The 55,540-nt window shown below is 42.5% G+C and overlaps 7 non-coding genes and 3 pseudogenes across 7 annotated transcripts; 7 read left to right on the forward strand and 3 right to left on the reverse strand.

Annotated features, from left to right (window-relative positions):
• Nucleotides 1-7,179: 7,179 nt before the first annotated feature.
• On the forward strand, nucleotides 7,180-7,367 carry LOC140288054 (U2 spliceosomal RNA). Its single transcript, XR_011911961.1, has one exon. It is a non-coding gene; the product is annotated as a U2 spliceosomal RNA (small nuclear RNA).
• A 2,513-nt stretch (nucleotides 7,368-9,880) lies between these two features.
• LOC140288047 (U2 spliceosomal RNA) lies at nucleotides 9,881-10,089 on the forward strand (annotated as a pseudogene).
• A 2,513-nt stretch (nucleotides 10,090-12,602) lies between these two features.
• On the forward strand, nucleotides 12,603-12,803 carry LOC140288056 (U2 spliceosomal RNA; annotated as a pseudogene).
• Nucleotides 12,804-14,758: 1,955 nt separating this feature from the next.
• LOC140288055 (U2 spliceosomal RNA) lies at nucleotides 14,759-14,926 on the reverse strand (annotated as a pseudogene).
• Nucleotides 14,927-15,201: 275 nt separating this feature from the next.
• On the reverse strand, nucleotides 15,202-15,315 carry LOC140288050 (U5 spliceosomal RNA). The gene has a single exon (XR_011911957.1). It is a non-coding gene; the product is annotated as a U5 spliceosomal RNA (small nuclear RNA).
• Nucleotides 15,316-15,712: 397 nt separating this feature from the next.
• Nucleotides 15,713-15,902, reverse strand: LOC140288046 (U2 spliceosomal RNA). Its single transcript, XR_011911955.1, has one exon. It is a non-coding gene; the product is annotated as a U2 spliceosomal RNA (small nuclear RNA).
• Nucleotides 15,903-26,227: 10,325 nt separating this feature from the next.
• On the forward strand, nucleotides 26,228-26,341 carry LOC140288049 (U5 spliceosomal RNA). Its single transcript, XR_011911956.1, has one exon. It is a non-coding gene; the product is annotated as a U5 spliceosomal RNA (small nuclear RNA).
• A 298-nt stretch (nucleotides 26,342-26,639) lies between these two features.
• LOC140288053 (U2 spliceosomal RNA) lies at nucleotides 26,640-26,827 on the forward strand. The gene has a single exon (XR_011911960.1). It is a non-coding gene; the product is annotated as a U2 spliceosomal RNA (small nuclear RNA).
• Nucleotides 26,828-45,675: 18,848 nt separating this feature from the next.
• Nucleotides 45,676-45,795, forward strand: LOC140288051 (U5 spliceosomal RNA). Its single transcript, XR_011911958.1, has one exon. It is a non-coding gene; the product is annotated as a U5 spliceosomal RNA (small nuclear RNA).
• A 3,928-nt stretch (nucleotides 45,796-49,723) lies between these two features.
• LOC140288052 (U5 spliceosomal RNA) lies at nucleotides 49,724-49,843 on the forward strand. The gene has a single exon (XR_011911959.1). It is a non-coding gene; the product is annotated as a U5 spliceosomal RNA (small nuclear RNA).
• The last annotated feature ends 5,697 nt before the right edge of the window (nucleotides 49,844-55,540 follow it).

Below are 55,540 nucleotides of genomic sequence, written 5' to 3' on the forward strand. Positions count from 1 at the left end.
GAACAAATAGTTAACTTTTGGTAGTATCATCATTTTAATGGTTGTAACTCTCCCCATAAGTGATATAGGTAAGGACTTCCAACGAGAGAGATCGTCCTCTACTCTCTTTAATAATTGCACATAATTTAGCTTTGTTAGCTCTGAGAGCCTGGAGGAAATGTTTATGCCTAAATATCTAATATTTCCTGACTGTAAAGTGATCGCAGGTATATTCTGGACCCTACAGTTAATGGGCAGAACTGTGGTCTTAGACCAATTGATAGAGTAGTCAAAAAGTGCTGAGAATTTATTTATGAGTGTGATCGTGTGAGTGAGAGACGTCTGTGAGTTCTGAAGGAAAAGTAATACATCATCAGCATAAAGACTTATTTTATGCTCAATATTTTGGGGTTGGATGTCTTTAATATTTCTATCTTGTCTGATAGCAGCTGCTAAAGGTTTGATGAAAATAGCAAAAAGTGAGGGAGAAAGTGAGCAACCCTGTCTTGTACTTCTCTGCAGACTGAAGCTTGGAGAAGTTTGATCATTTGTCCTGACACTTGCATTTGGGGAGTCAGTTATTTTCTTGTGAGGAGATAAGAGGCTTTAATAATAATATCTTGCAAGAGAGAACAACACAGTACAGAATACAGAGTTGCTCTGACCACTGAAGCAAAAACACACAGTTATATTGCCCGCTCATCACGTCATCTGTTTTTGGGTATAATTGATTGTTCTTCTAACTTTCCTCCCCAACCATCAGTTGAGGTTACCCAGACACACTCGTAAATACCAGCCTAACCCTGTCCCCCCTAAAGTGCACCTATCTCATTATAACAAGCCCACCATTGTAAAGAGGAATTTAAGAAAACAGGGCAGGGTGGTACCTTGCAGCTCGGTCATTTGCAGGTTATACACAGTAACACTCAATACAATGCATATAAGAATTATTTTCCATTACATTCCTCCCTTTTGATTATAATAATACCATTATATTAATCAACCCAAAAGAAACAAGGAAAATAATAACTTTATCTGTAAAACATCAGCCTGCATTTGCACACAACGTGAGTTTAAAATGCAGGCATCATAGTAATAAAGGGTCCAATGATAAACAATCAAAACATGAACAATTAAACATGATTATCTTCATCCCTCTCTAAGTCAGCGTCACTAGAGGAAAAATTTTGAAAGCAAGAAAGTTATTTGAGTCATTTGGTCTTTTTCACACTGTTGTTTAGATGGACTACATAAAAGGATGTCATCCACATACTGCAAAAGAGCAGAGCCTGTGGTTGATTGAAGTTAATCCAGACTAGCTTTGAGGGCAGCATTGTAAATAGTGGGACTTTCACAGTACCCCTGGCATAACCGGGTAAAAGTCCAAGATCTCCCTTCAAACTAAAAAGCAAACCAAAATGGGCTATCAGGGTGCACTGGCGACAAGTCAACCACTGAGAAAAACTGTGCATCTGATGTAATTTGAGACAAAATAGTGTGTGGGTTGGGCACAGTAGGAGCATGTGGCTGAACTGCAGCATTCACCGCTTGGAGGTCCTGTACAAAACGCCATTCATCTGGCTGGCCAGCATCTTTAATCTTTTTAACAGGAAACAATGGAGTAAGCACAGGTGAATTTTCAAAAGGAACAATAACGCTTGTTTTCTGAAAAGATTGAAAAACAGGTTTAATCCCTTTAATTGCTTCAGGCTTAAAAGGGTATTGTTTTTTACATGGACAAAAGTCTGATTTAGGGGTGACAATTACTGGTTCACAGCCTTTTATCAACCCCACATCATATTTGCTCTTAGCCCAAAGATCATTGGGCACTTCAGCCAACATGGGTATCGAAGACAAATCTGTTTCAGATAAAAAACATGCTTCAAAATGTGATTCTGTGGTAGGAATTAAGTCCACAGTTCTTTGACAATGCATTGTACTCAAAAATATTTTTTTGTATGCTGACAATCGTTCAGAAAACATCAAATTTGGATCAGCAGGTGAAACAGTCCACTCCATTTCTTTCTGACATGTAGCAACAAACTCTCCCACACCTTGTCACTGCCAGTGTGTACGTTTGGCCAAGGAAATGTGAGGGCGAGTACCACAAACATTAAAAAAATCGAAGTGCTCTGGAGTGAGCGACACAGCCAATAAAGTAGGCGCACATATTTTTTCACTTCTTCTCATAGTCATTGTCAGGCCCCAAAGAAATGTGTGATGTGCAGTGCAAATCAGCAGGTTGCATGAAATCAGAAAGGGGTGAAACTAACGCTTTTGCTTCTTCCACTAGTTGTTGTGAAAAAGGAGAGCTGGGAAGTTTCCACTCATAAGCATATGTAAGTGCCGATGAATCAAACTGCACTGCTGTGAAAACTTTGTCAGGCTGTAACATAACCTTAACACCCTCTGGTGTAGAAGTTAAAATAATGCCTAATTTACACATGAGATCACAGCCCATCAGGTTAATGGGACACAACTCTGATAACAAAAATGAGTGTTTGAAGGAGAGCTCATCGGGAGTGACAACACGCAATGGGCATTGTCATTTTCTCCTTCACAACCTGGCCTGATGCAGACATACAGTAAACGTGGTTTCCACTTAATTTTGGAGGACAATCAAACTCCCCTGACGTCACTACTGATGAACATAAGTTCCTATATTCTGAGAGAAATATCTTTGCTCTAGGACGGAAATAGCATGCAAAACTTTACTACGTGAATCACAGTCGGCAAGCGTTGCTTCACTACACAGAGCAGGAAAAATGTGTGAGTGTGTTTGTGCTATCACCCATTAGTGGAGGCTGCGCTGCCGTGTGACGTCCAGAACCTGCCTCCCACCCTCAGTCAGCCTTTTGCCCAATTTCATCACTTTTTAGCTGTGGACAGTCCTTCTTCCAGTGTCCAGTCTGGCCACAGTAAAAACAAATATTCGGATCATAGCTCTGGCGTGGCCCATTTTGACCTCCTCTCCCACACGTCCACGTCTTCGACTTCGGCCTCGTCCTCTGTTTACACCAACTGCGTAATACATGGTCATGGTTGCCAAATGCAGCTCCTTTTCACACTTGTCCCTTTTGGTTGTCTTACGCGTCTCAACTTGGTTCTGAGCATGGCGAGCATATCGGCGAACGTCAGCCAAACGAGGACCCTCACACCATCCCACGTAAATGTTCTTTACTTCAGTGGCGACATCTATATAATATTGTCTGGGTCCCGTTAAAACATGTATTTTTCCCATCTAATTCCTTGTTTGCTTTAAAACAAGTATTCCCCATTTTCTATCCCTTCAGTAGCCAACCAGTTTGTATGGAGTACACTGGAGCAACTTGACTGATCAGTAAAACACTGCTTTTGTTGTCACCGCAAGGCTTCCCCCGTCGGTTGTTTCACTGAGACACTACTGAGTAACTATAACTCAACACAGTTTATACACATAACATTCATATACATACTAACAAACAAACAAACAATAATTTATCGCAATTTTCTCATCTCTGTTTGAACGTACACCCAGGTAAATATTCCTGTAGTCTTCTCATACCGACTATGGACCCATTCATTGTTTAACTTCACTGTTTTGCAAATCCTAATTGAATATTACACATTGACATTGAACTTTACTGGATAAGCAGGTCTTCATTGCATTCAGCAGCCTATATGTGAGCATCTATGTGTAAGCTGTTCTTCCTTGCATTTATCAGCAGCAAGCAATTCTTCACTGCACATGCATATGTAAATAGTAAAACAATTCCAATGTGTTAGCGAAACCTTCTATATCACAGTGGTTTCTAAGGTCTATTTTAAGTTCTTTGCCATCAGTGAGATGACATTGTTTACAAAGTGTGTCAAATTATCACTGAAGATCTTTTCAGGAATTTCAAATCTAGAAATGAGTTATTTTACGCGTGATTTTGCTACAGAGAGTGCATCTGCTTGTGCACATGGAAATATTTCAGACCATTTGGTAAAAACCTCTGTTGTCACTGAGCAGAATCGTTTCCCTTAACATTTATTTAGTTCAATGAAATCTACACAATAATGAAATAATGAAATCCAAACAAATATGTTGAAAAAGATACACTGGCTTAGGGAATTATCTTCGTTTTGGTCTTAGATTGCCCTGTGGAATGTATTTTGCACATATTTGACCTGCTAGACAAAACTTTATTCATTTATTTATTCTAAAAAAAAAAATTCAATAATTAGTAAAACCATATGCTGTAAAAACCTTGTTCATTATTGCTTCAATCCCTCCTGTTGAGACATGACATGGTCCGTGGCTCAATACTGCAGCATATTTAAACAAATTCTTTGGCAGTATGGTTTTCCTTCCGGTCATTCATACGAGTCTATTGTAGATGGCAATTGAATAACATCTAATAATGCTAAAATATTTGTAGTTTATACATTTAGCTGTGGATGTCTACATACCTGTTTTTCCAATGCTGTGTTAACACATGTACAGTTGAGAAGGCATACTGACTGTCAGTGTAAACGTTAACAACCTTTTTGTTATTTAATTTACAAGCTTCAGTTAAAGCTACCAATTCGAGTAATTTTTTGGTAGTGGTTGTTTTAAGAAAACTTCAGTTTCTGTTACTACTGCAAATCCTGTAGCATTTGTGCCATCAGGGTTTTTTACTTGACCTGTTGAATAAATATAGTTATTTCTGCATTTTCATAACGTATATCAGTTAAGTCTGGCCTGGGTAAAACACTGATGGTTATTTCTGACATGCAATCATGAGGCTTTCCATCTGTGGGGTAGGTAGCAGTGTGGATGGATTAAGTGTAGCACATCTCTCGACAACAAGGTGTGGCTGTGAAAGAAAAACTGTTATGTAGGAGAGATGTCTGGTAAAGATATTTTGTTAAGTAACCATATCACAGCCACTGCATGAGGTACCTTAAGTGTTAATGGGTGAAATAACACCATTATTGTTGATGCCTGCACTGCCAATGGCTTCTGGCCATTGATTCAAAAGTACGATCTCGTCCCTTTTTCCCCCTTTCAGTGGACACTGCCCCCTAATTACCGCAATTCAGCAGGGGGTCTTTCTTTAGGAGTACTGGACTCCCCCGTGCACGGTTTCAGCTCCGACCCTGGAAAGCGGAAAAAACGTTGAGATCTGGTTTGAGGACCCAATTGTTGAGAAAAGTCTCTCAATGAGACTCAGAGTTGCTGGAGTCAGTTAATGCAAATGTTTAATCTTGCAGCAAGTTCAAGAATGTGTGTGTGAATGGGTGTATGTGTGCGAACGTGTGTGAGTTTGTGTATGTGAGAGTTTAATGAACCTGTTATCCACAGGCAGGTCTTAACTAGTATGGCACAGGTCCAGCCTGTCTCATCTTTTTTGGAAGGTCCAGCGCTCGGCCGTAACCCTTCTGTCTGTTTGGACTCTCACATACATTCGGTTAATCATAGAAAAACGAGAACAAAACTTTTTAGCCCCTTAAATTCATAAAACAGACATGGTGCAGTTATTTCCATTCTAGAAAATAAGAGTAATCACCACCATTCCTATAAATTCTGGATATTCTAACAATCTGAATCTTTTTTAAATGTTCGATGAAGCCCTTTGCTGTTCTGTTTAGAGACTCAGCTGATCATAAACCAAGTTTTGCTCTTGAACCAAGCTTCTAAACTCTTCACCTTTTTCATTTCTCAGTTAGTATTCACTTTAAAACTGATTAAAAGAAAAATTAAATGAATGCCTATCAACAAATGTGGGATCTAAACTCTAGTGCTTTCTCTAAAATAATTTCCTTTCTCAATTCAGAAATGTGTGTGTGTAAGTCACAACACCCGTGACACCAAAACGGCTTTCTTTTCTCTCTTTTCTCTACACTCTGCACTGTGAGCACACACACCAAATCAGAAAGGCTTTTTTCTCTCTTTTCTACATTATGGACTGTGGGGACACAAAACCGCTCTCTCTCTTTTTTTTTTTGATTGTGTGCCAGGGCGTTGTCTCACGTATTAGATTATGCTTAAGATACGAATGGGTTTATCAGTCACATCAGAATCAATACATACTGATCCTCCCGTAATAAAATGGTCGGATCTTATCAAACACACTTTGTTTCTTGTGACAAGTCAGCGAAACAGCGTATACACGTCAAGACACTGAATCAAGTTTGCCACAAGAACTCATAAGTTTGGCAGTATTGCTCTGCCGTCAGCAATCATACACCCATTTTATTTTCATGAGACATGTGCAGGCACCTGTTCATCTACTGTTCTATCACTATGAATTAGTTTATCTATTATCAATAAGGATACTTCTATAACTACTATCAAAGTATGTCCGGACTTCTTATGTTGTCAGTTGCTATATATGAATAAGTGGGTTGCTACTGAAAAGCATTAAGCATGTCACACAGCCCAAACATATAACATTTCAGGACACACCACACAGTTAACAACCACAGTGAAGCATGTCAAAGCCCAAACATGTAACATTCAACAGGACACTTACACAACACATTCAAATCAAACAGTCAGACAACATACAAGAACATATACCCCAGCCGGCATTGCTCCCTGCCTATTTTCCTACAACTCACTATGTGTGCGCACACCTTTATTCACAAACTCTTCAACTTATACTCTTTTACCGAAGCTGCTACAGCTCGATTGGCCAAATACCCTTAGATCCTATTTCGGTGAATTTGACATCTGCCTTGTATGTAACAGATTAGCGGTTTAGCAGTTCTAATTTAGTTTGAGTGAAGGAAATCATTTTATAGCAAAATCCAAAATCGTGAAGAACTCATGAAAGTAAGCTTATTCTCGGATTCTTGAAACTTTAGATTTGCTCTTTCTTTTACTGCAAAGTACAACGTTGAGCAGCACTAATGAGTTGTTTCTATTTTTGGCAGGCTTTACCTTTGCGGGTGAAGCCCTTTCTGTCTGTGCAAAAGAAATCTTGTTACTGTGCAGAGTGACTTCTCTGAGTAGAGTCGCCTTACTTGTTGCGACTGTGCCGATGTTCGAAGCTGGAGTGCAAAGTTGTTGCTTGAATGGTGCTCGCTGGAGCGTGTGGTAGTGTAAAGTTATACCATTTAAAAGGGCTGAAGAGTGCTCAGTGCAGCGGGTGGGCGGAGGTGCAAAGTGACACTATGGCCATAAAAGAGCACCGCTACAAGTGCGCATTGTGCCAGGAAGGGCCCTCGGACGTGAACCAGTGGACAGTTATCGCTTCTCGGCCTTTTGGCTAAGATCAAGTGTAGTATCTGTACTTATCAGTTTAATATGTGATATGTCTATGCAAGGACTACATATTAAATGGATTTTTATCAATAGGAGTTGAAAAAGGAGCTTGCTCCGTTCACTCCAAGCATCGACCCGGTACTGCAGTGCCGCTGGGAACGGTGCGCTCTCCTCTGCTCTTGTGAAAAAGCAAACAGCGGTGCAGGATGGAAGTTTCTTTAATCTGCTGAGAAAAGAGAGTGAATGCGAAGCAGACTTTAACACGGCTCTGGGAGCGAGCCGAGTGCGGGCTAACCAGGAGAATTGCTTGAAAGAAACGCGACACCGAATGAGCGGTCAGAACAAAGCCTCAATACGGTGTTCCTGTGGTGTTTTTATAAAATGCGGTGTAAAAAAAGGTGTGAATGCCCCATAGAAAACTAAAAGGTGGAGCGGAAGTGTTCGGCTGCAAGAAGGTGTGAATGTCCGACTATATTTGGTGAAAAGCAGGTGAAGCAAGGTCTGAATGCCCAACCTTACATCATCAAAAGCGAGATCAGAGGTTTTTGGCTGCAAGAAGGCCATAGTTTGCCAAAAGCGGGTAAGGTGCGAATGATCGGCTAAATATCAACAAAAGTGGGGGCGGAGGTCTTCGGATGCAAGTGGGTGTGAATATCCCACCATACAAGTATGGTGGAGAGGAAGCTGTGAATGGCCGACCATAGTTTGCAAAAAGCGGGTGAGAAAAGGTGCGAATGTCCAACCATACATGATCAAAACAGGGAGCGAATGGAAAGCTATAGGCCGATCACGTTGCTCTGTGTGGACTACAAAATTGTGGCTCGAGTCCTAGTTGGTCGTCTTCGGAAGGCTCTACCTCATGTAATCCATGAGGATCAGACGTGTGGGGTGGAGGGAAGGCTAATACAGTGGAATCTGGGATTGGTGAGGGACTGTATTCATTGGGTGGAGGAGCGGGGGATCAATATGAGTTTGGTGGGGTTAGATATGGAGAAAGCGTTTGACAGGGTGAACCACAGGTTTCTTTTTGCAGTTTTGGAGAGGATGGGATTTGGGCCCCGTTTTATAGAGTGGTTGGAGATCATGTACAAGGGGGTGGGGAGCAGAGTTATGGTGAACGGGCACTTGGGTACAGTGGTGGCACAGAGAACTGGGGTGAGGCAGGGATGCCCACTCTCCCCGCTGCTCTTTGTGGCTTACATGGAGCCGCTGGGTTCGGTGGTGCGGGGGGACCCGGGTGTGGTGGGTCTGCACCTTCCTGGAGCAGGTCCGGACAAGTTGACAGTGATGCAGTATGCGGATGACATGACCTTTTTTTTGACAACAGAGAGGTCGGTCACACGGCTGTTGAAAGTGGTGGAGAGTTTTTCAATAGTGTCGGGGGCCAAGGTGAACTTAGGGAAGTCCACCATTAAGTTTTTTGGACCATGGGCTGGTAGGGTGGGAGGCCTAGCTGGTCTGCCCCAGTGCCAGGGCCCAGTGAGAGTCCTGGGGGTAGAGTTTCAGGGAGAAGGGAGTGCAGCATTAAATTGGGGAAGGCGTCTGGCTGCAGCCCGTTCGCGGATGGGGCTGTGGAAATCCCGGCAACTTTCCTTAAGTGGTAGAGTGCTGGTTTTGAAGGCTGATATTTTGCCATTTTTGGTATACCTAGCGTATGTTTTTCCTTTACCTCCTCAATATAGGAGAAGTTTCATGAGAGATGTTTTTTCCTTTGTATGGGGGGGGTATGAATATGTGAGAAGGGAGTGGATGTACCAGGAAGTTCGGATGGGAGGGAGGGGTGTGCCGGACATCCCACTTAAGTTGGATGTGGTTTTCTTTTCCTTTTTGTGCAGGTCTGTGCAACAGACAAGTGGCCATCATTTTCAGGCACTTTTGCTGTTTTGGTTGTCATTCCCCTTCAGGAGATTGGTGTCCTGGGACAATAGAAGGCCAAAGGGGGATGTCTTACCCCCGTATTATAGGCAGGTGGTATGCTGGGGGAAAAAGCACCCAGAGTGTCAGGAGGGGGACCTGTGCTTCAGTCACCGGCGCCTGTACAGGGCTCTGGTGGAAAAAAGGGGGCTGGTGGGGGTGTATGGGGTGGGGCAACAAGGGTGGGTTTTCACACAGCAGAAAGGTCTCACAAACAGGGCGAGGGATATAAATTGGCTCGCCTTACACAGGAGGTTGCCAGTCAGGGAAGTTTTAAATAGACACGGGTTGACACGGGGGAGTTTGTGCCCAAGGGAGGGGTGTGGGGCTGATGAGACAATTGAGCATGTGTTTTGGGAATGTGGGTTTGCAACATAAGTGTGGGTTGAGTTGGTTCTTTTTTTTCCAAGATTGGGGTCTTTAAAGTATGACATGATAATGCTGGGCTTGGGTTTAAGGGGGAAAGGTAGGGAGGGTTTTCTGTTATGGTTGGTTCTGTCTATGGGAAAGGTGGCGCTGTGGGATGCAAGGACGGCGTTGATTAAAAACAATGTGGACTGGCAGGTGGGAAGGGTGGTGGCAAGGGTGAGGGCAGAGATTGGATGCATGAGAAGAATGGAGGAGGAAAAGTACGGGTATCACGCTGCAAGAGAGCGATGGAAGACTTTATTTTCATGAGCGGGTAGTGTTTCTTTGTGGTTGTTTCTTATGTTTGTATGGTTTTTGTGTCGGACATGTAAAGCATTACTTTGACTGTTTTGTCATGTTGTTCTAAATGTTTCTTGGAAGTTTTGTAATAAAAAAAAAAAAAAAAAAAAAAAAAAAAAAAATCTGTACTTATCAGTTTAATATGTGATATGTCTATGCAAGGACTACATATTAAATGGATTTTTATCAATAGGAGTTGAAAAAGGAGCTTGCTCCGTTCACTCCAAGCATCGACCCGGTACTGCAGTGCCGCTGGGAACGGTGCGCTCTCCTCTGCTCTTGTGAAAAAGCAAACAGCGGTGCAGGATGGAAGTTTCTTTAATCTGCTGAGAAAAGAGAGTGAATGCGAAGCAGACTTTAACACGGCTCTGGGAGCGAGCCGAGTGCGGGCTAACCAGGAGAATTGCTTGAAAGAAACGCGACACCGAATGAGCGGTCAGAACAAAGCCTCAATACGGTGTTCCTGTGGTGTTTTTATAAAATGCGGTGTAAAAAAAGGTGTGAATGCCCCATAGAAAACTAAAAGGTGGAGCGGAAGTGTTCGGCTGCAAGAAGGTGTGAATGTCCGACTATATTTGGTGAAAAGCAGGTGAAGCAAGGTCTGAATGCCCAACCTTACATCATCAAAAGCGAGATCAGAGGTTTTTGGCTGCAAGAAGGCCATAGTTTGCCAAAAGCGGGTAAGGTGCGAATGATCGGCTAAATATCAACAAAAGTGGGGGCGGAGGTCTTCGGATGCAAGTGGGTGTGAATATCCCACCATACAAGTATGGTGGAGAGGAAGCTGTGAATGGCCGACCATAGTTTGCAAAAAGCGGGTGAGAAAAGGTGCGAATGTCCAACCATACATGATCAAAACAGGGAGCGAATGGAAAGCTATAGGCCGATCACGTTGCTCTGTGTGGACTACAAAATTGTGGCTCGAGTCCTAGTTGGTCGTCTTCGGAAGGCTCTACCTCATGTAATCCATGAGGATCAGACGTGTGGGGTGGAGGGAAGGCTAATACAGTGGAATCTGGGATTGGTGAGGGACTGTATTCATTGGGTGGAGGAGCGGGGGATCAATATGAGTTTGGTGGGGTTAGATATGGAGAAAGCGTTTGACAGGGTGAACCACAGGTTTCTTTTTGCAGTTTTGGAGAGGATGGGATTTGGGCCCCGTTTTATAGAGTGGTTGGAGATCATGTACAAGGGGGTGGGGAGCAGAGTTATGGTGAACGGGCACTTGGGTACAGTGGTGGCACAGAGAACTGGGGTGAGGCAGGGATGCCCACTCTCCCCGCTGCTCTTTGTGGCTTACATGGAGCCGCTGGGTTCGGTGGTGCGGGGGGACCCGGGTGTGGTGGGTCTGCACCTTCCTGGAGCAGGTCCGGACAAGTTGACAGTGATGCAGTATGCGGATGACATGACCTTTTTTTTGACAACAGAGAGGTCGGTCACACGGCTGTTGAAAGTGGTGGAGAGTTTTTCAATAGTGTCGGGGGCCAAGGTGAACTTAGGGAAGTCCACCATTAAGTTTTTTGGACCATGGGCTGGTAGGGTGGGAGGCCTAGCTGGTCTGCCCCAGTGCCAGGGCCCAGTGAGAGTCCTGGGGGTAGAGTTTCAGGGAGAAGGGAGTGCAGCATTAAATTGGGGAAGGCGTCTGGCTGCAGCCCGTTCGCGGATGGGGCTGTGGAAATCCCGGCAACTTTCCTTAAGTGGTAGAGTGCTGGTTTTGAAGGCTGATATTTTGCCATTTTTGGTATACCTAGCGTATGTTTTTCCTTTACCTCCTCAATATAGGAGAAGTTTCATGAGAGATGTTTTTTCCTTTGTATGGGGGGGGTATGAATATGTGAGAAGGGAGTGGATGTACCAGGAAGTTCGGATGGGAGGGAGGGGTGTGCCGGACATCCCACTTAAGTTGGATGTGGTTTTCTTTTCCTTTTTGTGCAGGTCTGTGCAACAGACCAGTGGCCATCATTTTCAGGCACTTTTGCTGTTTTGGTTGTCATTCCCCTTCAGGAGATTGGTGTTATGGGACAATCGAAAGCCAAAGGGGGATGTCTTACCCCCGTATTATAGGCAGGTGGTATGCTGGGGGAAAAAGCACCCAGAGTGTCAGGAGGGGGACCTGTGCTTCAGTCACCGGCGCCTGTACAGGGCTCTGGTGGAAAAAAGGGGGCCGGTGGGGGTGTATGGGGTGGGGCAACAAGGGTGGGTTTTCACACAGCAGAAAGGTCTCACAAACAGGGCGAGGGATATAAATTGGCTCGCCTTACACAGGAGGTTGCCAGTCAGGGAAGTTTTAAATAGACACGGGTTGACACGGGGGAGTTTGTGCCCAAGGGAGGGGTGTGGGGCTGATGAGACAATTGAGCATGTGTTTTGGGAATGTGGGTTTGCAACAAAAGTGTGGGTTGAGTTGGTTCTTTTTTTTCCAAGATTGGGGTCTTTAAAGTATGACATGATAATGCTGGGCTTGGGTTTAAGGGGGAAAGGTAGGGAGGGTTTTCTGTTATGGTTGGTTCTGTCTATGGGAAAGGTGGCGCTGTGGGATGCAAGGACGGCGTTGATTAAAAACAATGTGGACTGGCAGGTGGGAAGGGTGGTGGCAAGGGTGAGGGCAGAGATTGGACGCATGAGAAGAATGGAGGAGGAAAAGTACGGGTATCACGCTGCAAGAGAGCGATGGAAGACTTTATTTTCATGAGCGGGTAGTGTTTCTTTGTGGTTGTTTCTTATGTTTGTATGGTTTTTGTGTCGGACATGTAAAGCATTGCTTTGATTGGTTTGTCATGTTGTTCTAAATGTTTCTTGGAAGTTTTGTAATAAAAAAAAAAAAAAAAAAAAATCTGTTCTTATCAGTTTAATGTCTGATATGTCCTCTATGCGAGGACTACATATTAAATGGATTTTTATCAATAGGAGTTGAAAAAGGAGCTTGCTCCATTCACTCCAAGCATCGACCCGGTACTGCAGTGCCGCTGGGAACGGTGCGCTCTCCTCTGCTCTTGTGAAAAAGCAAACAGCGGTGCAGGATGGAAGTTTCTTTTAATCTGCTGAGAAAAGAGAGTGAATGCAAAGCAGACTTTAACACGGCTCTGGGAGCGAGCCGAGTGCGGGCTAACCAGGAGAATTGCTTGAAAGAAACGCGACACCGAATGAGCGGTCAGAACAAAGCCTCAATACGGTGTTCCTGTGGTGTTTTTATAAAATGCGGTGTAAAAAAAGGTGTGAATGCCCCATAGAAAACTAAAAGGTGGAGCGGAAGTGTTCGGCTGCAAGAAGGTGTGAATGTCCGACTATATTTGGTGAAAAGCAGGTGAAGCAAGGTCTGAATGCCCAACCTTACATCATCAAAAGCGAGATCAGAGGTTTTTGGCTGCAAGAAGGCCATAGTTTGCCAAAAGCGGGTAAGGTGCGAATGATCGGCTAAATATCAACAAAAGTGGGGGCGGAGGTCTTCAGATGCAAGTGGGTGTGAATATCCCACCATACAAGTATGGTGGAGAGGAAGCTGTGAATGGCCGACCATAGTTTGCAAAAAGCGGGTGAGAAAAGGTGCGAATGTCCAACCATACATGATCAAAACAGGGAGCGGAGGTGTTTGGCTGCGACAAGGTGTGAATGTCCACCCATAATTAATGAAAAGCGGGCAACAAGTAGGTTCGAATGCCCAACCATACATCATCAAAAGCAGGAGTGGATGTGTTCGGCTACAAGAAGGTTTGAATGTCCGAGCATAGTTTGTAAAAAGCGGGTAAGAAAAGGTTCGAATGCCCGAACATACACCATCAAAAGAGGGAGCGGAGGTGTTCCGCTGTAAGACGGTGTGAATGTCCGACCATAGTTGGTAAAAAGTGGGTATGAAAAGGTTCGAATGCCCAAATTCGGCTGCAAAAAACTGTGTTCGACTGCAAAAAGGTGTGAATGTTCGACTAAATTTTGTAAAAAGCGGGTAAGACAAGGTGCGAATGCCTGACAATGTATGATCAAAAGCGGGAGCGGAGGTGTTCAGCTGCAAGAAGGTCTAAATGTCCATTTTTAATTAATAGAAAACATGAAAGAAAATTTTCGAAAATCAATTCGCACATGATCATAAGTGGGAGAGGAGGTGTTCAGCTGCAAGAAGGTGTGAATGTCCTACCATAATTGCTGAAAAATGTGTTAGAAACGGTAAGAATGCCGGACCATACATCATCAAAAGAGGGAGCGGAGGTGTTCCGCTGTAAGACGGTGTGAATGTCCGACCATAATTGGTAAAAAGCGGGTAAGAAAAGGTTAAAATACCCGACTGTACACAATCAATAGCGGGAGCGGAGTTGTTCAGCTACAAGAAGGTGTGAAAGTCCGACCATGGTTTGTAAAACGCGGGTAAGACAAGGTGCGAATGCCCGACAATGTATGATCAAAAGAGGGAGCGTAGGTGTTCGGCTGCAAGGTCTGAATTTCCAACCATAATTTGTAAACACCGTTGAAGAAAAGCCTCGAAAGCCCGACTATACACCATCAAAAGCGGGAGCAGAGGTGTTCAGCTGCACACAATCAGGTTTTTGCAAATTATGATCTGACATTCACACATGCTTTTGATGATGTATGGTTGGGCATTCGCACCTTTTTTTACCCATTTTTCAGGAATTATGGGTGGACATTCACACCTTCTTGCAGCTGAACACCTCCTCTCCCACTTATGATCATGTGCGGTTGGATATTCGAAAATTTTCTTTCATGTTTTCTAGCAATTATTGATGGAAATTCAGACCTTCTTGCAGCTGAACCCCTCTGCTCCCGCTTTTGATGGTGTATAGTCGGGCTTTCGAGCCTTTTCTTCCCCGGTTTTTACAAATTATGGTTGGAAATTCAGACCTTCTTGCAGCTGAACCCCTCTGCTCCCGCTTTTGATGGTGTATTGTCGGGCATTCGCACCTTTTCTTACCCGCTATTTACAAAAAATGGTCGGCCATTCACACCTTCTTGTAGATGCTTGGAGTGAACGGAGCAAGCTCCTTTTTCAACTCCTATTGATAAAAATCCATTTAATATGTAGTCCTTGCATAGACATATCACATATTAAACTGATAAGTACAGATACTACACTTGATCTTAGCCAAAAGGCCGAGAAGCGATAACTGTCCACTGGTTCACGTCCGAGGGCCCTTCCTGGCACAATGCGCACTTGTAGCGGTGTTCTTTTTATGGCCATAGTGTCACTTTGCACCTCCACCCACCCGCTGCACTGAGCACTCTTCAACCCTTTTAAATGGTATAACTTTACACTACCGCACGCTCCAGCGAGCACCATTCAAGCAACATCGGCACAGTCGCAACAAGTAAGGTGACTCTACTCAGAGAAGTCACTCTGCACAGTAACAAGATTTCTTTTGCACAGACAGAAAGGGCTTCACCCGCAAAGGTAAAGCCTGCCAAAAATAGAAACAATTCATTAGTGCTGCTCTCCACGGAAGTCTTTAGTAAAAGGCGAAAGACTTGTACATTATGAAGAGAAACCAGTGTACTGCTGGGCAGGGCATCAGGCTAGTTGGCATAGCCACCTTCCCCATGGTGAGCTTTGCTTGGTTGAGACGCTTGCTCCCCCCCCTTGCTCCTCGGCTGACCAAGTAGGAACAATCGGGCCCTATTCGATGGCTGCCTTGTCTTTTACTCTGTGCAAAAGACAAGGCAGCCACAAACAACACGGGAACACCGTATTGAGGCTTTGATCTGACTGCTCATTCGGTGTCGCGTTTCTTTCAAGCAATTCTCCCGGTTAGCCCGCACTCGGCTCGCTCCCAGAGCCGCGTTAAAGTCTGCTTCGCATTCACTCTCTTTTATCAGCAGATTAAAAGAAAGTTTCATCTTAGGCTCCCTGAAACTTCCATCCTGCACCGCTGTTTGCTTTTTCACAAGAGCAGCGGAGAGCGCACCGTTCCCAGCGGCACTGCAGTACCGGGTCGATGCTTGGAGTGAACGGAGCAAGCTCCTTTTTCAACTCCTATTGATACAAATCCATTTAATATGTAGTCTCGCATAGAGGACATATCAGACATTAAACTGATAAGAACAGATACTACACTTGATCTTAGCCAAAAGGCCGAGAAGCGATAACTGTCCACTGGTTCACGTCCGAGGGCCCTTCCTGGCACAATGCGCACTTGTAGCGGTGTTCTTTTTATGGCCATAGTGTCACTTTGCACCTCCGCCCACCCGCTGCACTGAGCACTCTTCAGCCCTTTTAAATGGTATAACTTTACACTACCACACGCTCCAGCGAGCACCATTCAAGCAACAACTTTGCACTCCAGCTTCGAACGTCGGCACAGTCGCAACAAGTAAGGCGACTCTACTCAGAGAAGTCACTCTGCACAGTAACAAGATTTCTTTTGCACAGACAGAAAGGGCTTCATTCGCAAAGGTAAAGCCTGCCAAAAATAGAAACAACTCATTAGTGCTGCTCAACGTTGTACTTTGCAGTAAAAGAAAGAACAAATCTAAAGTTTCAGGAATCCGAGAATAAGCTTACTTTCATGAGTTCTTCACGATTTCGGATTTTGCTATAAAATGAATTCCTTCACTCAAACTAAATTAAAACTGCTAAACCGCTAATCTGTTACATACAAGGCAGATGTCAAATTCACCGAAATAGGATCTAAGGGTATTTGGCCAATCGAGCTGTAGCAGCTTCGGTAAAAGAGTATAAGTTGAAGAGTTTGTGAATAAAGGTGTGCGCACACATAGTGAGTTGTAGGAAAATAGGCAGGGAGCAATGCCGGCTGGGGTATAGGTTCTTGTATGTTGTCTGACTGTTTGATTTGAATGTGTTGTGTAAGTGTCCTGTTGAATGTTACATGTTTGGGCTTTGACATGCTTCACTGTGGTTGTTAACTGTGTGGTGTGTCCTGAAATGTTATATGTTTGGGCTGTGTGACATGCTTAATGCTTTTCAGTAGCAACCCACTTATTCATATATAGCAACTGACAACATAAGAAGTCCGGACATACTTTGATAGTAGTTGTAGAAGTATCCTTATTGATAATAGATAAACTAATTCATAGTGATAGAACAGTAGATGAACAGGTGCCTGCACATGTCTCATGAAAATAAAATGGGTGTATGATTGCTGACGGCAGAGCAATACTGCCAAACTTATGAGTTCTTGTGGCAAACTTGATTCAGTGTCTTGACGTGTATACGCTGTTTGGCTGACTTTTCACAAGAAACAAAGTGTGTTTGATAAGATCCGACCATTTTATTACGGTAGGATCAGTATGTATGGATTCTGATGTGACTGATAAACCCATTCGTATCTTAAGCATAATCTAATACGTGAGACAACGCCCTGGCACACAATCAAAAAAAAAAAAAGAGAGAGCGGTTTTGTGTCCCCACAGTCCATAATGTAGAAAAGAGAGAAAAAAGCCTTTCTGATTTGTTGTGTGTGCTCACAGTGCAGAGTGTAGAGAAAAGAGAGAAAAGAAAGCCGTTTTGGTGTCACGGGTGTTGTGACTTACACACACACATTTCTGAATTGAGAAAGGAAATTATTTTAGAGGAAGCACTAGAGTTTAGATCCCACATTTGTTGATAGGCATTCATTTAATTTTTCTTTTAATCAGTTTTAAAGTGAATACTAACTGAGAAATGAAAAAGGTGAAGAGTTTAGAAGCTTGGTTCAAGAGCAAAACTTGGTTTATGATCAGCTGAGTCTCTAAACAGAACAGCAAAGGGCTTCATCGAACATTTAAAAAAGATTCAGATTGTTAGAATATCCAGAATTTATAGGAATGGTGGTGATTACTCTTATTTTCTAGAATGGAAATAACTGCACCATATCTGTTTTATGAATTTAAGGGGCTAAAAAGTTTTGTTCTCGTTTTTCTATGATTAACCGAATGTATGTGAGAGTCCAAACAGACAGAAGGGTTACGGCCGAGCGCTGAACCTTCCAAAAAAGATGAGACAGGCTGGACCCGTGCCATACTAGTTAAGACCTGCCTGTGGATAACAGGTTCTTTAAACTCTCACACACACAAACTCACACACGTTCGCACACATACACCCATACACACACACATTCTTGAACTTGCTGCACTAGAATTGTAGTCTGAATACCTTTATGCCAAACAGATTTGCTTTGCCAAGGGAAGTTTTATAAATGTTTATTGTTTATGTTTACAATATATAAACTAGCAGAATAATTAATTCATCCTCCTTGTCCCTCCCACCCCAGAGAGGGCAGCCAGAGACTGGCTGCAATAGGCATCCCCGCTACCTGGGACCCAACACAGGGCAGGAGGGCCTGATGTCCACCAGGCTCGGGGCCTGCAGTCACCATATTCCGGGAGCTACTGTACCCCCAGAAGGAACCCATCCCGCCCCACCCCACTCAACCCAACCCCATCCCGGAGGACCTCTACAAAAACAAACAAACAACAACAAAAATCAAACAAACAAACAAACAAATCACCCGGTTACACCAGTCGCAGCAGCCCGGGCCTGAGACCCACCATCACCCAGAACCCCCCAGGCCCCCCCCAACTGGGGAAAAGCACACCCCCATACAGACCCCCTCCTCCTCACCGCACGCCCCAACACCCTAAAAAAAACAACCACCTGCGGACACCTTGGAGTTCCCAGAGCAACAAGGCCGGCACCAGGACCTGCACCAACCCACGCATACTGTGGCATGTCCAGGGCAACCCAGACCCCCCAGGCACAGGCAGGGCCCCGCCCCGGGCGCAAGGCAGCGGCAAGCCACCAGGTCCAGGCCCAGCTCCACCACCCACGCCAGAGCGGCCCGGTCACCCGGTACAGAGCCAGCAGCCACCACCCCAAGGCCCCTAAGGGACCCCGCCCCACACCGCAAGACAGCCCCACCCGCAAGCCCCCAAAACTGCCCTCCAAGCCCGACACACAGTCCCCCCCAACAATGACCAACCCGGTCCCCACGACCCGAGAGACCACCAGACGCCCGAAGCCACACAGCCCCCCCCAGCACACACCCAACCGCCCAGAGCGATTTCTAAACTGGTTAATACACAGATTGTTCTTCGCTTTCCAGTTCATGAGAATAGTTTTCTTTGCTATACATAACACTGTGAGGATCATGTGTGCTAAGCTAAATTCCACGTTGATGTTGTCTAAGTCACCCAGTATGCACAGTGTGGGGCATGCAGGAATGCTACACTTTAGCCATGTTGACAGGTCCGCACAGACTTCAAGCCAGAACTTCTGGACAGGCGCACAAAACCACAAAGCGTGTGCATAATCATCAGGTGTGTTATCTGTGCAATGTGAGCAGATGTTTGAGTGTGTTAGACCCATCCTGAACATCCTTTGTCCTGTATAGTGTGTTCTATGAAGAATTTTGTATTGTATGAGCTGTAAATTAGGATTTTGAGTCATTCTGAAGGTGTTCAAACATATTTGTGGCCAGAAGCTATGACTAGAACTGATGGATAAATCTGCCTCCCATTTTGAGGACGGTAGAGACATTGTGTCATCTATCTTAGACAATAATTTATATATTTTTGATAGTAGTTTTGGGGTGCAGATGCTTAGAAATTCTGCTACCCTAATTGGGAGTTGTAAGTCTGGTTGGTGGAGGATATATTTCTTTGTTATTATAGACTTAAGTTGTTGATATTCTAGGAATTTATTGCTGCCTATCTCATGTTGTGATATGAGCTCATCAAATGAAATAAAATGTCCATTTTGGATTATATGTTCCAGATGTTTGATTCCTTTGATCTTCCATAGAGTAAAGTTTAGCATTTTTTTGTTTTGCAGGATGTCAGGATTGTTCCAGATGGGTGTAAGCTTACACGGGACAAGTGAAGACTTTGTTATTTTAAGAAATTCCCACCAGGCTGTCAGAGAGGTGCTGATGTTAATGCTTTTGAAACATTTGTGATTTTTTACGTTTTGACTAATAAGTGGCAGGTCAGAGATTTACAGATTATCACACAATGCTTGTTCTATATTTATCCATGTTCATCTATTGGGCTAGGTTTAAACCATTTTGATATATACCGTAACCTATTGGCTAAGGAATAGTGCTGAAAATTAGGTAAATCTAATCCACCACTGTCCTTGGTCTTCTGTAGGGTTTTTAAACTAATACGCGGTGGTTTGTTTTTCCACAGAAATTTGGAGATGCATGAATCTAGTGACTTAAACCAAGTAGCAGGTTGGTTTTATGGGGATCATTGAGAACAAATAGTTAACTTTTGGTAGTATCATCATTTTAATGGTTGTAACTCTCCCCATAAGTGATATAGGTAAGGACTTCCAACGAGAGAGATTGTCCTCTACTGTCTTTAATAATTGCACATAAATTAGCTTTGTTAGCTCTGAGAGCCTGGAGGAAATGTTTATGCCTAAATATCTAATATTTCCTGACTGTAAAGTGATCGCAGGTATATTCTGGACCCTACAGTTAATGGGCAGAACTGTGGTCTTAGACCAATTGATAGAGTAGTCAGAAAGTGCTGAGAATTTATTTATGAGTGTGATCGTGTGAGTGAGAGACGTCTGTGAGTTCTGAAGGAAAAGTAATACATCATCAGCATAAAGACTTATTTTATGCTCAATATTTTGGGGTTGGATGTCTTTAATATTTCTATCTTGTCTGATAGCAGCTGCTAAAGGTTTGATGAAAATAGCAAAAAGTGAGGGAGAAAGTGAGCAACCCTGTCTTGTACTTCTCTGCAGACTGAAGCTTGGAGAAGTTTGATCATTTGTCCTGACACTTGCATTTGGGGAGTCAGTTATTTTCTTGTGAGGAGATAAGAGGCTTTAATAATAATATCTTGCAAGAGAGAACAACACAGTACAGAATACAGAGTTGCTCTGACCACTGAAGCAAAAACACACAGTTATATTGCCCGCTCATCACGTCATCTGTTTTTGGGTATAATTGATTGTTCTTCTAACTTTCCTCCCCAACCATCAGTTGAGGTTACCCAGACACACTCGTAAATACCAGCCTAACCCTGTCCCCCCTAAAGTGCACCTATCTCATTATAACAAGCCCACCATTGTAAAGAGGAATTTAAGAAAACAGGGCAGGGTGGTACCTTGCAGCTCGGTCATTTGCAGGTTATACACAGTAACACTCAATACAATGCATATAAGAATTATTTTCCATTACATTCCTCCCTTTTGATTATAATAATACCATTATATTAATCAACCCAAAAGAAACAAGGAAAATAATAACTTTATCTGTAAAACATCAGCCTGCATTTGCACACAACGTGAGTTTAAAATGCAGGCATCATAGTAATAAAGGGTCCAATGATAAACAATCAAAACATGAACAATTAAACATGATTATCTTCATCCCTCTCTAAGTCAGCGTCACTAGAGGAAAAATTTTGAAAGCAAGAAAGTTATTTGAGTCATTTGGTCTTTTTCACACTGTTGTTTAGATGGACTACATAAAAGGATGTCATCCACATACTGCAAAAGAGCAGAGCCTGTGGTTGATTGAAGTTAATCCAGACTAGCTTTGAGGGCAGCATTGTAAATAGTGGGACTTTCACAGTACCCCTGGCATAACCGGGTAAAAGTCCAAGATCTCCCTTCAAACTAAAAAGCAAACCAAAATGGGCTATCAGGGTGCACTGGCGACAAGTCAACCACTGAGAAAAACTGTGCATCTGATGTAATTTGAGACAAAATAGTGTGTGGGTTGGGCACAGTAGGAGCATGTGGCTGAACTGCAGCATTCACCGCTTGGAGGTCCTGTACAAAACGCCATTCATCTGGCTGGCCAGCATCTTTAATCTTTTTAACAGGAAACAATGGAGTAAGCACAGGTGAATTTTCAAAAGGAACAATAACGCCTGTTTTCTGAAAAGATTGAAAAACAGGTTTAATCCCTTTAATTGCTTCAGGCTTAAAAGGGTATTGTTTTTTACATGGACAAAAGTCTGATTTAGGGGTGACAATTACTGGTTCACAGCCTTTTATCAACCCCACATCATATTTGCTCTTAGCCCAAAGATCATTGGGCACTTCAGCCAACATGGGTATCGAAGACAAATCTGTTTCAGATAAAAAACATGCTTCAAAATGTGATTCTGTGGTAGGAATTAAGTCCACAGTTCTTTGACAATGCATTGTACTCAAAAATATTTTTTTGTATGCTGACAATCGTTCAGAAAACATCAAATTTGGATCAGCAGGTGAAACAGTCCACTCCATTTCTTTCTGACATGTAGCAACAAACTCTCCCACACCTTGTCACTGCCAGTGTGTACGTTTGGCCAAGGAAATGTGAGGGCGAGTACCACAAACATTAAAAAAATCGAAGTGCTCTGGAGTGAGCGACACAGCCAATAAAGTAGGCGCACATATTTTTTCACTTCTTCTCATTCTTCTTCATTGTCAGGCCCCAAAGAAATGTGTGATGTGCAGTGCAAATCAGTAGGTTGCATGAAATCAGAAAGGGGTGAAACTAACGCTTTTGCTTCTTCCACTAGTTGTTGTGAAAAAGGAGAGCTGGGAAGTTTCCACTCATAAGCATATGTAAGTGCCGATGAATCAAACTGCACTGCTGTGAAAACTTTGTCAGGCTGTAACATAACCTTAACACCCTCTGGTGTAGAAGTTAAAATAATGCCTAATTTACACATGAGATCACAGCCCATCAGGTTAATGGGACACAACTCTGATAACAAAAATGAGTGTTTGAAGGAGAGCTCATCGGGAGTGACAACACGCAATGGGCATTGTCATTTTCTCCTTCACAACCTGGCCTGATGCAGACATACAGTAAACGTGGTTTCCACTTAACTTTGGAGGACAATCAAACTCCCCTGACGTCACTACTGATGAACATAAGTTCCTATATTCTGAGAGAAATATCTTTGCTCTAGGACGGAAATAGCATGCAAAACTTTACTACGTGAATCACAGTCGGCAAGCGTTGCTTCACTACACAGAGCAGGAAAAATGTGTGAGTGTGTTTGTGCTATCACCCATTAGTGGAAGCTCCGCTGCCGTGTGACGTCCAGAACCTGCCTCCCACCCTCAGTCAGCCTTTTGCCCAATTTCATCACTTTTTAGCTGTGGACAGTCCTTCTTCCAGTGTCCAGTCTGGCCACAGTAAAAACAAATATTCGGATCATAGCTCTGGCGTGGCCCATTTTGACCTCCTCTCCCACACGTCCACGTCTTCGACTTCGGCCTCGTCCTCTGTTTACACCAACTGCATAATACATGGTCATGGTTGCCAAATGCAGCTCCTTTTCACACTTGTCCCTTTTGGTTGTCTTACGCGTCTCAACTTGGTTCTGAGCATGGCGAGCATATCGGCGAACGTCAGCCAAACGAGGACCCTCACACCATCCCACGTAAATGTTCTTTACTTCAGTGGCGACATCTATATAATATTGTCTGGGTCCCGTTAAAACATGTATTTTTCCCATCTAATTCCTTGTTTGCTTTAAAACAAGTATTCCCCATTTTCTATCCCTTCAGTAGCCAACCAGTTTGTATGGAGTACACTGGAGCAACTTGACTGATCAGTAAAACACTGCTTTTGTTGTCACCGCAAGGCTTCCCCCGTCGGTTGTTTCACTGAGACACTACTGAGTAACTATAACTCAACACAGTTTATACACATAACATTCATATACATACTAACAAACAAACAAACAATAATTTATCGCAATTTTCTCATCTCTGTTTGAACGTACACCCAGGTAAATATTCCTGTAGTCTTCTCATACCGACTATGGACCCATTCATTGTTTAACTTCACTGTTTTGCAAATCCTAATTGAATATTACACATTGACATTGAACTTTACTGGATAAGCAGGTCTTCATTGCATTCAGCAGCCTATATGTGAGCATCTATGTGTAAGCTGTTCTTCTTTGCATTTATCAGCAGCAAGCAATTCTTCACTGCACATGCATATGTAAATAGTAAAACATTTCCAATGTGTTAGCGAAACCTTCTATATCACAGTGGTTTCTAAGGTCTATTTTAAGTTCTTTGCCATCAGTGAGATGACATTGTTTACAAAGTGTGTCAAATTATCACTGAAGATCTTTTCAGGAATTTCAAATCTAGAAATGAGTTATTTTACGCGTGATTTTGCTACTGAGAGTGCATCTGCTTGTGCACATGGAAATATTTCAGACCATTTGGTAAAAACCTCTGTTGTCACTGAGCAGAATCGTTTCCCTTAACATTTATTTAGTTCAATGAAATCTACACAATAATGAAATAATGAAATCCAAACAAATATGTTGAAAAAGATACACTGGCTTAGGGAATTATCTTCGTTTTGGTCTTAGATTGCCCTGTGGAATGTATTTTGCACATATTTGACCTGCTAGACAAAACTTTATTAATTTATTTATTCTAAAAAAAAAATTCAATAATTAGTAAAACCATATGCTGTAAAAACCTGGTTCATTATTGCTTCCATCCCTCCTGTTGAGACATGACATGGTCCGTGGCTCAATACTGCAGCATATTTAAACAAATTCTTTGGCAGTATGGTTTTCCTTCCGGTCATTCATACGAGTCTATTGTAGATGGCAATTGAATAACATCTAATAATGCTAAAATATTTGTAGTTTATACATTTAGCTGTGGATGTCTACATACCTGTTTTTCCAATGCTGTGTTAACACATGTACAGTTGAGAAGGCATACTGACTGTCAGTGTAAAGGTTAACAACCTTTTTGTTATTTAATTTACAAGCTTCAGTTAAAGCTACCAATTCGAGTAATTTTTTGGTAGTGGTTGTTTTAAGAAAACTTCAGTTTCTGTTACTACTGCAAATCCTGTAGCATTTGTGCCATCAGGGTTTTTTGCTTGACCTGTTGAATAAATATAGTTATTTCTGCATTTTCATAACGTATATCAGTTAAGTCTGGCCTGGGTAAAACACTGATGGTTATTTCTGACATGCAATCATGAGGCTTTCCATCTGTGGGGTAGGTAGCAGTGTGGATGGATTAAGTGTAGCACATCTCTCGACAACAAGGTGTGGCTGTGAAAGAAGAACTGTTATGTAGGAGAGATGTCTGGTAAAGATATTTTGTTAAGTAACCATATCACAGCCACTGCATGAGGTACCTTAAGTGTTAATGGGTGAAATAACACCATTATTGTTGATGCCTGCACTGCCAATGGCTTCTGGCCATTGATTCAAAAGTACGATCTCGTCCCTTTTTCCCCCTTTCAGTGGACACTGGCCCCTAATTACCGCAATTCAGCAGGGGGTCTTTCATTAGGAGTACTGGACTCCCCCGTGCACGGTTTCAGCTCCGACCCTGGAAAGCGGAAAAAACGTTGAGATCTGGTTTGAGAACCCAATTGTTGAGAAAAGTCTCTCAATGAGACTCAGAGTTGCTGGAGTCAGTTAATGCAAATGTTTAATCTTGCAGCAAGTTCAAGAATGTGTGTGTGAATGGGTGTATGTGTGCGAACGTGTGTGAGTTTGTGTATGTGAGAGTTTAATGAACCTGTTATCCACAGGCAGGTCTTAACTAGTATGGCACAGGTCCAGCCTGTCTCATCTTTTTTGGAAGGTCCAGCGCTCGGCCGTAACCCTTCTGTCTGTTTGGACTCTCACATACATTCGGTTAATCATAGAAAAACGAGAACAAAACTTTTTAGCCCCTTAAATTCATAAAACAGACATGGTGCAGTTATTTCCATTCTAGAAAATAAGAGTAATCACCACCATTCCTATAAATTCTGGATATTCTAACAATCTGAATCTTTTTTAAATGTTCGATGAAGCCCTTTGCTGTTCTGTTTAGAGACTCAGCTGATCATAAACCAAGTTTTGCTCTTGAACCAAGCTTCTAAACTCTTCACCTTTTTCATTTCTCAGTTAGTATTCACTTTAAAACTGATTAAAAGATAAATTAAATGAATGCCTATCAACAAATGTGGGATCTAAACTCTAGTGCTTTCTCTAAAATAATTTCCTTTCTCAATTCAGAAATGTGTGTGTGTAAGTCACAACATCCGTGACACCAAAACGGCTTTCTTTTCTCTCTTTTCTCTACACTCTGCACTGTGAGCACACACACCAAATCAGAAAGGCTTTTTTCTCTCTTTTCTACATTATGGACTGTGGGGACACAAAACCGCTCTCTCTCTTTTTTTTTTTGATTGTGTGCCAGGGCGTTGTCTCACGTATTAGATTATGCTTAAGATACGAATGAGCAGTCAGAACAAAGCCTCAATACGGTGTTCCCGTGTTGTTTGTGGCTGCCTTGTCTTTTGCACAGATTAAAAGACAAGGCAGCCATCGAATAGGGCCTGATTGTTCCTACTTGGTCAGCCGAGGAGCAAGGGGGGGGGGCAAGCGTCTCAACCAAGCAAAGCTCACCATGGGGAAGGTGGCTATGCCAACTAGGCTGATGCCCTGCTCCTGCAGTGATGGATAATCATACACTGGTTTCTCTTCATAATGTACAAGTCTTTCGCCTTTTGCTAAAGACTTCCGTGGAGAGCAGCACTAATGAGTTGTTTCTATTTTTGGCAGGCTTTAACTTTGCGGGTGAAGCCCTTTCTGTCTGTGCAAAAGAAATCTTGTTACTGTGCAGAGTGACTTCTCTGAGTAGAGTCGCCTTACTTGTTGCGACTGTGCCGATGTTTGAAGCTGGAGTGCAAAGTTGTTGCTTGAATGGTGCTCGCTGGAGCGTGTGGTAGTGTAAAGTTATACCATTTAAAAGGGCTGAAGAGTGCTCAGTGCAGCGGGTGGGCGGAGGTGCAAAGTGACACTATGGCCATAAAAAGAACACCGCTACAAGTGCGCATTGTGCCAGGAAGGGCCCTCGGACGTGAACCAGTGGACAGATATCGCTTCTCGGCCTTTTGGCTAAGATCAAGTGTAGTATCTGTTCTTATCAGTTTAATATGTGATATGTCTATGCAAGGACTACATATTAAATGGATTTTTATCAATAGGAGTTGAAAAAGGAGCTTGCTCCGTTCACTCCAAGCATCGACCCGGTACTGCAGTGCCGCTGGGAACGGTGCGCTCTCCTCTGCTCTTGTGAAAAAGCAAACAGCGGTGCAGGATGGAAGTTTCTTTTAATCTGCTGAGAAAAGAGAGTGAATGCAAAGCAGACTTTAACACGGCTCTGGGAGCGAGCCGAGTGCGGGCTAACCAGGAGAATTGCTTGAAAGAAACGCGACACCGAATGAGCGGTCAGAACAAAGCCTCAATACGGTGTTCCTGTGGTGTTTTTATAAAATGCGGTGTAAAAAAAGGTGTGAATGCCCCATAGAAAACTAAAAGGTGGAGCGGAAGTGTTCGGCTGCAAGAAGGTGTGAATGTCCGACTATATTTGGTGAAAAGCAGGTGAAGCAAGGTCTGAATGCCCAACCTTACATCATCAAAAGCGAGATCAGAGGTTTTTGGCTGCAAGAAGGCCATAGTTTGCCAAAAGGGGGCGGAGGTCTTCGGATGCAAGTGGGTGTGAATATCCCACCATACAAGTATGGTGGAGAGGAAGCTGTGAATGGCCGACCATAGTTTGCAAAAAGCGGGTGAGAAAAGGTGCGAATGTCCAACCATACATGATCAAAACAGGGAGCGGAGGTGTTTGGCTGCGACAAGGTGTGAATGTCCACCCATAATTAATGAAAAGCGGGCAACAAGTAGGTTCGAATGCCCAACCATACATCATCAAAAGCAGGAGTGGATGTGTTCGGCTACAAGAAGGTTTGTATGTCCGAGCATAGTTTGTAAAAAGCGGGTAAGAAAAGGTTCGAATGGCCGAACATACACCATCAAAAGAGGGAGCGGAGGTGTTCCGCTGTAAGACGGTGTGAATGTCCGACCATAGTTGGTAAAAAGTGGGTATGAAAAGGTTCGAATGCCCAAATTCGGCTGCAAAAAACTGTGTTCGGCTGCAAAAAGGTGTGAATGTTCGACTAAATTTTGTAAAAAGCGGGTAAGACAAGGTGCGAATGCCTGACAATGTATGATCAAAAGCGGGAGCGGAGGTGTTCAGCTGCAAGAAGGTCTAAATGTCCATTTTTAATTAATAGAAAACATGAAAGAAAATTTTCGAAAATCAATCCGCACATGATCATAAGTGGGAGAGGAGGTGTTCAGCTGCAAGAAGGTGTGAATGTCCTACCATAATTGCTGAAAAATGTGTTAGAAACGGTAAGAATGCCGGACCATACATCATCAAAAGCTAAAGAGGTGGTGTTCGGCTGCAAGTAGGTGTGAATGTCTGACTAAAGTTCAAATATATTAACAAAAGCGGGAGGAGAGGTCTTCGGATGAGTGGTCGAGAATTTCCAACCATAATCTATAAAATGCGGTGAAAAAAAAAGGTGTGATAGATACCTAAAAGGTGGAGCGGAAGTGTTCGGCTGCAAGAAGGTGTGAATGTTATATATATAGTTGGTGAAAAGCAGGAAAAGCAAGGTCTGAATGCCCAATCTTACATAATCAAAAGCGAGATCAGAGGTGTTTGGCGGCAAGAAAACGGGTAAGGTGTGAATGACCGACTAAATATCAACAAAAGTGGGGGCGGAGGTCTTCGGATGCAAGTGGGTGTGAATATCCCACCATACAAGTATGGTGGAGAGGAAGCTGTGAATGGCCGACCATAGTTTGCAAAAAGCGGGTGAGAAAAGGTGCGAATGTCCAACCATACATGATCAAAACAGGGAGCGGAGGTGTTTGGCTGCGACAAGGTGTGAATATCCACCCATAATTAATGAAAAGCGGGCAACAAGTAGGTTCGAATGCCCAACCATACATCAACAAAAGCAGGAGTGGATGTGTTTGGCTACAAGAAGGTTTGAATGTCCGAGCATAGTTTGTAAAAAGCGGGTAAGAAAAGGTGCGAATGCCTGAACATACACCATCAAAAGAGGGAGCGGAGATGTTCCGCTGAAAGACGGTGTGAATGTCCGAACATAGTTGGTAAAAAGCGGGTAAGAAAAGGTTCGAATGCCCGAATATATACCATCAAAAGCGGAAGCGGAGGTGTTCGGCTGTAAGAAGTTGTGAACGTCCGACCAAAGTTTGTAAAAAGCAGTTAAGAAAAGGTTCGAATATCCAACCAAACATAATCAAAAGTGGGAGCAGAGCTGTTCGACTGCAAGTAGGTGTGAATGTCCACCCATAATTCCTGAAAAATGGGTAAGAAAAGGTGCGAATGCCCAACCATACATCATCAAAAGAAGAAGTGGATGTGTTCTGCTACAAGAAGGTTTGAATGTCCGACCATAGTTTGTAAAAAGTTGGTAAGAAAAAGTTCGAATGCCCGAACATACACCATCAAAAGAGGGAGCGGAGGTGTTCCGCTGTAAGATGCTGCGAATGTCCGACCATAGTTGGTAAAAAGCGGGTAAGAAAAGGTTAAAAAACCCGACTGTACACAATCAATAGCGGAAGCGGAGTTGTTCGGCTACAAGAAGGTGTGAAAGTCCACCAATAATTACTGAAAAATGGGTAAGAAAAGGTGTGAATGCCCAACTATACATCATCAAAAGCAGAAGTGGATGTGTTCGGCCACAAGAACGTTTGAATGTCCGAGCATAGTTTGTAAAAGGCAGGTAAGAAAAGGTTCGAATGCCTGTACATACACAATCAAAAGAGGGAGCGGAGGTGTTTCGCTGCAAGAAGGTGTGAATGTCCACCCATAATTAATGAAAAGCGGGCAACAAGTAGGTTCGAATGCCCAACCATACATCATCAAAAGTAGGAGTGGATGTGTTCGGCTACAAGAAGGTTTGTATGTCCGAGCATAGTTTGTAAAAAGCGGGTAAGAAAAGGTTCGAATGCCCGAACATACACCATCAAAAGAGGGAGCGGAGGTGTTCCGCTGTAAGACGGTGTGAATGTCCGACCATAGTTGGTAAAAAGTGGGTATGAAAAGGTTCGAATGCCCAAATTCGGCTGCAAAAAACTGTGTTCGGCTGCAAAAAGGTGTGAATGTTCGACTAAATTTTGTAAAAAGCGGGTAAGACAAGGTGCGAATGCCTGACAATGTATGATCAAAAGCGGGAGCGGAGGTGTTCAGCTGCAAGAAGGTCTAAATGTCCATTTTTAATTAATAGAAAACATGAAAGAAAATTTTCGAAAATCAATCCGCACATGATCATAAGTGGGAGAGGAGGTGTTCAGCTGCAAGAAGGTGTGAATGTCCTACCATAATTGCTGAAAAATGTGTTAGAAACGGTAAGAATGCCGGACCATACATCATCAAAAGCTAAAGAGGTGGTGTTCGGCTGCAAGTAGGTGTGAATGTCTGACTAAAGTTCAAATATATTAACAAAAGCGGGAGGAGAGGTCTTCGGATGAGTGGTCGAGAATTTCCAACCATAATCTATAAAATGCGGTGAAAAAAAAAGGTGTGATAGATACCTAAAAGGTGGAGCGGAAGTGTTCGGCTGCAAGAAGGTGTGAATGTTATATATATAGTTGGTGAAAAGCAGGAAAAGCAAGGTCTGAATGCCCAATCTTACATAATCAAAAGCGAGATCAGAGGTGTTTGGCGGCAAGAAAACGGGTAAGGTGTGAATGACCGACTAAATATCAACAAAAGTGGGGGCGGAGGTCTTCGGATGCAAGTGGGTGTGAATATCCCACCATACAAGTATGGTGGAGAGGAAGCTGTGAATGGCCGACCATAGTAAAAGGCGGGTGAGAGAAGGTGCGAATGTCAAACCATACATAATCAAAACAGGGAGCGGAGGTGTTCTGCTGTAAGAAGGTGTGAATGTCCAACCATAGTTGGTAAAAAGCGGGTAAGAAAAGGTTAAAATACCCGACTGTACACAATCAATAGCGGGAGCGGAGTTGTTTGGCTACTAAAAGGTGTTAAAGTCCGACCATGGTTTGTAAAAAGCGGGTAAGAAAAGGTGCGAATGTCCGACAATGTATGATCAAAAGAGGGAGTGGAAGTTTTCGGCTGCAAGAAGGTCTGAATGTCCAACCATAATTTGTAAAAACCGGGGAAGAAAAGGCTCGAAAGCCCGACTATACACCATCAAAAGTGGGAGCGGAGGTGTTCAGCTGCAAGACGGTCTGAATGTCCATCAATAATTGCTAGAAAACATGAAAGAAAATTTTCGAATATCAAACTGCACATGATCATAAGCGGGAGAGGAGGTGTTCAGCTGCAAGAAGGTGTGAATGTCTACCCATAATTACTGAAAAAAGGGTAAGAAAAGGTGCGAATGCCTAACCATACATCATCAAAAGAGGGAGCGGAGGTGTTCCGCTGTAAGACGGTGTGAATGTCCGACCATAGATGGTAAAAAGCGGGTAAGAAAAGGTTAAATTACCCGACTGTACACAATCAAAAGAGGGAGCGGAGTTGTTCAGCTAAGAGAAGGTGTGAAAGTCCAACCTTGGTTTGTAAAAAGCGGGTAAGAAAAAGTTCGTATGCCCGAATATACACCATCAAAAGCGGAAGCGGAGGTGTTCGGCTGCAAGATATTGTGAACGTCCGATCAAAGTTTGTAAAAAGCAGTTAAGAAAAGGTTCGAATATCTAACCAAACATAATCAAAAGCGGGAGCAGAGCTGTTCGACTGGAAGTAGGTGTGAATGTCAGATCATAATTTGCAAAAAGCTGATGAGAAAGGGTGAGAATGCCCGACTATACACCATCAAATGCGGTAGCGGAGTTGTTCGGCTGCAAGTAGGTGTGAATCTCCAACCATAATTGCTGAAAAATGTGTTAGAAAAGGTAAAAATGCCGGTCCATACATCATCAAAATCGGGAGAGGTGGTGTTCAGCTGCAAGAAGGTCTAAATGTCCATCAATAATTGCTAGAAAACATGAAAGAAAATTTTCGAAAATCAAACCACACATGATCATAAGTGGGAGAGGAGGTGTTCAGCTGCAAGAAGGTGTGAATGTCCACCCATAATACCTGAAAAATGGGTAAAAAAAAGGTGCGAATGCCCAACCATACATCATCAAAAGCAGGAGTGCATGTGTTCGGCTACAAGAAGGTGTGAACGTCCAACCAAAGTTTGTAAAAAGCAGTTAAGAAAAGGTTCGAATATCCAACCATACATAATCAAAAGCGGGAGCAGAGCTGTTCGACTGCAAGTAGGTGTGAATGTCAGATCATAATTTGCAAAAAGCTGATGAGAAAGGGTGAGAATGCCCGACTATACACCATCAAATGCGGGAGCGGAGTTGTTCGGCTGTGAGTAGGTGTGAATCTCCGACCATAATTGCTGAAAAATGTGTTAGAAAAGGTAAGAATGCCGGTCCATACATCATCAAAAGCGAGAGAGGTTGTGTTCGGCTGCAAGTAGGTGTGAATGTCCAGCCATAATTACTCACAAACGGGTAAGAAAAGGTAGTATTGCCAGACCATATATGATCAAAACAGGGAGCGGAGGTGGTTCAGCTGCAAGAAGGTTTGAATGTCCGACTAAAGTTCAAATATATTAACAAAAGCGGGAGGAGAGGTCTTCGGATGAGAGTGGTTGAAAATTTCCAACCATAATGTATAAAATGCGGTGAAAAAAAGGTGTGATAGAACACTAAAAGGTGGAGCGGAAGTGTTCGGCTGCAAGAAGGTGTGAATGTCCGACTATATTTGGTGAAAAGCAGGTGAAGCAAGGTCTGAATGCCCAACCTTACATCATCAAAAGCGAGATCAGAGGTGTTTGGCTGCAAGAAGGCCATAGTTTGCCAAAAGCGGGTAAGGTGCGAATGTCCGACTAAATATCAACAAAATTTGGGGCGGAGGTCTTCGGATGCAAGTGGGTGTGAATATCCCACCATACAAGTATGGTGGAGAGGAAGCTGTGAATAGCCGACCATAGTTTGGAAAAAGCGGGTAAGAAAAGGTTTGAATGCCCGAACATACACCATCAAAAGAGGGAGCGGAGGTGTTCCGCTGTACGAAGGTGTGAATGTCCGACCATAGTTGGTAAAAAGCGGGTAAGAAAAGGTTAAAATACCCAACTGTACACAATCAATAGCGGGAGCGGATGTGTTCGGCTACAAGAAGGTGTGAAAGTCCGACCATGGTTTGTAAAAAGCGGGTAAGAAAAGGTGCGAATGTCCGACAATGTATGATCAAAAGAGAGAGCGGAGGTTTTCGGATACAAGAAGGTTTGAATGTCCGACCATAGTTTGTAAAAAGCGGGTAAGAAAAGCTTCGAATGCCCGACTATACACCATCAAAAGCTGGAGCAGAGGTGTTCCGCTGTAAGACGTGTGAATGTCCGACCATAGTTGGTAAAAAGCGGGTAAGAAAAGGTTAAAATACCCGACTGTACACAATCAATAGCGGGAGCGGAGTTGTTCGGCTACAAGAAGGTGTGAAAGTCCGACCATGGTTTGTAAAAAGCAGTTAAGAAAAGGTTCGAATATCCAACCAAACATAATCAAAAGCGGGAGCAGAGCTGTTCGACTGCAAGTAGGTGTGAATGTCCAGCCATAATTACTCACAAACGGGGGAAGAAAAGGTAGTATTGCCAGACCATAGATGATCAAAACAGGGAGCGGAGGTTCAGCTGCAAGGTGTGAATGTCTGACTATAGTTTGTAAAAAGCGGGTAAGACAAGGTGCGAATGCCCAACAATGTATGATCAAAAGAGAGAGCGGAGGTGTTCGGCTGCAAGGTCTGAATGTCCAACCATAATTTGTAAAAACCGGGTAAGAAAAGGCTCGAAAGCCCGACTATACATCATCAAAAGCGGGAGCGGAGGTGTTCAGCTGCAAGAAGGTGTGAATGTTCGACTAAAGTTTGTAAAAAGCTGGTAAGACAAGGAGCGATGTCCCGACATTGTATGATCAAAAGCGGGAGCGGAGGTGTCCAGCTGTGAGTAGGTGTGAATGTCCGACCATAATTGCTGAAAAATGTGTTAGAAAAGGTAAGAATACTGGACCATACATCATCAAAAGCGGGAGAGGTGGTGTTCGGCTGCAAGAAGGTGTGAAAGTCCGACAATGGTTTGTAAAAAGCGGGTAAAAAAAGGTTCGAATGCCCGAATATACATCATCAAAAGCGGAAGTGGAGGTGTTCGGATGCAAGAAGGTGTGAACGTCCGACCAAAGTTTGTAAAAAGCAGTGAAAAGCGAGAAAAAGCATTTCGTGAGTTCTGCATGATTTGGGATTTTGCTTATAAAATGCATTACTTCACTCAAACTATGTTAAAACTGCTTTGTCCTTCCATATTCATCAATGTCTAGATCGACTTCAACAAAGAAAAACATTGGACTTTGCAGTAGAAGAAGTTGAAATCCATCTACACATTGATAAATATGAAGGACAAAGCAGTTCCCACTTGCCCATAAGAAAATAAGCTTATTCTCGGATTCCTGATCCTTCAGTGTTGCTCTTTCTTCTACTGCAAAATACAATGTTGTTCTTTGTTGAAGTCGATCTAGACATTGATAAATATGAAGGAAAAAGCAGTTTTAACTTGGTTTAAGTGAATGAATTCATTTTATACATAAAATCCGAAATCGTGCAGAACTCATGAAAATAAGCTTATTCTCGGATTCCTAAAACTTTTGATTGGCTCTTTCTTTTATTGCAAAGTACAACGTGTTTTTTTTGTTTAAATCTATCGAGACATTGATAAATATGAAGGTAAAAGCCGTTTTAACATAGTTTGAGTGAAGGAATTAATTTTATAGATAAAATCCCAAATCATGCAGAACTCCTCAAAAGGGAGGTATGGCTTAATCACAAGTGTGGCTCTTTCTCATTCAGGGTAATATGAGGAAGTTTATGCTTGAAATATATGTAGAAATGGGTACATATGAAGGACAAAGCAGTGTTAACTTAGTTTGCGTGAAGAAATTCATTTTATACATAAAATCCGAAATCGTGCAGAACTCATGAAAATAAGCTTATTCTCGGATTCCTAAAACTTTTGATTTGCACTTTCTTTTACTGCAAAGTACAACGATGTTTTTTGTTGAAATCTATCTAGACATTGATAAACACCAGCCGACACTCTGCTGCCGCTTTTGATAATTTATGGTTGGGCATTCTTACCTTTTCTTACCCGCTTTTTACAAATTATGATCTTACATTCACACCTACTTGCAGTCGAACAACTTCTCATCCACTTATGATCATGTGCGGTTGGGCTTTCGCACCTTTTCTTACCCATTTTTCAGTAATTATGGGTGGACATTCAGACCTTCTTGCAGCCGAAAACCTCCGCTCCTCTTTTGATCATACATTGTCGGAAATTGACACCTTGTCTTACCCGCTTTTTACAAACTTTAGTCGGACATTCAAACCTTCTTGCAGCTGAACCGCCTCCGCTCCCTGTTTTGATCATATATGGTCTGGTAATAGTACCTTTTCTTACCCGTTTGTGAGTAATTATGGCTGGACATTCACACCTTCTTGCAGCCGAACACAACCTCTCCCGCTTTTGATGATATATGGTCCGGCATTCTAGTCTTTTCTATCACATTTTTCAGCAATTATGATCTGATATTCACACCTACTTGCAGTCGAACAGCTCTGCTCCCGGTTTTGATTATGTTCGGTTGGATATTAAAACCTTTTCTTAACTGCTTTTTACAAACTTTGGTCGGACGTTCACACCTTCTTGCAGCCGAACACCCCCGCTTCCGCTTTTGATGGTATATATTCGGGTATTCGAACCTTCTCTTACCCGCTTTTTACAAACCATGGTTGGACTTTCATACCTTCTTGTAGCTGAACAACTCCACTCCTAATTTTGATGATTTATAGTTGGACATTCGCATCTTTTCCTATCCATTTTTCAGTAATTATGGGTGGATATTCACATCTTCTTGCAGCTGAACACCTCCTCTCCCGCTAATGATCATGTAAGGTTTGATATTCGAAAATTTTCTTTCATGTTTTAAAGCAATTATTAATGGACATTCAAACCTACTTGCAGCCGAACACCACCTCTCCCGCTTTTGATGATGTATGGACCGGCATTCTTACCTTTTCTAACACATTTTTCAGCAATTATGGTTGGAGAATCACACTTACTCACAGCCGAACAACTCCGCTACGGCATTTGATGGTGTATAGTCGGGCATTCTCACCCTTTCTCATCAGCTTTTTGCAAATTATGATCTGACATTCACACCTACTTGCAGTCGAACAGCTCTGCTCCCGCTTTTGATTATGTATGGTTGGATATTCGAACCTTTTCTTAACTGCTTTTTACAAACTTTGGTTGTACGTTCACACCTTCTTGTAGCTGAACACATGCACTCCTGCTTTTGATGATGTATGGTTGGGCATTCGCACCTTTTTTTTACCCATTTTTCAGGTATTATGGGTGGACATTCACACCTTCTTGCAGCTGAACACCTCCTCTCCCACTTATGATCATGTGTGGTTTGATTTTCGAAAATTTTCTTTCATGTTTTCTAGCAATTATTGATGGACATTTAGACCTTCTTTCAGCTGAACACCACCTCTCCCGATTTTGATTATGTATGGACCGGTATTTTTACCTTTTCTAACACATTTTTCAGCAATTATGGTTGGAGATTCACACCTACTCACAGCCGAACAACTCCGCTACCGCATTTGATGGTGTATAGTCGGGCATTCTCACCCTTTCTCATCAGCTTTTTGCTAATTATGATCTGACATTCACACCTACTTTCAGTCGAACAGCTCTGCTCCCGCTTTTGATTATGTTTGGTTAGATATTCGAACCTTTTCTTAACTGCTTTTTACAAACTTTGGTTGGACGTTCACAATATCTTGCAGCCGAACACCTCCGCTTCCGCTTTTGATGGTGTATATTCGGGCATACGAACCTTTTCTTACCCGCTTTTTACAAACCAAGGTCGGACTTTCACACCTTCTCTTAGCTGAACAACTCCGCTCCCTCTTTTGATTGTGTACAGTCGGGTAATTTAACCTTTTCTTACCCGCTTTTTACCATCTATGGTCGGACATTCACACCGTCTTACAGCGGAACACCTCCGCTCCCTCTTTTGATGATGTATGGTTAGGCATTCGCACCTTTTCTTATCCATTTTTCAGTAATTATGGGTAGACATTCACACCTTCTTGCAGCTGAACACCTCCTCTCCCGCTTATGATCATGTGCAGTTTGATATTTGAAAATTTTCTTTCATGTTTTCTAGCAATTATTGATGGACATTCAGACCGTCTTGCAGCTGAACACCTCCGCTTCCACTTTTGATGGTGTATAGTCGGGCTTTCGAGCCTTTTCTTCCCCGGTTTTTACAAATTATGGTTGGACATTCAGACCTTCTTACAGCCGAAAACTTCCACTCCCTCTTTTGATCATACATTGTCGGGCATTCGCACCTTTTCTTACCCGGTTTTTACAAACCATGGTCGGACTTTCACACCTTTTAGTAGCCGAACAACTCCGCTCCCGCTATTGATTGTGTACAGTCGGGTATTTTAACCTTTTCTTACCCGCTTTTTACCAACTAAGGTTGGACATTCACACCTTCTTACAGCAGAACACCTCCGCTCCCTGTTTTGATTATGTATGGTTTGACATTCGCACCTTCTCTCACCCGCCTTTTACTATGGTCGGCCATTCACAGCTTCCTCTCCACCATACTTGTATGGTGGGATATTCACACCCACTTGCATCCGAAGACCTCCGCCCCCACTTTTGTTGATATTTAGTCGGTCATTCGCACCTTACCCGCTTTTGGCAAACTATGGCCTTCTTGCAGCCAAACACCTCTGATCTCGCTTTTGATGATGTAAGGTTGGGCATTCAGACCTTGCTTCACCTGCTTTTCACCAAATATAGTCGGACATTCACACCCACTTGCATCCGAAGACCTCCGCCCCAAATTTTGTTGATATTTAGTCGGACATTCGCACCTTACCCGCTTTTGGCAAACTATGGCCTTCTTGCAGCCAAACACCTCTGATCTCGCTTTTGATGATGTAAGGTTGGGCATTCAGACCTTGCTTCACCTGCTTTTCACCAAATATAGTCGGACATTCACACCTTCTTGCAGCCGAACACTTCCGCTCCACCTTTTAGTGTTCTATCACACCTTTTTTTCACCGCATTTTATACATTATGGTTGGAAATTTTCAACCACTCTCATCCGAAGACCTCTCCTCCCGCTTTTGTTAATATATTTGAACTTTAGTCGGACATTCAAACCTTCTTGCAGCTGAACCACCTCCGCTCCCTGTTTTGATCATATATGGTCTGGCAATACTACCTTTTCTTACCCGTTTGTGAGTAATTATGGCTGGACATTCACACCTACTTGCAGCCGAACACAACCTCTCTCGCTTTTGATGATGTATGGACCGGCATTCTTACCTTTTCTAACACATTTTTCAGCAATTATGGTCGGAGATTCACACCTACTCACAGCCGAACAACTCCGCTCCCGCATTTGATGGTGTATAGTCGGGCATTCTCACCCTTTCTCATCAGCTTTTTGCAAATTATGATCTGACATTCACACCTACTTGCAGTCGAACAGCTCTGCTCCCGCTTTTGATTATGTATGGTTGGATATTTGAACCTTTTCTTAACTGCTTTTTACAAACTTTGGTTGGACGTTCACACCTTCTTGTAGCCGAACACATGCACTCCTGCTTTTGATGATGTATGGTTGGGCATTCGCACCTTTTTTTTACCCATTTTTCAGGTATTATGGGTGGACATTCACACCTTCTTGCAGCTGAACACCTCCTCTCCCACTTATGATCATGTGTGGTTTGATTTTCGAAAATTTTCTTTCATGTTTTCTAGCAATTATTGATGGACATTTAGACCTTCTTGCAGCTGAACACCACCTCTCCCGATTTTGATGATGTATGGACCGGCATTTTTACCTTTTCTAACACATTTTTCAGCAATTATGGTTGGAGATTCACACCTACTCACAGCCGAACAACTCCGCTCCCGCATTTGATGATGTAAAGTCGGGCATTCTCACCCTTTCTCATCAGCTTTTTGCAAATTATGATCTGACATTCACACCTACTTGCAGTCGAAAAGCTCTGCTCCCACTTTTGATTATGTTTGGTTGGATATTCGAACCTTTTCTTAACTGCTTTTTACATATTTTGGTTGGACGTTCACACCTTTTTGTAGCCGAACACTTCCACTCCTGCTTTTGATGATGTATGGTTGGGCATTCACACCTTTTTTTTGCCCATTTTTCAGGAATTATTGGTGGACATTCACACCTTGCAGCTGAACACCTCCTATCCCACTTATGATCATGTGTGGTTTGATTTTCGAAAAGTTTCTTTCATGTTTTCTAGCAATTATTGATGGACATGTAGACCTTCTTGCAGCTGAACACCTCCGCTCCCGCTTTTGATCATACATTGTCAGGCATTCGCACCTTGTCTTACCCACTTTTTACAAACTTTAGTCGAACAGTCACACCTACTTGCAGCCGAACACAACCTCTCTCGCTTTTGATGATGTATGGACCGGCATTCTTACCTTTTCTAACACATTTTTCAGCAATTATGGTCGGAGATTCACACCTACTCACAGCCGAACAACTCCGCTCCCGCATTTGATGGTGTATAGTCGGGCATTTTCACCCTTTCTCATCAGCTTTTTGCAAATTATGATCTGACATTCACACCTACTTGCAGTCGAACAGCTCTGCTCCCGCTTTTGATTATGTTTGGTTGGATATTCGAACCTTTTCTTAACTGCTTTTTACAAACTTTGGTTGGACGTTCACACCTTCTTGTAGCCGAACACATGCACTCCTGCTTTTGATGATGTATGGTTGGGCATTCGCACCTTTTTTTTACCCATTTTTCAGGTATTATGGGTGGACATTCACACCTTCTTGCAGCTGAACACCTCCCCTCCCACTTATGATCATGTGTGGTTTGATTTTCGAAAATTTTCTTTCGTGTTTTCTAGCAATTATTGATGGACATTTAGACCTTCTTGCAGCTGAACACCACCTCTCCCGATTTTGATGATGTATGGACCGGCATTTTTACCTTTTCTAACACATTTTTCAGCAATTATGGTTGGAGATTCACACCTACTCACAGCCGAACAACTCCGCTACCGCATTTGATGGTGTATAGTCGGGCATTCTCACCCTTTCTCATCAGCTTTTTGCAAATTATGATCTGACATTCACACCTACTTCCAGTCGAACAGCTCTGCTCCCGCTTTTGATTATGTTTGGTTAGATATTCGAACCTTTTCTTAACTGCTTTTTACAAACTTTGGTCGGACGTTCACAATATCTTGCAGCCGAACACCTCCGCTCCCGCTTTTGATGGTGTATATTCGGGCATACGAACCTTTTCTTACCCGCTTTTTTACAAACCAAGGTCGGACTTTCACACCTTCTCTTAGCTGAACAACTCCGCTCCCTCTTTTGATTGTGTACAGTCGGGTAATTTAACCTTTTCTTACCCGCTTTTTCACCATCTATGGTCGGACATTCACACCGTCTTACAGCGGAACACCTCCGCTCCCTCTTTTGATGATGTATGGTTAGGCATTCGCACCTTTTCTTACCCATTTTTCAGTAATTATGGGTAGACATTCACACCTTCTTGCAGCTGAACACCTCCTCTCCCGCTTATGATCATGTGCAGTTTGATATTCGAAAATTTTCTTTCATGTTTTCTAGCAATTATTGATGGACATTCAGACCGTCTTGCAGCTGAACACCTCCGCTCCCACTTTTGATGGTGTATAGTCGGGCTTTCGAGCCTTTTCTTCCCCGGTTTTTACAAATTATGGTTGGACATTCAGACCTTCTTGCAGCCGAAAACCTCCACTCCCTCTTTTGATCATACATTGTCGGGCATTCGCACCTTTTCTTACCCGCTTTTTACAAACCATGGTCGGACTTTCACACCTTTTAGTAGCCGAACAACTCCACTCCCGCTATTGATTGTGTACAGTCGGGTATTTTAACCTTTTCTTCCCCGCTTTTTACCAACTATGGTTGGACATTCACACCTTCTTACAGCAGAACACCTCCGCTCCCTGTTTTGATTATGTATGGTTTGACATTCGCACCTTCTCTCACCCGCCTTTTACTATGGTCGGCCATTCACAGCTTCCTCTCCACCATACTTGTATGGTGGGATATTCACACCCACCTGCATCCGAAGACCTCCGCCCCCACTTTTGTTGATATTTAGTAGGTCATTCGCACCTTACCCGCTTTTGGCAAACTATGGCCTTCTTGCAGCCAAACACCTCTGATCTCGCTTTTGATGATGTAAGGTTGGGCATTCAGACCTTGCTTCACCTGCTTTTCACCAAATATAGTCGGACAGTCACACCTTCTTGCAGCCGAACACTTCCGCTCCACCTTTTAGTGTTCTATCACACCTTTTTTTCACCGCATTTTATACATTATGGTTGGAAATTTTCAACCACTCTCATCCGAAGACCTCTCCTCCCGCTTTTGTTAATATATTTGAACTTTAGTCGGACATTCAAACCTTCTTGCAGCTGAACCACCTCCGCTCCCTGTTTTGATCATATATGGTCTGGCAATACTACCTTTTCTTACCCGTTTGTGAGTAATTATGGCTGCACATTCACACCTACTTGCAGCCGAACACAACCTCTCTCGCTTTTGATGATGTATGGACCGGCATTCTTACCTTTTCTAACACATTTTCCAGCAATTATGGTCGGAGATTCACACCTACTCACAGCCGAACAACTCCGCTCCCGCATTTGATGGTGTATAGTCGGGCATTCTCACCCTTTCTCATAAGCTTTTGGAAAATTATGATCTGACATTCACACCTACTTGCAGTCGAACAGCTCTGCTCCCGCTTTTGATTATGTATGGTTGGATATTCGAACCTTTTCTTAACTGCTTTTTACAAACTTTGGTTGGACGTTCACACCTTCTTGTAGCCGAACACATGCACTCCTGCTTTTGATGATGTATGGTTGGGCATTCGCACCTTTTTTTTTACCCATTTTTCAGGTATTATGGGTGGACATTCACACCTTCTTGCAGCTGAACACCTCCTCTCCCACTTATGATCATGTGTGGTTTGATTTTCGAAAATTTTCTTTCATGTTTTCTAGCAATTATTGATGGACATTTAGACCTTCTTGCAGCTGAACACCACCTCTCCCGATTTTGATTATGTATGGACCGGCATTTTTACCTTTTCTAACACATTTTTCAGCAATTATGGTCGGAGATTCACACCTACTCACAGCCGAACAACTCCGCTACCGCATTTGATGGTGTATAGTCGGGCATTCTCACCCTTTCTCATCAGCTTTTTGCAAATTATGATCAGACATTCACACCTACTTGCAGTCGAACAGCTCTGCTCCCGCTTTTGATTATGTATGGTTGGATATTCGAACCTTTTCTTAACTGCTTTTTACAAACTTTGGTTGGACGTTCACACCTTCTTCTAGCCGAACACATGCACTCCTGCTTTTGATGATGTATGGTTGGGCATTCGCACCTTTTTTTTACCCATTTTTCAGGTATTATGGGTGGACATTCACACCTTCTTGCAGCTGAACACCTCCCCTCCCACTTATGATCATGTGTGGTTTGATTTTCGAAAATTTTCTTTCATGTTTTCTAGCAATTATTGATGGACATTTAGACCTTCTTGCAGCTGAACACCACCTCTCCCGATTTTGATGATGTATGGACCGGCATTTTTACCTTTTCTAACACATTTTTCAGCAATTATGGTTGGAGATTCACACCTAGTCACAGCCGAACAACTCCGCTACCGCATTTGATAGTATATAGTCGGGCATTCTCACCCTTTCTCATCAGCTTTTTGCAAATTATGATCTGACATTCACACCTACTTCCAGTCGAACAGCTCTGCTCCCGCTTTTGATTATGTTTGGTTAGATATTCGAACCTTTTCTTAACTGCTTTTTACAAACTTTGGTCGGACGTTCACAATATCTTGCAGCCGAACACCTCCGCTTCCGCTTTTGATGGTGTATATTCGGGCATACGAACCTTTTCTTACCCGCTTTTTACAAACCAAGGTCGGACTTTCACACCTTCTCTTAGCTGAACAACTCCGCTCCCTCTTTTGATTGTGTACAGTCGGGTAATTTAACCTTTTCTTACCCGCTTTTTACCAACTATGGTTGGACATTCACACCTTCTTACAGCATAACACCTCTGCTCCCTTTTTTGATTATGTATGGTTTGACATTCGCACCTTCTCTCACCCGCCTTTTACTATGGTCGGCCATTCACAGCTTTCTCTCCACCATACTTGTATGGTGGGATATTCACACCCACTTGCATCCGAAGACCTCCGCCCCCACTTTTGTTGATATTTAGTCGGTCATTCGCACCTTACCCGCTTTTGGCAAACTATGGCCTTCTTGCAGCCAAACACCTCTGATCTCGCTTTTGATGATGTAAGGTTGGGCATTCAGACCTTGCTTCACCTGCTTTTCACCAAATATAGTCGGACATTCACACCCACTTGCATCCGAAGACCTCCGCCCCAAATTTTGTTGATATTTAGTCGGACATTCGCACCTTACCCGCTTTTGGCAAACTATGGCCTTCTTGCAGCCAAACACCTCTGATCTCGCTTTTGATGATGTAAGGTTGGGCATTCAGACCTTGCTTCACCTGCTTTTCACCAAATATAGTCGGACATTCACACCTTCTTGCAGCCGAACACTTCCGCTTTTAGTGTTCTATGAGGCATTCACATATTTTCTTTCACCGTATTTTATAGATTATGGTTGGAAATTCTCACCCACTCTCATCCGAAGACCTCTCCTCCCGCTTTTGTTAATATATAGTCGGGCATTCGAACCTTTTCTTACCCGCTTTTTACAAATTATGGTCAAACATTCACACCTACTTGCAGCTGAATACTTCCGCTCCACCTTTTAGGTATGTATGGTTGGCATTTGCACTTCTTTTTATACTGATTGCTGAAGATTAAGTTGTTCTTTCTCAAACTACAATTTTTTTTTAATTGTTGAAACTTGATTTGAAGTGGATAGATAAGGAGGACAAACAGTTTTAAGTCAGGCTGATAGAAGGAATTAATTTTATAGCAAAATCTGTATTTCGTCATATGTCGAGAGATGCTTATTGCTGAAGAAGTTCTTTCTCATTCTACAAAGTACAACGTTGTTTATCGTTGAAACTTGATTAGACATGAATAAATATGAAGGACAAAGCAGTCTTAACTTGGTTTGAGTTAATGAATTCGTTTTATAGGAGAATCCGAATTCGTGCATAACTCATAAAATAGAGCTTATTTTCGGATTCCTGAAGAATGAGTCTGGTTCTTTCTCATAATACAAAGTTTGTTGTTTATTGTTGAAACTTCATCAGAAGTGAAGAAATAAATGAATGCCTATCAACAAATGTGGGATCTAAACTCTACTGCTTCCTCTAAAATAATTTCCTTTCTCAATTTAGAAATGTGTGTGTGTAAGTCACAACACCCGTGACACCAAAACGGCTTTCTTTTCTCTACACTCTGCACTATGAGCACACACACCAAATCAGAAAGGCTTTTTTCTCTCTTTTCTACATTATGGACTGTGGGGACACAAAACCGCTCTCTCTCTTTTTTTTTTTTTATCGTGTGCCAGGGCGTTGTCTCACGTATTAGATTATGCTTAAGATACGAATGGGTTTATCAGTCACATCAGAATCCATACATACTGATCCTCCCGTAATAAAATGGTCGGATCTTATCAAACACACTTTGTTTCTTGTGACAATCAAGTCAGCGAAACAGCGTATACACGTCAAGACACTGAATCAAGTTTGCCACAAGAACTCATAAGTTTGGCAGTATTGCTCTGCCGTCAGCAATCATACACCCATTTTATTTTCGTGAGACATGTGCAAGCACCTGTTCATCTACTGTTCTATCACTATGAATTAGTGATCTATTATCAATAAGGATACTTCTACAACTACTATCAAAGTATGTCCGGACTTCTTATGTTGTCAGTTGCTATATATGAATAAGTGGGTAGCTACTGACAAGCATTAAGCATGTCACACAGCCCAAACATATAACATTTCAGGACACACCACACAGTTAACAACCACAGTGAAGCGTGTCAAAGCCCAAACATGTAACATTCAACAGGACACTTACACAACACATTCAAATCAAACAGTCAGACAACATACAAGAACATATACCCCAGCCGGCATTGCTCCCTGCCTATTTTCGTACAGCACACTATGTGTGCGCACACCTTTATTCACAAACTCTTCAACTTATACTCTTTTACCGAAGCTGCTACAGCTCGATTGGCCGAATACCCTTTGATCCTATTTCGGTGAATTTGACATCTGCCTTACATATAACAGATTAGCGGTTTAGCAGTTTTAATTTAGTTTGAGTGAAGGAATTCATTTTATAGCAAAATCCGAAATCGTGAAGAACTCATGAAAGTAAGCTTATTCTCGGATTCCTGAAACTTTAGATTTGCTCTTTCTTTTACTGCAAAGTACAACGTTGTTTTTTTTGTTTAAATCTTTCTAGACATGGTAAATATTAAGGACAAAGCAGTTTTCACATAGTTTGAGTGAAGGAATTAATTTTATAGATAAAATCCCAAGAGTCTGCTGAGAAAAGAGAGTGAATGCGAAGTAGACTTTAACACGGCTATGGGAGCGAGCCGAGTGTGGGCTAACCGGGAGAATTGCTTGAAAGAAACGCGACACCGAATGAGCGATCAGAACAAAGCCTCAATACGGGATTCTCGTGGTGTTTTTGTTGCTGCCTTGTCTTTTGCACAGAGTAAAAGACAAGGCAGCCATCGAATAGGGCCCGATTGTTCCTACTTGGTCAGCCGAGGAGCAAGGGGGGGGGGCAAGCGTCTCAACCAAGCAAAGCTCACCATGGGGAAGGTGGCTATGCCAACTAGCCTGATGCCCTGCTCCCGCAGTGACGGATAATCGTACTCTGGTTTCTCTTCATAACTCTTTCTCATAAGTCTTTCGCCTTTTACTAAAGATTTCTGTGGAGAGCAGCACTAATGAGTTGTTTCTATTTTTGGCAGGCTTTACCTTTGCGGGTGAAGCCCTTTCTGTCTGTGCAAAAGAAATCTTCTTACTGTGCAGAGTGACTTCTCTGAGTAGAGTCGCCTTACTTGTTGCGACTGTGCCGATGTTCGAAGCTGGAGTGCAAAGTTGTTGCTTGAATGGTGCTTGCTGGAGCGTGCGGGAGTGCAAAGTTATACCATTTAAAAGGGCTGAAGAGTGCTCAGTGCAGCGGGTGGGCGACACTTTGGCCACCTTGAAAACCGAGGTTACATCCACTACCAGGGGCAGCCCAAGTTCTGCCGCAAGTGTGGTGAGCATGGACACCTGGTTGAGGCTTGTACCAAGGTGTTATGTGGGAAGAGAAGAGAAATTGGGCAAACTTTTGGAGAGTGTCCAAATGGCAGGAAATGTAATCTCTGTGGAGAATTAAATCACCTCTTCAGAGATTGCCCTAAATCTTTTGCCAACAAATTAAAGACGGTAAAGCCACAGTCAAGCCAACAAAGAGAAGGACCAAAGGTGGCAGTTGGTGAACAAAGTGAAGAGGTTGACCCAATAAATTCAAACTTCCCGCCAAAAGCTTGGATTGGAAGTGAGGAGCAAAAAGGGGAGGGGCCTGTAGAGGCCTCACCACTCAGTGTTGAAGTCTGTGAGAATTCACAGGCAGAGGGTGGAGCTACGCTAAATGAGGAGGAAGAGCAGACAGGTGAGTCTAGTGAAGATACTCACCTCCCCGAAGGTCAACAGCCGAAGAGGACGGCATCTGAGCCTCTGATTCCCCAGTGGTATCAGAGAAGAGGGGAAGGGTTAGGTCCCTTTCAGACAGTTCTTCAGTGGAAGAACCTAGAGTCTTCCCCTCCGACTCACCAAATGAGGTCTCCTTTTTAACTTCAGCTCTGCAATCAACCCCCAGGGACTCAAAGTTAAATGCAACATTGCGTCAGAGGCCAACACCGAGAGTCCGAAAAGGAAATATAGATCACCCTACTCACTTTTCACCTAAAGAAATGAAGGAAGAGCTAGTTTCCCAAGAAATAACCTGTGTGTAATTTGTTTTGATAACTTAGAAAAACGAAAATGACATACCTACTTTCCTTTATGCTTTTAATGGTTCTCACCTTCTCAACACTAAATGTGAGAAGTGTGAAATCAAAGACAAGAGCCCAGAGTATTTTATCCTTCTTAGACTCCATAAAATCAGATGTGTTTTTAATACAAGAATGTGGACTACCTTTTTTAAAAAACCATAGACAATGGGAGGAAATGTGGCCCCATTTATCGATATGGAGTGGCTCAAATCAAAATAAAAATGATGGTGTGGCCATTCTAATTAAAAATCCGCATGTTCTGGTGAAAGGTAGCACAGTGGTGAGAGACGGACGGGCACTTTTAGCACACTTGAATTTTATGGGGCAAGACTTTAACCTCTTAAATATTTATGGTTTCAATGGAAAAAATGAAAGGTATGACCTTTTAGAAGATATACAGCTTTACATGCTAGGGCAAGTACCTTTAGTTGTAGGAGGGGATTTTAACTGTATCTTGAGCAGGAAAGATAGAAAAAGAGCAGGGGTAGATTTTAAAGTGGATAAGACTTCGATTTTATTTCAGGGCATATGCAGGGATTTTAAGCTTACTGACTGTTTTAAAACCATGCATCCCAGAGAGGAGGGCTTCACCTGGTTTAGTCATGATGGCACCAGAGCCTCTCGCATTGATTATTTCTTTACTAGAGATTGCCCACCCACTGATGTTAGATTAACCCCTGTTTTCTTTTCAGACCACCTTATGCTCTCCTGCACCCTTTCACCCCCTTCTGGTGTGACGGTAGGAAGTGGTCTGTGGAAACTCAACTGTTCCCTGTTGGAGGATGAAATCATAGTCAGTCAGTACAGGGAATGTTATAAAGAGTGGCAGACCCTTCAAGACCTCTACGAAACACATGCACAATGGTGGGAAATGGTGAAGGAAACGACCCAGACTTTTTTTAAACAGCAAGGTAAACGTAAAAAAAGGAAAGAGAATAGATGTATGATGGGACTACATAAACGCTTACAGCGCTACTTTAAACTAAATCAGTGTGGCATAGACTTTAAAGAAGAAATCAAAGATGTCAAAAAGGAAATGTCAGTTTTAGCAGAAATAAAGAGTAAAGGAATTTTTGTAAGAAGCAGGGAGCAGGAAATTGAGGAAGGTGAAAAAGAAAGAAAGTTATAAATAAAAAGGAGTGTATTCAAAATCTAAAAAGAGAAGATGGGTTTTTAACAAAATCCACACAAGAGATGATTGAAACTGTACATACCTTTTATAGTAACATGTACAAAGAGAAACCAGTGCACTTGGAAACATCGGCAGAAATCTTAAAATTCGTTGACAAAACCGTAAAAGAGAATGCACACTTGAAACAGAATTTTACTGCTTTAGAGTAAAAAAAATGCCTAACAGGTTTTAAGAGAAGTCGAGCTCCGGGTTTAGACGGGCTTCCTGCAGAATTCTATCTGACCTATTGGGACCTTTTATCATCAGACATTTTAGATGTTTTTAAAGATTTTGAAAAACTCGACCGACTGCCTGATAGTTTTAGAGTGGGACACAAAACCGCTCTCTCTCTTTTTTTTTTTTATCGTGTGCCAGGGCGTTGTCTCACGTATTAGATTATGCTTAAGATACGAATGGGTTTATCAGTCACATCAGAATCCATACATACTGATCCTCCCGTAATAAAATGGTCGGATCTTATCAAACACACTTTGTTTCTTGTGACAATCAAGTCAGCGAAACAGCGTATACACGTCAAGACACTGAATCAAGTTTGCCACAAGAACTCATAAGTTTGGCAGTATTGCTCTGCCGTCAGCAATCATACACCCATTTTATTTTCGTGAGACATGTGCAAGCACCTGTTCATCTACTGTTCTATCACTATGAATTAGTGATCTATTATCAATAAGGATACTTCTACAACTACTATCAAAGTATGTCCGGACTTCTTATGTTGTCAGTTGCTATATATGAATAAGTGGGTAGCTACTGACAAGCATTAAGCATGTCACACAGCCCAAACATATAACATTTCAGGACACACCACACAGTTAACAACCACAGTGAAGCGTGTCAAAGCCCAAACATGTAACATTCAACAGGACACTTACACAACACATTCAAATCAAACAGTCAGACAACATACAAGAACATATACCCCAGCCGGCATTGCTCCCTGCCTATTTTCGTACAGCACACTATGTGTGCGCACACCTTTATTCACAAACTCTTCAACTTATACTCTTTTACCGAAGCTGCTACAGCTCGATTGGCCGAATACCCTTTGATCCTATTTCGGTGAATTTGACATCTGCCTTACATATAACAGATTAGCGGTTTAGCAGTTTTAATTTAGTTTGAGTGAAGGAATTCATTTTATAGCAAAATCCGAAATCGTGAAGAACTCATGAAAGTAAGCTTATTCTCGGATTCCTGAAACTTTAGATTTGCTCTTTCTTTTACTGCAAAGTACAACGTTGTTTTTTTTGTTTAAATCTTTCTAGACATGGTAAATATTAAGGACAAAGCAGTTTTCACATAGTTTGAGTGAAGGAATTAATTTTATAGATAAAATCCCAAGAGTCTGCTGAGAAAAGAGAGTGAATGCGAAGTAGACTTTAACACGGCTATGGGAGCGAGCCGAGTGTGGGCTAACCGGGAGAATTGCTTGAAAGAAACGCGACACCGAATGAGCGATCAGAACAAAGCCTCAATACGGGATTCTCGTGGTGTTTTTGTTGCTGCCTTGTCTTTTGCACAGAGTAAAAGACAAGGCAGCCATCGAATAGGGCCCGATTGTTCCTACTTGGTCAGCCGAGGAGCAAGGGGGGGGGGCAAGCGTCTCAACCAAGCAAAGCTCACCATGGGGAAGGTGGCTATGCCAACTAGCCTGATGCCCTGCTCCCGCAGTGACGGATAATCGTACTCTGGTTTCTCTTCATAACTCTTTCTCATAAGTCTTTCGCCTTTTACTAAAGATTTCTGTGGAGAGCAGCACTAATGAGTTGTTTCTATTTTTGGCAGGCTTTACCTTTGCGGGTGAAGCCCTTTCTGTCTGTGCAAAAGAAATCTTCTTACTGTGCAGAGTGACTTCTCTGAGTAGAGTCGCCTTACTTGTTGCGACTGTGCCGATGTTCGAAGCTGGAGTGCAAAGTTGTTGCTTGAATGGTGCTTGCTGGAGCGTGCGGGAGTGCAAAGTTATACCATTTAAAAGGGCTGAAGAGTGCTCAGTGCAGCGGGTGGGCGACACTTTGGCCACCTTGAAAACCGAGGTTACATCCACTACCAGGGTCAGCCCAAGTTCTGCCGCAAGTGTGGTGAGCATGGACACCTGGTTGAGGCTTGTACCAAGGTGTTATGTGGGAAGAGCAGAGAAATTGGGCAAACTTTTGGAGAGTGTCCAAATGGCAGGAAATGTAATCTCTGTGGAGAATTAAATCACCTCTTCAGAGATTGCCCTAAATCTTTTGCCAACAAATTAAAGACGGTAAAGCCACAGTCAAGCCAACAAAGAGAAGGACCAAAGGTGGCAGTTGGTGAACAAAGTGAAGAGGTTGACCCAATAAATTCAAACTTCCCGCCAAAAGCTTGGATTGGAAGTGAGGAGCAAAAAGGGGAGGGGCCTGTAGAGGCCTCACCACTCAGTGTTGAAGTCTGTGAGAATTCAAAGGCAGAGGGTGGAGCTACGCTAAATGAGGAGGAAGAGCAGACAGGTGAGTCTAGTGAAGATACTCACCTCCCCGAAGGTCAACAGAAGGTCAATTTGTTGATAGGCATTCATTTATTTCTTCACTTCTGATGAAGTTTCAACAATAAACAACAAACTTTGTATTATGAGAAAGAACCAGAATCATTCTACAGGAATCCGAAAATAAGCTCTATTTTATGAGTTATGCACGAATTCGGATTCTCCTATAAAACGAATTCCTTAACTCAAACCAAGTTAAGACTGCTTTGTCCTTCATATTTATTCATGTCTAATCAAGTTTCAACGATAAACAACGTTGTACTTTGTAGAATGAGAAAGAACTTCTTCAGCAATAAGCATCTCTCGACATATGACGAAGTACAGATTTTGCTATAAAATTAATTCCTTCTATCAGCCTGACTTAAAACTGTTTGTCCTCCTTATTTATCCACTTCAAATCAAGTTTCAACAATTAAAAAAAATTTGTAGTTTGAGAAAGAACAACTTAATCTTCAGCAATCAGTATAAAAAGAGGTGCAAATGCCAACCATACATACCTAAAAGGTGGAGCGGAAGTATTCAGCTGCAAGTAGGTGTGAATGTTCGACCATAATTTGTAAAAAGCGGGTAAGAAAAGGTTCGAATGCCCGACTATATATTAACAAAAGCGGGAGGAGAGGTCTTCGGATGAGAGTGGGTGAGAATTTCCAACCATAATCTATAAAATACGGTGAAAGAAAATATGTGAATGCCTCATAGAACACTAAAAGCGGAAGTGTTCGGCTGCAAGAAGGTGTGAATGTCCGACTATATTTGGTGAAAAGCAGGTGAAGCAAGGTCTGAATGCCCAACCTTACATCATCAAAAGCGAGATCAGAGGTGTTTGGCTGCAAGAAGGCCATAGTTTGCCAAAAGCGGGTAAGGTGCGAATGTCCGACTAAATATCAACAAAATTTGGGGCGGAGGTCTTCGGATGCAAGTGGGTGTGAATGTCCGACTATATTTGGTGAAAAGCAGGTGAAGCAAGGTCTGAATTCCCAACCTTACATCATCAAAAGCGAGATCAGAGGTGTTGGGCTGCAAGAAGGCCATAGTTTGGAAAAAGCGGGTAAGAAAAGGTTCGAATGCCCGACTATACACCATAAAAAGCGGGAGCGGAGGTGTTCCGCTGTAAGACGGTGTGAATGTCCGACCATAGTTGGTAAAAAGCGGGTAAGAAAAGGTTAAAATACCCGACTGTACACAATCAATAGCGGGAGCGGAGTTGTTCGGCTACAAGAAGGTGTGAAAGTCCGACCATGGTTTGTAAAAAGCAGTTAAGAAAAGGTTCGAATATCCAACCAAACATAATCAAAAGCGGGAGCAGAGCTGTTCGACTGCAAGTAGATGTGAATGTCCAGCCATAATTACTCACAAACGGGGGAAGAAAAGGTAGTATTACCAGACCATACATGATCAAAACAGGGAGCGGAGGTTCAGCTGCAAGGTGTGAATGTCTGACTATAGTTTGTAAAAAGCGGGTAAGACAAGGTGCGAATGCCCAACAATGTATGATCAAAAGAGAGAGCGGAGGTGTTCGGCTGCAAGGTCTGAATGTCCAACCATAATTTGTAAAAACCGGGTAAGAAAAGGCTCGAAAGCCCGACTATACATCATCAAAAGCGGGAGCGGAGGTGTTCAGCTGCAAGAAGGTGTGAATGTTCGACTAAAGTTTGTAAAAAGCTGGTAAGACAAGGAGCGATGTCCCTTCATTGTATAATCAAAAGCGAGAGCGGAGGTGTCCAGCTGTGAGTAGGTGTGAATGTCCGACCATAATTGCTGAAAAATGTGTTAGAAAAGGTAAGAATACTGGACCATACATCATTAAAAGCGGGAGAGGTGGTGTTCGGCTGCAAGAAGGTGTGAAAGTCCGACAATGGTTTGTAAAAAGCGGGTAAAAAAAGGTTCGAATGCCCGAATATACATCATCAAAAGCGGAAGCGGAGGTGTTCGGATGCAAGAAGGTGTGAACGTCCGACCAAAGTTTGTAAAAAGCAGTGAAAAGTGAGAAAAAGCATTTCGTGAGTTCTGCATGATTTGGGATTTTGCTTATAAAATGCATTACTTCACTCAAACTATGTTAAAACTGATTTGTCCTTCATATTTACCATGTCTAGAAATATTTAAACAACGTTGTTTTTTTGTTTAAATCTATCGAGACATTGATAAATATGAAGGTAAAAGCCGTTTTAACATAGTTTGAGTGAAGGAATTGATTTTATAGATAAAATCCCAAATCATGCAGAACTCCTCAAAAGGGGCGTATGGCTTAATCACAAGTGTGGTTCTTTCTCATTCAGGGTAGTATGAGGAAGTTTATGCTTGAAATATATGTAGAAATGGGTACATATGAAGGACAAAGCAGTGTTAACTTAGTTTGAGTGAAGGAATTCATTTTATACATAAAATCCCAAATCATGCAGAACGTATGAAAAGAAGCTTATTCTCGGATTCCTGATCCTTCAGTTTTGCTCTTTCTTCTACTGCAAAATACAATGTTGTTCTTTGTTGAAGTCAATCTAGACATTGATAAATATGAAGGAAAAAGCAGTTTTAACTTGGTTTGAGTGAATGAATTCATTTTATACATAAAATCCGAAATCGTGCAGAACTCATGAAAATAAGCTTATTCTCGGATTCCTAAAACTTTTGATTGGCTCTTTCTTTTATTGAAAAGTACAACGTGGTTTTTTTGTTTAAATCTATCGAGACATTGATAAATATGAAGGTAAAAGCCGTTTTAACATAGTTTGAGTGAAGGAATTAATTTTATAGATAAAATCCCAAATCATGCAGAACTCCTCAAAAGGGAGGTATGGCTTAATCACAAGTGTGGCTCTTTCTCATTCAGGGTAATATGAGGAAGTTTATGCTTGAAATATATGTAGAAATGGGTACATATGAAGGACAAAGCAGTGTTAACTTAGTTTGCGTGAAGAAATTCATTTTATACATAAAATCCGAAATCGTGCAGAACTCATGAAAATAAGCTTATTCTCGGATTCCTAAAACTTTTGATTTGCACTTTCTTTTACTGCAAAGTACAACGTTGTTTTTTGTTGAAATCTATCTAGACATTGATAAATACCAGCCGAAACTCTGCTGCCACTTTTGATAATTTATGGTTGGGCATTCTTACCTTTTCTTACCCGCTTTTTACAAATTATGATCTTACATTCACACCTACTTGCAGTCGAACACCTTCTCATCCACTTATGATCATGTGCGGTTGGGCTTTCGCACCTTTTCTTACCCATTTTTCAGTAATTATGGGTGGATATTCAGACCTTCTTGCAGCTGTAAACCTCCGCACCTCTTTTGATCATACATTGTCGGGCATTCACACCTTGTCTTACCCGCTTTTTACAAACTTTAGTCGGACATTCAAACCTTCTTGCAGCTGAACCACCTCCGCTCCCTGTTTTGATCATATATGGTCTGGCAATAGTACCTTTTCTTACCCGTTTGTGAGTAATTATGGCTGGACATTCACACCTTCTTGCAGCCGAACACAACCTCTCCCGCTTTTGATGATATATGGTCCGGCATTCTTACCTTTTCTAACACATTTTTCAGTATTCGAACCTTCTCTTACCCGCTTTTTACAAACCATGGTTGGACTTTCATACCTTCTTGTAGCTGAACAACTCCACTCCTGCTTTTGATGATTTATGGTTGGACATTCGCATCTTTTCCTACCCATTTTTCAGTAATTATGGGTGGATATTCACATCTTCTTGCAGCTGAACACCTCCTCTCCCGCTAATGATCATGTAAGGTTTGATATTCGAAAATTTTCTTTCATGTTTTAAAGCAATTATTAATGGACATTCACACCTACTTGCAGCCGAACACCACCTCTCCCGCTTTTGATGATGTATGGACCGGCATTCTTACCTTTTCTAACACATTTTTCAGCAATTATGGTTGGAGAATCACACCTACTCACAGTCGAACAACTCCGCTACCGCATTTGATGGTGTATAGTCGGGATTTCTCACCCTTTCTCATCAGCTTTTTGCAAATTATTCTCTGACAGTCACACCTACTTGCAGTCAAACAGCTCTGCTCCCGCTTTTGATTATGTTTGGTTAGATATTCGAACCTTTTCTTAACTGCTTTTTTACAAACTTTGGTCGGACGTTCACACCTTCTTGCAGCCGAACACCTACGCTTCCGGTTTTGATAGTGTATATTCGGGCATACGAACCTTTTCTTACCCGCTTTTTACAAACCATGGTCGGACTTTCACACCTTCTCTTAGCTGAACAACTCCGCTCCCTCTTTTGATTGTGTACAGTCGGGTATTTTAACCTTTTCTTACCCGCTTTTTACCAACTATGATCGGACATTCACACCGTCTTACAGCGGAACACCTCCGCTCCCTCTTTTGATGGTGTATGTTCGGGCATTCGAACCTTTTCTTACCCGCTTTTACAAACCAGGGTCGGACTTTCACACCTTTTAGTAGCCGAACAACTCCGCTCCCGCTATTGATTGTGTACAGTCGGGTATTTTAACCTTTTCTTACCCGCTTTTTACCAACTATGGTCGGACATTCAGACCGTCTTACAGCGGAACACCTCCTCTCCCGCTTATGATCATGTACGGTTTGATATTCGAAAATTTACTTTCTTGTTTTAAAGCAATTATTGATGGACATTCAAACCTTCTTTTTGATTGTGTATAGTCGGGCTTTCGAGCCTTTTCTTCCCGGTTTTTACAAACCATGGTGTGACTTTCACACCTTCTTGTAGCCAAACAACTCCGCTCCCGCTATTGATTTTGTACAGTCGGGTATTTTAACCTTTTCTTACCCGCTTTTTACCAACTATGGTCGGACATTCACAACGTCTTACAGCGGAACACCTCTGCTCCCGCTTTTGATGGTGTATAGTCGGGCTTTCGAACCTTTTCTTACCCGCTTTTTACAAACTATGGTGGGACATTCAAACCTTCTTGTATCCGAAAACCTCCGCTCTCTCTTTTGATCATATATTGTCGGACATTCG

The sequence above is a fragment of the Leuresthes tenuis genome, unplaced genomic scaffold (assembly GCF_036924035.1).
Source record: "Leuresthes tenuis unplaced genomic scaffold, fLeuTen1.0.hap1 SCAF_207, whole genome shotgun sequence".
NCBI classification, from domain to species: Eukaryota; Metazoa; Chordata; class Actinopteri; order Atheriniformes; family Atherinopsidae; genus Leuresthes; species Leuresthes tenuis.